The following is a 72,089-nucleotide window of genomic DNA, read 5'->3' as shown; positions in this document are numbered from 1 at the left end:
CTTCTGAGCTGAGACTTACAGTACAGGGCTAGTGCATTGGCTGAGAGTGTCAAGTGATCACTCTCAGCCAATGAGCTCTAGTGGAGGTGGGTTGTGGAGCCTGGAGCACCCTAGGTGAGAACTCAAACCATTCTGCAGCCAATGAGCTCTAGTGGAGGTGGGTTGTGGAGCCTGGAGGACCCTAGGTGAGAACTCAAACCATTCTGCAGCCAATGAGCTCTAGTGGAGGTGGGTTGTGGAGCCTGGAGGACCCTAGGTGAGAACTCAAACCATTCTGCAGCCAATGAGCTCTAGTGGAGGTGGGTTGTGGAGCCTGGAGGACCCTAGGTGAGAACTCAAACCATTCTGAAACATTTGACTCCTTAGAATTACAAAGGAGGGGACATCTAGAGTGTTCCTTTAACGGACTGCGTTCAAACTATTATACTCCAAAGTCGTTGTGCCAGTTGAGTTTCTCTTGGCCTCCATATTCCTTGTTGTCTGTCAACCCACTGTTTAGTGAGTAATAAACTCCTAGACTTTTCAATATAAAGCAAGCAATAACCACCTAACATTATCACGAAGAGGCAGATGCAGCAAAATAAATAATGCAGAAATCCCAATACTCATTCTGTGAAGAGTCGTGCTTCGTTCTGCAAGATGTCTACATCTTGGTAACACGATACCTACCGATGACCTACTTTGCTTCATAGGCTGCTTTAAAACCAGAAACATCACAATTATTTCTTTAATTTGTGGATAGGGAGAGACATTAGATTTTCTTCCTTTGCTGCAGATTTGGGTGTAAAAACTCCACAATTAGAACGTACAATCGATGTTTATTGGCTCAAGAAAAGATACATATATCTGTCCCATTTCAAGTAAAGGAATGTCAGCTACATGGGTTGCATTTAAAAAACATAAAAAAAATAAAATAATGAATGGATTTTTTTTTAGAATTTACGTCGCTTGCCTTTGGCTTAGCCAGAGCATATTATGTCGAGCAAATTATCTCTCTCTTTCTCCCCCTAGCAAAAATAGAGATGAAATAATAATATCTCAGAGCCCCACGCTATAAAAACATCAATACAGATACTAGCAAATACACTAAATCTAAAACAAATGTAGGTTTAAAATAGCAAAGTGACTCGAAAAATAGCCTAATAAAAATGTTAAAGAAATAGTTTATGAACTCTTACTCGAGGCTCTGTATTGATTTTTATTATGCCATTTTATAGTCATTTTGCTATTTCATGCATGCATGCTTTTTGATATTTTGTTTAATTTCCCGCTGAGTATTGATGTTTGTATAGCTCTGAGCTACAAAGTTTCTCTCTCCTCTTTAGTTCCATTTTTTGGGGGCAATTAGAGGATTTGGTTTTACCAACTGTTTAAGTGTAAAATCAATCTACTGGCTGATCCACAATGATTTAGAAATTTAATCAAATAGTCTGACTATTTCTTCACAATTTGTGTTGTTGTTTTTTTACATTTTATTATACAGTGACGGACGTTATGTATACTTGTGTGTGTGTCTGAGCATGGTGACATTCAGAGTCCACAGAGGTAAAGAGAGAACAGACAGAATATTTGCTATTGTTTATCTGCATTGAGTCAGTCACTTTGCTTCAAAGCTGTCCCCTGGGACTGGGCGAGGCCAAAGCAAGATTAACCATGAAGCAAACCGAGGCAGCCACTTAGAGCCCAGGGGTTAGACATGGCCCTGGAACTATGAATTGGCTTGAGCTTGACCCCATTAGCCATCCCTATCCGAAAAATGAAGGGGGGCCCAAACTAGTGACCCTACCTTGGAACCTTTGGGATTTTAATATATTTTTGAGAAAAGCCACTGATTTGAATTAACTTCGAAGTGATGCAGACACCTTCCGGCTACCTTCTGTCTGTTTTAACCCCTTAAGGACCAAACTTCTGGAATAAAAGGGAATCATGACATGTCACACATGTCATGTGTCCTTAAGGGGTTAAACATTATGTATTATTTAGAACAGACGTATTTATTAATATTACCAGCATTTCTTTTAATTTCACAGAAGTGTGTTTATTAAACTGTGAAGGGTTGACAATGGAATTGCAAATTTATGAGTACCTACCTTGACAGCCTTGTGGCTGTGTCCTGCTTTTATTGGATATTATTATTATTATTGCCAATTATATAGCGCCAACAGATTCCATAGCGCTGTACAATATTATGAGACATTAGCACTGAGGAAAAACGTTTGTTTATATTGTGTCCTCTAATAAACTGCAGTAGCACCTGGGTGTGCACTACCTACTTGATGCGCAGAACTCCACTTTTTGTCTACCTGCTTGTTACACTGTTGGAACTACAGTAAGGAGACCCTGCAGCTCGGATTTAACTGTTCATTACTGTGTTCTTTATCTTTGATAATCGGTGGGCATCACTGATGCCTCTGCCTCATCCTATGCATAGTGAACAATATTATGAGAGGGGGGATTTAACTATAAATAGGACAATCACAAGAAAACTTACAGGAACGATAGGTTGTAGAAGACCCAGCTCCAACGAGCTTACAGTCTATAGGAGGTGGGGTATAAAACACATTAGGACAGGAAATAGCAATCAAATAAGGTGGGAGTGAAGCAGAGCTGGAGGAGAGAGTAGAGTGCTGCCCTTTAGGAGCGAGCAAGGGACAGGTGTGTGCGATAGAGGTTACTCTGGGAGGCCATAAGCTTTCCTAAAGAGATGGGTTTTAACCCCTTAAGGACACATGACATGTGTGACATGTCATGATTCCCTTTTATTCCAGAAGTTTGGTCCTTAAGGGGTTAAATGATGTGAAGCAGTGTTCAGTCACAGTGCATACTTCTCCCAATGTTGCCGTAAGATCTGCATATTTTTTTTTAAATATCTGTGATTAAAAAAGCAATATGATCTTTCCAGCAACCAGCTAGATATCCTGAATATTCTGGGCAGTATGAAAGCCGTTGCTTCTTGTGTCTGTGGCCCAAATTGGTCATTCTAAAATTAAACCTAAAGCAAAACTCAGTTCAGAATAAATATCCAATATCCAGCATTCTCACAATACCTCTTTTTCCTGTTGTTTGCATTTTGTGTATTTTTTCATTTTTGTTTTGTTATGGGCTAATTACTTGGCACCGTGGCTTTTGAGCCTCGACAAGAATAAAAGGCAAAAATGAATTTTTACTAAACTAAAAAAGTAAATGAATTCGAATTGGCCAGGCATTTATTCCTGGGTTTAGCCGATGGGAGGTCATGAAAGGGTTAACCAGATATCATCACCTCATTGTTGCCTTGGTGTCTCCTTGGGTTATAAGTAGTACCTTTAATGTGAGTCATTGTTCTGTGCTCGCAAGGGCTTTACTTAATTTTAATGAGAAAATTGGACGGTGCAGCTGTTGGCTGGAGATCTGGTAGAAGGGAGATTAAATGATTCAGTAATTTTCAAGAAAATTAAACAGAGGTACATCCTGTGACTGTTTAATTGGTACTTTCGAAATAAATAAGATGGAACCTAAAAACATAGATATTACATATAGAATGCAATACACCCCATTAGAGGATAACCTTTATTCTGTTAGATCACACAGATCTATTACAGACTTTATTTTATGTCCCACTGTGATTTCAGCATCTCGACTGTACGACTGCTCAGTGCTAAGCTTTCTATAAAAAAAGAAAACAATTCTACAGCATATTGATTAGGTTATATTTTATTATCCAACCTCAAAGTGAGGAAAGTGCATGATTAGAAGTGGTTTTGGTGTCAGGACTGCCTTGTTGCCCCCCCCCCCCTTCCATGTAATTAGTCAAACAGTTTAGTTACATCTGACTTGATGTCGCTGGGTGCCACTCCAGGCCTCCCAACTGTCCTGATTTCAGTGTCACAGTCCCAATTTCCAGGTCCTGTCTCACCATCCAGACTATGTTCCTTGGTGTTTCGCGGTGACAACAAGCATAGAACGTTCGCATCATTAGATATGCTTGTGAAATGGTCATTGCACAAAGACCCTCAGTGGGCTGGTCTTAGATGCCAGGCTGACCCGCCAGTAATTTGGGGCCTGCGCCCTTTCTTGGTGGGTCTACCCCTTTGGGGAGAAGCCACTAGATCTTTACCCCTCCAGCCCCCCTGACCAGCACCAGGATGCCAGGGTTGGGCACTATAACCACACTGTAGTGGTTATGGTGTCCGGCATCTTCCTTTAATTTATATATGCAAATATGGCACATAAGAGACTATCACTTTGCAAAAGATATTTTTTATTGTCAGTTTTTCCTTTCACATATTTTACTGTGGGGCCTATTCACTAAACTGTGAACTGTAGTGAACTGGAAATGGAACTGCAATATTTAGGATATTATAGCTTACCGTAATTGTAAAAACTATGCAGCTGCGCTATTGTCAAACATTGGATATTTTTCTCTATACCCTGTGCATTTCCAATTTGAATTCATTACATTTTGTTGTTTAGTGAACAGCATTCTGTGACTTTGCAAGCACTAAGTTATGGGCTGCAATGTTGCTAATTAGCCTGAAACTGGTGAATAATAATAGCTAGGTAAGAGCTGAGTCCAAAGACAGTTTATTATACTGGATTCTTTATAGACAATGCACAAAACATCACATACAGTGTTAATTACTGTGAGAGTGCCAGGAATTCATAATGAATTCAAATTGACTTTCACATTTATGGCTAAAGTACCTAAACTGTAAAATTCTCAGTCAGCTCTGCTTCCAGTTTGCTAACTTTGACCTTAAAGGTACACTATAGTCACCTAAACAACTTTAGCTCAATAAAGCCAATTTGGTGTACAGATCTTGCCACTGCAGTCTCACTGCCCCCATTCTCTGCCATTTAGGAGTTAAATCACTTTGTTTATACAGCCCTAGTCATACCTTCCTGCATGTGACTTACACAGCCTTCCTAGACACTTCCTGTAAGAGTCATCTAATGTTTATACTTCCGTTATTGCAAATTCTGTTTAATTTAGAATATTCTGCTATATTAATAGCTTGCTAGATCCTGCACAGTAGCCTAATGTGTGTGATCAAAGTCCGATTTACAGAGCAGGAGATAAAAACTTTTAAAGTAAGTTAACATCTAATTGAAAATTAAACCATTTTGTTTTAATGCAGGCTGTGTCAGTCACAGCCAGGGGAGGTGGATCTAGTGCTGCATAAACAGAAACCAAAGTGATTTAACTTCTAAATGGCAGAGAATCTATACACCAAAACTGCTTCATTAATCTAACGTTGTTTTGGTGACTATAGTGTTTGTTTAAATTTAATATTCACTTTGAATTCCCCTTGAATTACTGACATTCCCTGTAACAAGGAGTGAAAATTAAGACCATTTCTATTTAATGCCCTCCATCTCCCTATTTCTCCTAGTATCAAGTTCTTTAAGGAATCGCTAAATGCAATATGCATTGTTTATTTTTTAAAGTGTATTTCCTTACTGAGTAACCCATGGGTACCCTAGCTTACCCTGTCTCAAGTTGTACTAGTTTGGCTTCCAAAGTTTGTTTCACAATGTTTGATGATAGAGCTTTTTATTTAAATAAAAAAATAATAAATAAAAAAAAAAATAAATAAATAAATAAATATATATATATATATATATATATATATATATAATTATTATTATTTTAACTTTTATGGCATAATAAAATTACTGGTTTTGTCTTGCACACAAACTATTAAGGAACTGTGTGAATTGGTTTAATTTATTCCTTTTTTTTTTCTAAAGGAAAAATATTAAAAGTTGTATATCAGGTCCATAATTTGAATATCACTGAGTCAATGAAAACAAGAATTGAGCAGCCATACTACAGAGGGACCAGATGATATTCAGGCAGAATTGGGATTTAAATTTAGAGAAGCAGAGTAAAGGATGCTTGAGCTATAAAGTAGATTATTCTGGTTGCAGAGGGGCAGAAAGAAACAAAAAAAACAGACACCAACTGGGTATAGGAAAAAGCATCAGGGACCTGGGGAGTCTGAAATGTCACAGTTGTGTAAGCAATAATTACACAAATAAAATCGCCTTGGTAAGCGGCAGCAGAGACCAGTAATATAGCAGTCCCTGCGGCTCAGAGGGAATATATCAGAGATGACAAGAAGGCTCCCATTGGACCTATGCAGTAAGACAGGGCCCTGGAACTCTGTAACACTTTAACGGTTTGTGAAGATTCTGTCTGCTGACCTCTACGGCTGTCACAAACAATGGGAGCAGATACCAGAATTTTGAAGAAATAATTTACCAGAATTTAAATGTATTCGTTATCCTACCAGTGATTACAAATATGGAACCTTGCACCAGCTGGGTTATTATTACATCCACTATATTTTCCTGGACACATATTCATATAATTTCTACATGCTGCAGGCCACTTGATGAAACTTTTAGTAAATAACCCTGTACCTGCATCTTTCGCATTTAGCCTGAGGCTGACCTTGCATGGGGCATATACCAATATTTGGTGATAATTGCAGACCTGGAGCCTTAACATTTACCAGGACCTCAGGGATGCAATCTCTGGGTGATCGGTTGTCATGGAAGAATAATTTATCCTTGGTTACTTCCATCCTGCGTCTAGTCCTGGACATTTCATTGGTAATTATGAAAGTATCACTATACCAACTCGTACTATAATTAAACACAAACCAAGAAAGTAATGGTAGGGAAAAAAAGTGATTAAAAACCCCTTGCACCTGAGGTCAGTGGATGGTAAATACATTGTTAAACACAGATCTGCACACACCAGTCAAGTCATAAGACTTGTTTTCCCACCGAAATCTTACATTTGCAGGGCTGTTACTGCCGCAAGGGATTCTGGGTGAGCATATGCAAATGAGTTCAACTCACCACTTTTCTGCCTCATAATTCCACTTTATACATGGATTATTTTGTTTCTCCACCATAACTCTAATGGTTTGTTCTCCGCAAGTACTGCCAAGCTTCAATAGCAAGCTAGTAACCAACCTCATGCTGATTAACAACAAAATGGCTGTCGATGAGGGGTTCACTGGCTTTGCATCTCTTCCTGAGTTGTGTTTCAAAGCTGTTGTATACAGCAGACATATACTCCAAGGAATCCATGTTTAAAGTGGCATAAATTGGGCAAAAAGGTGATTCTTTGTTGGACTCATTTGCATATTCCCACCCAGAATGCCTTGCAGTAGTAGCATCACAGCAAATGTGAGATTTCTGTGGGAAAAACAAGTCCTTATGGCTTGACTGGCGTGCAGCTCGGTGGTTAACAATGTATTTACCATAATTAAACACTAAATCAAATTACAAATGCAGTGAACTAAAACACAGCAATTAAAAAATTAGGTCAATTTAGCCAATTTAATAAAATTCTCCCACTCAGGTGCAAACACTATAGATTGCTCAAGCGTTTATCTTGAAATAACATAACATTTTTAAGGGAATATATACTGATAAACATAAAATATTTTATATATGGGACATTTCACTATCAAACTAAAATTCTGTACTAGCTGCTTGTGTGCCATTCTATTGCAAATAGTTCCTGAATGCTTTGCGAGCAAGACATAACGCAAAGCATGCTGGGTCACATTCACAGGAAACGTCAGTCTGGCTTGCACACTGCATAGATTAAATGGCTTACAAGTCTCATAGTCGCCTCTTCCTGTGAATGGCCACTCCCATATATTCTCCTTCATTATTTTACGGTAGCATGATGGGTGCACTAATATCAAATTTAGGCTAACGTAACCACCAATTTGAAACAGTAACACCTCAAATTGTCTTTATTTTCCCATTCTCTTTTCAATTTGCTACATTTTGGACTTTAGTGAACAAGCCCACATAAATGCAAATTATCCAGAATTTCCAACAAATTTCACTGTGATAAATCCAAATTAGGAAAACTAGGTTATAGCGACTAATTTGAAAAAAAAAACACTGAATTGAAAAAAACATCCACCTCAGCTGCTTTGTCCTCCATTTTGTAATTTGGGGTTTTAGTTCACCACAATTCAATGTTAAGTACATATAAACCGCTGTTTTGTTGTACATAAAACAAAACAATCATCATATGATTTGTGCTAATTCATCAGAAACGCAGAGATTAAATTATCCGTTCTTTGTTCTAAAAAGTCGATTACGTCTCTTCAGTCTTTGCAAAGGTGGAATCCATTCAGAATAAATTACTAAACACAGATCAATACAAGAATAATTAAAAAGCAAACAAACATAGACAAAAGAAGGGATTGGGGGCACAACCGAGACACCACTAAGTAGTGGTGCTGCCGTAGAGACCAAAATTTATACAAAATACTGATTAAGGAACAACGCAAACACAAATTGTACAAGGCTGCTTCAAATCACCTATCTAAGCAAACAAATATGAGCATTCAGTCCCAATATATAGCCGTATCGTGTTAAGCCCACCACTACGCCACGGTATCCCAATATCGCTGGTTCCTACACTAATTTTAACATGGGAGAAAAATTCTATACATTAGTGCTAGTGCAAAATTAACTAAAGTGTATTTAATTAAACTGTTGTAAGAGCATTGTAAATATATATCATGAAAAATAAATGCGATAAAAACTATGTAAAAAAAATACAGTGTAACAACGAAATAATCAAAGTGATTACGATTTCTATTTGATATAGAGCAGATATAGTACATGCATTGTGAGTACTGTATATACATAAAAGCACTATCACTTTGATTATTTCATTATGCCGGATTTTCTTTAAGAGTTTTTTTTTTAAATCACATTAACATTTCAAGATATATATTCACAATGCCCGTACAACAGATTCATTAAATACAGTTTAGTTTAGTTCTAGCATTATTTAATAAAGTTAAGAAAAGAAAAAAGAAAAGATCAGTCGTGTCAAATGCATGACCCGTATCTTGGAAAATACTATTCCACGAGACCAAATCTTTAAAGAGAATTTAGAAGAGTTGTGAATAATGAGTATTGATCGACTGGCCCTTTCAACTTCCATTCACACCAAGACATCGCTCAAGGTTATATAAATCTTCTGTCTCCAAATTGATCTGTAAATATAGGACTGTGTTAAATCCCCTGCTGAATGCTGCGGGGTAAGAGACGGCATTTTCTGTTTTTGGTATAAATTAAGCTCTCACATTTCTCCTGAACAAGAACCTCATTGTTTATTGTTTTTTAGTGGTGGTTTAAGGACAGAATTAAGCTAAATACGTTTGATCTGACCCCGGTACACAGTAAGAAATCTTCTGTTGGCCCCCAATCCCTGGTGTACACTGGGTCTGTTTGCCTAGAAAACAATATAAAGCTACAATTCTTAAAATATATAAATAACTGTTATCCTCCTAGTGGGCACAGCTGAAAACAGGTTTAGAAAGATATAAAGTGACAACATTTGTACTGACACTGCCACCAGGATACTTAAACTCCCATCATTTTCCAATGAAAGGTAAATTTGATTATTACTTACACACCATGTAGACATGATGGAAACTACAGCAGTCTGATCTCTTTCCAGCTATAAACGTGTTCATGCCTAAACACCAGATAATCTAGGCCAGAGATGTCCAAATCTGGGCCTTCAGTTGTCTATTTTGACACTGCTGTTTAAGGTCATGATGAGACATACATCCCAAGTATCTGTATTTAGTAGGGACAGTGTATAACAGAGCTCCGCGGTAATAATACTTCTAGTGATAAGTCTTTAATCTACAATAAATGTGTTTAGAAATCGGTCTGTGTTAATAGGATACATTGTCACAAATTACATGTTAGTTGTATAAAATGTTATTAGTAAGTAACCTAAAATTTCTCAGAACACGCCGCCCCAGGCCACACTACCAGGCACACCTCTACATTCCCTATAAGAATTAATGTAAAATTGATTCATCCATTCCAGAGCCCAAAAATGACAGTATTTTACATTTATATGTATGCATTAAAAATGCAGAGATCACTCTAATAATAAGCACCTTACATTTATTGGAGTGGTTCCTGCCTTTCAACTTGCTTAAAATGTACTGTTGCCCATTATTACAATTATTTATAATAAGTGTCTGACTGAAAATGAGACATGGCTCATTGTTGTATGTTGGGGTTCCCGAAGATCGTTCGCGAACCGAGACATTTTTTCCTCAAACCTTTTGTTCGACTTTCGAATTGTTCCAGAACAAGACTGTTCGAGTTCTGAGGTTCCACTGTATGTTAAAAAAAACTTTGTATTGATATTCCCTCCTCTGACCAAGTGACCGATTCGAGAGACAAATATTACTGATTGAAATTCCGGAGACTGAGCGAGCCGTACTGCTGAATTTAATATTGATCCTTGTTACAATTTGCTGCTGAGCACGTTACACTGCAGTTTTCAGGGTTCCTGCTGAGACTTTAATGAGTCATACAATAACACTGGGCAGAGTGCCCTAGGCCTAGACACAGCCATAACAACACACAAGAACCAATCTAACGGCCACATAAGACAGAGATAAACAATAACTGCAACATCACAAGAAATCCAACCCGACCAATGATATCAAACATGCACCATGGTACATTATTAATGGAGTAAAAAGTATCTTCAAATACAGGAGTTGTGTCAGTTTTGAAGCTGGGAAATAGCACACAGCTTGCCATACTGTTTTGTACTAGAGCTGGTAGAATCTTTTAATAGTGGAATCAATGGTTCTATTTTTCCCACCCAGGTTAAGGATATATGCTTTAGACAGAGTACTTAATTAAAGGAAAAGTTAACCTCTATTGCGCAGCACTATGATACACACTGCATATTACTGCGAGTTTTATCGCTGTGGAGCTCTGTGATATAATCATACACTGAACATTACTGTGAGTTTTATTGCTGTGGAGCTCTGTGATATAATCATACACTGAACACTACTGTGAGTTTTATCGCTGTGGAGCTCTGTGATATAATCATACACTGAACATTACTGTGAGCTTTATTGCTGTGGAGCTCTGTGATATAATCATACACTGAACACTACTGTGAGCTTTATTGCTGTGGAGCTCTGTGATATAATCATACTCACTGAACACTACTGTGAGTTTTATCGCTGTGGAGCTCTGTTATATAATCATACACTGAACATTACTGTGAGCTTTATTGCTGTGGAGCTCTGTGATATAATCATACACTGAACACTACTGTGAGTTTTATCGCTGTGGAGCTCTGTGATATAATCATACACTGAACATTACTGTGAGCTTTATTGCTGTGGAGCTCTGTGATATAATCATACACTGAACACTACTGTGAGCTTTATTGCTGTGGAGCTCTGTGATATAATCATACTCACTGAACACTACTGTGAGTTTTATCGCTGTGGAGCTCTGTTATATAATCATACACTGAACATTACTGTGAGCTTTATTGCTGTGGAGCTCTGTGATATAATCATACACTGAACATTACTGTGAGTTTTATCGCTGTGGAGCTCTGTGATATAATCATAATCACTGAATAATATTGCGAGTTTTATCACTGTGGAGCTCTGTGATATAATCATACACTGAACACTACTGTGAGCTTTATTGCTGTGGAGCTCTGTGATATAATCATACACTGAACATTACTGTGAGTTTTATCGCTGTGGAGCTCTGTGATATAATCATACTCACTGAATAATACTGCGAGTTTTATCGCTGTGGAGCTCTGTGATATAATCATACTCACTGAATAATACTGCGAGTTTTATCACTGTGGAGCTCTGTAATATAATCATACACTGAACATTACTGTGAGTTTTATCGCTGTGGAGCTCTGTGATATAATCATTCTCACTGAATAATACTGCGAGTTTTATCGCTCTGTGATATAATCATACTCACTGAATAATACTGAGGTTTATTGCAGTGGAGCTCTGTGATATAATCATACTCACTGAATAATACTGAGTTTTATTGCTGTGGAGCTCTGTGATATCATCATACACTGAAATTTTCTGTGAGTGTTATTGCTGTGGAGCGCTGTGATATAATAATACACACTGCATGTTATTTCCAGTTTTATTGCTGTGGAGCTCTGTGATATAATCATACTCACTGAATAATACTGTGAGTTTTATCGCTGTGGAGCTCCGTGATATAATCATACTCACTGAATAATACTGAGGTTTATTGCAGTGGAGCTCTGTGATATAATCATACTCACTGAAAATTACTGTGAGTTTTATTGCTGTGGAGCCTTGTGATATAATCATACACTGAACATTTCTGTGAGTTTTATTGCTGTGGAGCTCTGTGATATAATCATACTCACTGAATATTACTGTAAGTTTTATTGCTGTGGAGCTCTGTGATATAATCATACATACTGAATATTACCGTAAGTTTTATTGCTGTGGAGCTCTGTGATATAATCATGCATACTGAATATTACCGTAAGTTTTATTGCTGTGGAGCTCTGTGATATAATCATACATACTGAATATTACTGAGTTTTATTGCTGTGGAGCTCTGTGATATAATAATACACACTGCATGTTATTGCCAGTTTTATTGCTCTGGAGCTCTGTGATATAATAATACACACTGCGTGTTATTGTCAGTTTTATTGCTGTGGAGCTCTGTGATATAATAATACACACTGCATGTTATTGCCAGTTTTATTGCTCTGGAGCTCTGTGATATAATAATACACACTGCATGTTATTGCCAGTTTTATTGCTCTGGAGCTCTGTGATATAATAATACACACTGCGTGTTATTGTCAGTTTTATTGCTCTGGAGCTCTGTGATATAATAATACACACTGCGTGTTATTGCCAGTTTTATTGCTCTGGAGCTCTGTGATATAATAATACACACTGCGTGTTATTGCCAGTTTTATTGCTCTGGAGCTCTGTGATATAATAATACACACTGTGTGTTATTGCCAGTTTTTTTGCTGTGAAGCTCTGTGATATAATAATACACACTGCGTGTTATTGCCAGTTTTATTGCTCTGGAGCTCTGTGATATAATAATACACACTGCGTGTTATTGCCAGTTTTTTTTGCTGTGAAGCTCTGTGATATAATAATACACACTGCGTGTTATTGCCAGTTTTATTGCTGTGAAGCTCTGTGATATAATAATACACACTGCGTGTTATTGCCAGTTTTATTGCTGTGGAGCTCTGTGATATAATAATACACACTGCATGTTATTGCCAGTTTTATTGCTCTGGAGCTCTGTGATATATTAATACACACTGCGTGTTATTGCCAGTTTTTTTGCTGTGAAGCTCTGTGATATAATAATACACACTGCGTGTTATTGCCAGTTTTATTGCTGTGGAGCTCTGTGATATAATAATACACAGTGCGTGTTATTGCCAGTTTTATTGCTGTGGAGCTCTGTGATATAATAATACACACTGCGTGTTATTGCCAGTTTTTTTTGCTGTGAAGCTCTGTGATATAATAATACACACTGCATGTTATTGCCAGTTTTATTGCTGTGAAGCTCTGTGATATAATAATACACACTGCGTGTTATTGCCAGTTTTATTGCTGTGGAGCTCTGTGATATAATAATACACAGTGCGTGTTATTGCCAGTTTTATTGCTCTGGAGCTCTGTGAAATATTAATACACACTGCGTGTTATTGCCAGTTTTTTTGCTGTGAAGCTCTGTGATATAATAATACACACTGCGTGTTATTGCCAGTTTTATTGCTGTGGAGCTCTGTGATATAATAATACACAGTGCGTGTTATTGCCAGTTTTATTGCTGTGGAGCTCTGTGATATAATAATACACACTGCATGTTATTGCCAGTTTTATTGCTCTGGAGCTCTGTGATATAATAATACACACTGCGTGTTATTGCCAGTTTTTTTGCTGTGAAGCTCTGTGATATAATAATACACACTGCATGTTATTGCCAGTTTTATTGCTCTGGAGCTCTGTGATATATTAATACACACTGCGTGTTATTGCCAGTTTTTTTGCTGTGAAGCTCTGTGATATAATAATATGCACTGCGTGTTATTGCCAGTTTTATTGCTGTGAAGCTCTGTGATATAATAATACACACTGCGTGTTATTGTCAGTTTTATTGCTGTGGAGCTCTGTGATATAATAATACACAGTGCGTGTTATTGCCAGTTTTATTGCTGTGGAGCTCTGTGATATAATAATACACAGTGCGTGTTATTGCCAGTTTTATTGCTCTGGAGCTCTGTGATATATTAATACACACTGCATGTTATTGCCAGTTTTTTTGCTGTGAAGCTCTGTGATATAATAATACACACTGCGTGTTATTGCCAGTTTTATTGCTGTGGAGCTCTGTGATATAATAATACACAGTGCGTGTTATTGCCAGTTTTATTGCTGTGGAGCTCTGTGATATAATAATACACACTGCATGTTATTGCCAGTTTTATTGCTCTGGAGCTCTGTGATATAATAATACACACTGCGTGTTATTGCCAGTTTTTTTGCTGTGAAGTTCTGTGATATAATAATACACACTGCGTGTTATTGGCAGTTTTATTGCTGTGGAGCTCTGTGATATAATAATACACGCTGCGTGTTATTGACAGTTTTATTGCTGTGGAGCTCTGTGATATAATAATACACACTGCATGTTATTGCCAGTTTTGTTGCTCTGGAGCTCTGTGATATAATAATACACACTGCATGTTATTGCCAGTTTTTTTGCTCTGGAGCTCTGTGATATAATAATACACAGTGCGTGTTATTGCCAGTTTTATTGCTCTGGAGCTCTGTGATATATTAATACACACTGCATGTTATTGCCAGTTTTTTTGCTGTGAAGCTCTGTGATATAATAATACACACTGCGTGTTATTGCCAGTTTTATTGCTGTGAAGCTCTGTGATATAATAATACACACTGCGTGTTATTGCCAGTTTTATTGCTGTGGAGCTCTGTGATATAATAATACACACTGCATGTTATTGCCAGTTTTATTGCTCTGGAGCTCTGTGATATATTAATACACACTGCGTGTTATTGCCAGTTTTTTTGCTGTGAAGCTCTGTGATATAATAATACACACTGCGTGTTATTGCCAGTTTTATTGCTGTGGAGCTCTGTGATATAATAATACACAGTGCGTGTTATTGCCAGTTTTATTGCTGTGGAGCTCTGTGATATAATAATACACACTGCGTGTTATTGCCAGTTTTTTTTGCTGTGAAGCTCTGTGATATAATAATACACACTGCATGTTATTGCCAGTTTTATTGCTGTGAAGCTCTGTGATATAATAATACACACTGCGTGTTATTGCCAGTTTTATTGCTGTGGAGCTCTGTGATATAATAATACACAGTGCGTGTTATTGCCAGTTTTATTGCTCTGGAGCTCTGTGATATATTAATACACACTGCGTGTTATTGCCAGTTTTTTTGCTGTGAAGCTCTGTGATATAATAATACACACTGCGTGTTATTGCCAGTTTTATTGCTGTGGAGCTCTGTGATATAATAATACACAGTGCGTGTTATTGCCAGTTTTATTGCTGTGGAGCTCTGTGATATAATAATACACACTGCATGTTATTGCCAGTTTTATTGCTCTGGAGCTCTGTGATATAATAATACACACTGCGTGTTATTGCCAGTTTTTTTGCTGTGAAGCTCTGTGATATAATAATACACACTGCATGTTATTGCCAGTTTTATTGCTCTGGAGCTCTGTGATATATTAATACACACTGCGTGTTATTGCCAGTTTTTTTGCTGTGAAGCTCTGTGATATAATAATATGCACTGCGTGTTATTGCCAGTTTTATTGCTGTGAAGCTCTGTGATATAATAATACACACTGCGTGTTATTGTCAGTTTTATTGCTGTGGAGCTCTGTGATATAATAATACACAGTGCGTGTTATTGCCAGTTTTATTGCTGTGGAGCTCTGTGATATAATAATACACAGTGCGTGTTATTGCCAGTTTTATTGCTCTGGAGCTCTGTGATATATTAATACACACTGCATGTTATTGCCAGTTTTTTGCTGTGAAGCTCTGTGATATAATAATACACACTGCGTGTTATTGCCAGTTTTATTGCTGTGGAGCTCTGTGATATAATAATACACAGTGCGTGTTATTGCCAGTTTTATTGCTGTGGAGCTCTGTGATATAATAATACACACTGCATGTTATTGCCAGTTTTATTGCTCTGGAGCTCTGTGATATAATAATACACACTGCGTGTTATTGCCAGTTTTTTTGCTGTGAAGTTCTGTGATATAATAATACACACTGCGTGTTATTGCCAGTTTTATTGCTGTGGAGCTCTGTGATATAATAATACACGCTGCGTGTTATTGCCAGTTTTATTGCTGTGGAGCTCTGTGATATAATAATACACACTGCATGTTATTGCCAGTTTTGTTGCTCTGGAGCTCTGTGATATAATAATACACACTGCATGTTATTGCCAGTTTTTTTGCTGTGAAGCTCTGTGATATAATAATACACACTGCATGTTATTGCCAGTTTTTTTGCTGTGAAGCTCTGTGATATAATAATACACACTGCATGTTATTGCCAGTTTTATTGCTCTGGAGCTCTATGATATAATAATACACACTGCGTGTTATTGCCAGTTTTTTTGCTGTGAAGCTCTGTGATATAATAATACACACTGCATGTTATCGCCAGTTTTTTTGCTGTGAAGCTCTGTGATATAATCAAACACCTTGCATACTACTGTGAGTTTTATTGCTGCGGAGCTCTGTAATATACCCATACACACCATCAGAGTTATTCAGTAAAAAACTGTAAATTTGCCCAATGTGGGCAGAAAAGTAGTGCATCAATCTAAAGAATTGGAAAGTCAGCCTCGCGTGCATGCCATTAAACAGGCCAGCCCACCATAGAACTTAGCTCATCTAAAGATGCACTCATGCTATTCTTTCAAGGTAAAAAAGTCGGGAAGGCAGGATAGCACCCTAAAATAGAGACTGTCTGGCAAAAATCGAGACGGTTGGGAAGTCTGGCTTAGTGAATAACGTTCCATGTTTATTACTGTGAATATGATTGCTGTGGTGCTCAGTAATACACTCAATAAACAACATATACACAACAAACAGTCCACGTCTCAAGAAAAAGAAGACATATTAGTAGGAAAATAGCAGGTGTGGGGAGGGGATTTAACACTAAGCAGAGGAGCTATTTGGGGGTATATTTAATATATTGCTATTTTTATTGTCTATTTGGGGGAAATAATAATATACAGATCCAGCTTAATGTTCCCATTATTGGCAAAAACATGTTATAAGATAGTAAATAAACATGTTTATTGTATTTCAGATCTCGGACCGTGTGATTGCTTCCTCCTTCGCCCACACCAATATTTTTTTTCATACATTTGATTGTCTTTTACAATTCCCTGCTAAGCCTCTTTTTTAATTTTATTACTATAATTTTTTTCAGTTTTTGACAGCAGGAAGATTGAGCAGAATGTTAATAGATAAGTAGAAGGTGTTGTATAAATATAAAACAGATATTGCAATTAAGAGTAAGAATGGGCAGAATATAATGCATGGGGAGCCAGAGGAGTAAAATAGAAAAAAAGAAAGAAAGAAAAATTAACAAAACAAACAAGAAAGACGAAAACAAATAAAAGAGTGGATCAGAGTGACAGTGGAAAAGGAGGACAGACAGATAAGGGCAAAGATGTTCCAAGAACCCTGTGTTGTAAGGGAAATGGCTGTATTAATACACCCTTATAAAACTCAGGCCAAGACTGACAGATTCCTGTCATTTAATTCCTTTGCCCCATCTCCAGTTAGTTTAATGTTTGCTTACGGTTTTTAAAAACAGGAATTGGAAGAAAAAATAACTTCATTCGCAATTAAATGCGCCACGATGACCCGTTGTTTTAATTTTGCACGGCCAATGCACGGCCTAGTATCTGAATGAAACAACGCCAAGCCAATCACCCACACACCCATCTATTCATATTCCTAGCAACCACATCATGATAAGAATTGTAATTTTAAATTGTATTGCATAATGCATTTAACCCCTTAAGGATCAAACTTCTGGAATAAAAGGGAATCATGACATGTCACACATGTCATGTGTCCTTAAGGGGTTAAAGAAATAATTGGTGGCCCAATAGAATTGTTAATGACTTGGTTTACCCCCCATTGCTTGGATTAAGGCTCCTGGGTTCATCTTGCAATTTGCACCTTGGTATGATGGACGGGCTCCCGTAGCGTTTTGTGAAGAATCTGTTACTTTTGTTGCAAGGCAGCAGATATTTAATATGTGAGGTGTGAAGTTTTCACTGAGAAACATAATGGCGAATATGGATTTTGTTTTGTAGTATTTTTTTTTTGGTCAGGATTGAAAATGACCCAGCATGTATATACTGCACTGCCTACATAAGGGTTTCCTGCTATTTCTTGCAATTTACATCTCTGTAACAAGATGTAATTCCAATGGTGTTTTCTGAAAATACTGGGGCGTATCCACTAAATACAGAACTGAAAATGGAACTGACAAATGTTGTCGTAAACAATTAAACTCTGAGTATAGCGGAGATAGAGAACGATTCAAAATCAGATAGTTTGGCAAATCCGATAGTTAATCCATAAATGTGTACAATGTGTGATATAATTCCATTGACACGTGGATAATAAAACCCTACTGAAAGTGTATCAGTTCGAACAGTAAAAGGGAAATAATAGACTGAAGTAAATCCTCACATCAAAGGATGGTGAGAACAGACGACTGTCTAGCAGCATGTCCAAAAACAAATTGAAATTACACCGCTTTTCAGTCTTTCACAGTGAAAATCGGAAACAAGACTTTAATCTACTAATAACCTTGTAGACATCTCAACCCCCCCTCCCAACATTAAAGAGCTACTCCAAGCACCAAAACAACTCTAGCTTAATGAAGCATTAGATACTATGCCCCTGCCATCTCACTTATCAATTCTATGCCATTTAGGAGCTATATCACTTTTGTTTCTGTTTATGCAGATTTAGCCAAACCTCCCCTGACTGAGAATCGCAAATTTAATCAGTAGTGTGTTTACTTTAGAAGTTTTTTAATATTCTGCTCAGTTAATTGAACTTTAATCATACACAAGGCTCCTAAAGGTTCTAGCAGGCTATAAACAGAGCAGGAGATAAGAAATTCCAAATTAAACAGAGTGTACAATAAAAGGAAGCTTAAATATTAGATCTCTCTTTACATTAAAAGTTCAGGAGACTGTGTAGGTCACATGCAGGAAAGGTGTGACCAGGGCTGCATAAACAAAGTGATTTACCGTATTTTTCGCTCCATAAGACGCACTTTTTTTCCCCTCAAAAGTGGGGGGAAATGTCTGTGCGTCTTATGGAGCGAATGTGAAGCTTTACTTACCTGTCTTGTAGCGTGGGCCGGCTTAACAGAGCGCACCGCGGTACATAAACATCAATTTCAGGTTCCGGTTTCCGGCGGGACTGAAAGGAAGTGCGCACTCAGTGTGCACACTTCCTTTCAGTCCCGCCGGAAACTGGATCCTGAAATTGAAGTTCCAGTACCGTGGTGCGTGCTGTTAAGCCGGCCCACGCTACAAGACAGGTAAGTAATTGGGACAAGGGGAGGGGAGAGGGTGTGCACTATGGGACAAGGGGAGGGGAGAGGGGAACACTATGGGAGGAGGGGGGGGAACACTGTGGGAGGAGGGGAGGGTGGAACACTGTGGGAGGGGTGGAGGGGGCAACACTTGGGGAGCAGGGGAGGGGGGAACACGAGGGGAGAACACTGTGGGAGGAGGGGAGGGGGAGAACACTATGGGAGGAGAGGAGGGGGGAACACTATGGGATGAGGGGGGAAAACACTATTGGATGGGAGGGGGGAGAACACTATTGGAGGGGGGGGAACACTATGGAGGGGAGGGGGGGAACACTATGGGAGGAGGGGAGGGGGGAGCACTATGGGATGAGGGGAGGGGGAACACAATGGGATGAGGGGGAGAAAACTATGGGAGGAGGGAGGGGGGGAACACTATGGGATGAGGGGGGAGAACACTATGGGAGGAGGGAAGGGGGGAACACTATGGGATGAGAACACTATTGGACAAGGGGAGGAGGGGGTTAAAGAACACTTGGACAAGGGGATGGGGGTTAAAGAACACTATGGGACGGGGAGGAGGGGTTAAAAATCACTATGGGACAGGGGAGGAGGGGTTAAAAATCACTATGGGATAGGGGAGGGGGGTTGAAGATCATTATGGGACAGGGGAGGGGAGTGGGTGGTAAGGAACACTATTGGACAGGGGAGAAAAAAAAAAATATTCTGAACAAACTTTCCCATAGTAAGAAACACTATGGGATAGTTTGTTCAAAGTAAAAAAAAATTCTGGGTTTCCTCCTCTAAAAACTAGGTGCGTCTTATGGTGTGGTGCGTCTTATGGAGCGAAAAATACGGTAACTCCTAAGTGGCAGAGAATTGAGCAGTAAAACTACAGGGGCATGATCTATACACCAAAACCGAACCACTTCATTAAGATAGAGTTGTTTTGGTGACTATAGTGAACCTTTAATAAACGTTTCCCCCAAATGAAAAAAATTTAATTAAAAACTTTCTGAAGATGATTTAAAAAAAATCAAAAATCAAACAGGAAATGCTTACTGATAAAAAATGTTTATCAACTATTTAAATGGAATTATGACAAACCGAGCATATATTATTTATTATAGTCTAGCGTGCAAAGTTGTAGATTTCATAGTTTTTAGAAAAAGGTTAAAAAAAGAGCCCAAAATATATGGTTGTTATTAAGTATCATTTCTGAAGAACCATTCTGAGTACAGTCAAGCCGATTGACATTCAATAACATTTTACTGGGGTGGGGAAAGTTTTAACATATCAGTGAGGTATACAATGTAACACCCAGCTATCCAAGCCAAATCAACAAATCACAATATTACAATATTACAAGCAACGCAGGGTGCTAAAATATAAACACATCTTGAGGCTGTTTAACCCTTTAAGGACCAAACTTCTGGAATAAAAGGGAATCATGACATGTCACACATGTCATGTGTCCTTAAGGGGTTAACTGCTGTGGGTATAATGAGACTCTGAAAGTTCCGGAAGCACTTTCACTGGCTTGCCAGCATTTTCTGATTAATAATTCAGGCTTATGCGGTACCTCTGAGATCATATGAATCATCAGCACAGCGTGTGTGCACTGTGCATAGACGCGTGCAGTAAATGGAAGAAACCCATAGAATTAACATGGAAAAACATGCTTGATTATATTTGACACAATATTTCAAGACTCATTAATTTCAAAGAAAACAATCTTGCATTGGTGATGACCACGATGAGAGAAATGTATATAATACAGAAGCAGCATGGGTGGCGTAGTCCATAGCTAGAGGGTATTGACTACCTATAATTTACTATATAATGTGCCCATTTTATGTGTAGATAATCAATGGTTTCATGATTGGAATGCCAGCCAAATCCCACACTTCGGTTAAAGGGATACGATAGTGCTAGGAATACAAATCTGTATCTCTAGCACTATACTCCCCTCTGCTAACCCAGTAGTGTAAGGGTTAATAAACCTTTGCTGTACTTAGCCGATTCCAGCGCAGATCTTGGTCTCTGGGACTTCGCTCCGCCTCCTCAACGAGTGCCGCAAGTGCATTAGGCCCTTCCCATAGAAAAGCACTGTGGAGCGTAAGAACGTCCAGCGCCAGTTAGGTGAACAAGTCGCCTTGCGAACAGGAAGTGCCACTAGTGGCTGTCTATTTTGACATAAACTGGAATAATTAGCACTGCAGGGTTAGGGGACATGGAAAGAGCACCCAGCCCACTTCAATGGGCATTGTAATACATGGATCTGTGTCCCTGAGACTCTGGACAACAGTTTAGACTGAGATTAACAGCCAAGAAGGCCAAATGTTTTATACGGAACCCACAGATAACTCATAGATTAAAAACAAACGCACAGCAGTGATAAGCACAAGACGTATGCAAGTTTTTAAGTTATTTCACATATATCTAAAAAGCAAGGCTGAGAGCGGCACTCTCCGTATGCTACTTACCATTCATGGGATGTGGGAAATAAGGCATGAGCAGGTAAATTGCTTCATTATTGAATGCCTGTCAGGGCATACCATGTGTGTTTCCCTCACAGTCTGAGCTGTGTAATTATATAGAGCAATACTTTCATAAACCATGGATTAATGTAAAATCAAGTGATATGGACTACTGTACGAAATAAAACAAAACCTTGTGGCCTTTGACCAAGTGTCGGGTTTTACCTTGACTTATTTCTCCGTAAGCCATTAAAATAGACATTAAAACAGCATTATGAAGCATGCTGTATGTTAACAAGTGTCCAGTATGCCGCAGACCCTGGGCTACTAACATGCATGTGTGATGTAGGCATTTATAGGCAACTTTCACTATCGAGATTTACAGCATCAAGGGATAGGGGAGGGACGTAAGCAGCCTTAACAAAATATGTACCCAATAAAAATATTGGGAGAGGTTTACGTTTTTCGGTTTCCTTTTCAATGATTGCTTGCAAGACATTGTGACAGCATCATTACTGGGTTTAATTGCAAACATCCCATACATCAACATGTCATTATTTTCATCTTGGTAACCTGTGAATAATCGTACAAAGAGACATTAATCTATATAATGCTGCTGTAAATCAAACAGACTGTCAAAGGTCCAGCCTCCCGAGGCCTGCGGTCGATTGTGCATTTCATTACGTAATGTATTGCTATCAATAACCAAGACATCCACTAGAATGGTCCCAGTTGCCTGATCATATCGGTCAACCACAGGGATTTCAGACGCAGTTAGACTATCGACTGGACAAATATCCAAACACATCAACACCTTCTGTGTTTGTGTCATTCAAACGGTCTTCAGCCAAGTTAGAAAATAAGGCTTTGCTCTAATACCGCTTTTCTCTTTTCCTAAGTGGAACCCTAGACTGCGTCCTTCAAACACAAGACTAAAACCCAGACTGCTTTTGAACTCAGTAGTGTATACTGTATATATATTTAGCATCATTATTTATGTGATGTATTATTAATAACTTGGCTAGTGTATTCCCCAACTCTTTGAGTGAATTAATGGCTGTGATGTTAACCATTATTTAGCAGCAATATATATATTTCTTTGAGTTCTGTTTGATGAACAAAATCGCTCACAATGGGAGATTATTATAATGTGGACTAAAAATAACAAAATAGTGATAAAATATAGTTTCCGATCTCCCAAAATAGTAAGATGATATGTCTCCAAAGAGTGAATTTGTTTTATTTTTTGCTAAACTAGATTTTAGAGTATGTGTGTCACAATGTATTACAGAGATTACAGAATCACAGCACTGATGTTTTGAAATGGTTTATTTCACCTAGAAAGAGTATTGTGGTAAATTTATGTACTTAAGACGAAGTCTTAAGGATCTCCCTCCCCAAAAAGCACAATTTGACATAAGCAGAATTGAGAAGGATGATGTCATTATACCCATGATACTTAAAGTAAAAGAAAGTACCAATGTAAAATATAGGAAACGTATCACGTTCTAGGCAAATCGAACACAAAATAGAACTATTCTCACTTGCTTGAAAATATATATTATATACAGACATTATTTAGAAACCTGAATTTGTTTTGTACAGTATAAACATTCGACAAGATGACAAGAGTATAAAGATGCAGAAAAAAACAAGACAACAAAAATATATATATTCATCTATATATTTATATACAAAAACTTTAAAGTATATATTTAGTATCTACAATTTCATTTGTCCTTTGTAAGAAATGTAAAAGTAATTTGTCCTGGGACAAAAAAAAATCAAAAAAAAAAAACCTAAACTTTGAGAATATTAACAATTCACTTATTTTGAACTAAAATGTTGTCCACTTTGAATACTTGGTAATTCACATTTGTGAACAGTCTGTTTGACTTAATTTTTTTAATTTGTTCTTCCTAGGTCACTTCCTAGGTCATTTTGTAAAACAAAGGATAAGTTGATAAAATAAACACAGGTGTGATCTCGTTAATGTTAACAAACACTGTCTGGCAAAAAAACATATCCAACAACTACCATTCGGAACTCTGAAGCCTTCTCATTGGCTGCCTATTTACAAAATCATAACCAATTTCAACCAGTCTCAGAGAGTACAAAGCAGTGGACCACAGAGCTTTTGTTTAATCAGAGCTGTTCATATGCTTGAGTTGTTTCAATGCTTTAAGGCAGAAATATGGTAGTATAAAAAGTCCTGAAATGTCCTTTTCTTGAATGCAGACATCTTCATAATAGTGAAAGCTGAGAAAGTACCAGGCCGAAGTGAAGAACAAGCAGGCCATCCTAAATGGGGGGAAACAGAGAATGTTATTATATGTATCTTATTGTCCCACTAGGTAAGGCCATAAAGAATAATACACATTCACAATTAGAATTTTATTTGTTAACAGTCACCATGGAAACCAGCATAATGCCATGGCTGACAGCACCATTGTTAACATTTTGTTTCCTTGAAAGAGCAATATAAAATATCAGGGTGCTTACTCAAGTATGCATCAAAATGACTAATTATACGTATTTATTTACATTAATGAGAAGATTAGAGAGGTGAATCAGGAAGGAAATTAAAAAAAAAAATAAGCAATGCTACGGTGCATAATAAGGGCACAGGTGGCAAATGGATACAAATGTGAACTTACAGCAGTACACCCTATATCCAGATTTAATGTATTATCAGTCCTGGACCAATCAGGGCGACATCAAGTTCTAAACCTGCCCACGCCAAGGTAACATGGTGTATAATAGGACATGTGTTAGCTAGACAGGGATACATGGAAGCCAAACCAAACCTAAACCTAAAACTATTTCTAATTAGTGGCAAGGTACACGCAGCGATTAACTTAAAGGAACACTATAGTATTTGGAATACGGACTATCTATTTAGGTGACTGGCCCCCCTCAGAATGAAGTTGAAAAGGTATTTTACTTCCCTATTCTCCACCGCCATGCTGGTCTCGCCGTTGCTGGTCCTGCCCACACAGCGGAGATCATCAATTAATAAAAAACAAAAAGCATTGTAAGGCTATTGCGCATGTGTGGCAAAATACCGCTCTGTGCCAATCAGCCGTGCTGTGCCAATAAGCATCTCCTTAGAGACGCAGTGAATCAGTTATGCAGAGCATAGAGGCACTGAACGCACGCACTTCTAGTGGCCGTCTGAGTGACTGCACCTAGGTGTTACTAGGCTGTAATGTAAACACGGTCTTTTTTTCTGGAAAGGCAGCAGGTAAAGGCTATACACACCAGAACCACTACATTAATCTGTAGTGGTTCCAGTGACTATAGTGTCTCTTTAATTTTATGTTTGTTTGTTTTTTACGTATTTGTTTGATACTTGCTTTACAGTTTTAGCCCATACCCTTTGCATGTAAAGCTACAAATAAGATGCGGCTGACTTGTAGGCATCGTGTGATTTACCCCTACATTGAGCACAAGAACATGTGCATGTAGGGAATGGAACAATATGCTCGGGGCATCTAAGATTGTTGTGCAGCCCATATCGGAGATCTAGAAAGCACTAATGTTACAAGAATCACATTTGTAAAGCTAAATGTCAGTGTTACCCCTTTAATATCCTTGTAAAGCAGAATCAAGCAACCAACAGTATGCAGCCATTTAACCGTCCATAGGTCTGAGAATTGGTTAAAAAACAAAACAAAACAAAACAAATGTTCACTGCAAAGCACTTGATCCACTAGCTGCTAATCCTGTCTGCAGGGAAATTAAAACAGAAATCAAATCTAAATCTGGATTGTGCTCTATAAAAGTTATTGCAGACTGTTCAAGTGAAACTCCCTCACATGTATCTATGAAGCAAAGTGTACGTGGGCGAAGCAAAGTTATTTAAAAAACAAAACAAAAAGAAATTAATAAAAGTAATGAATTTTATAGTTACACCTGATTTATGAAAACATCTACATTTAAAGGGACACTAAATGCACCCAGACCATCTCAATGCAGTGGTCTGAGTGCCATGTCCTGCCTGTTTTAACCCTGCAGCTGAAAACTGTCCGTTGTGCATAATGGCCATGTTTCCATTGCAAGGTTTAAATGCCTCCAGAGGCAATCTCTCAGAGAGACCATCTGATTGGCACAGCCCCATGTTTTGCCATGCACTAATTTCCCAATGCTTTTCTAAGCAATGGTTGGCTAATATCATCAGTCTTGACGATCTCAGCCAAGGAGACCGGCACTGTGAGAGAGATAAAGGTATGTAAAATTCCCTTCCTTCACTGCAGGTAGGGCCAAGGACCTAAACGGCAATACAAAGGCACTATAGTGTTAGGAATACACATTTGTATTCCTAATTCTACAATGTTCTTTTAAGAGAGAAATGTTATTTAAATTTGGTATTGTTATTACTATTATGGTCATAATTCTGTTTACTAATCCATAACAGCAATGTAAAAAAACAAAAACGAACAAGCAACTCGCATTATGTTATACATGTTGGTGCCAAACATGAGAGTGGGTTCCAGGACCTCAAAACCCATTACACTATACACAGTGTGAAGAACATTGTTGCTATTAAAAGCGCATCCTTTTGTACTGACCTTGGGTTTAGTCTGCAGAAATACAATTCACCCTATCAAGTTTCTAATAAAAATGTTAATCTAGTGAATGACAGTTCTGTGTCCTTCAAACCAATCCCTCCACCTGTCCACAAATCACAATGCAATAAAGAACTTTTGAGATGAAGTGGAACGGGGAGGGTTGGCTGCATAAATGCATGTCCCAAAAAATCTGCAGAAAATACGGTAATAATGTTAAATCAGCAGGGATCAAATTTCCCCTACCCCAAAAATTCTGTCTGTTCTTGCAGCAAAAAGGGAAACCTACCAGTACAAGATAGGTGTATGTAAAGTGTTCGCATACAGAGTTACTCAAAGTATGATTGACTGGGATTCAGAATAACCATGGAGTATATTTCCCTTTTTAGACAAAAATAGCAGAATCTGAAAAATTCTCCAAGTCAGCTGTGCTGTCAATGCAGCTATTCTGGCCTAATTCGCCTTGAATTCACTTTTTGAATTACGACAATTTACACTTGAATGAGCAACACTATGTGACGTCTATACATAGGCTTGCATAATGTAACTATTAGAATAATTCCAGCCTAAGAACCAGTTTAGGAATTGTACACCCACACTACGTGGTGAAAGCCTAACATGTGACAATCTTATTTATTAAATATTACAATTGTCACAATTTGTTTGTCCATAGGAGTCTGACGGGATAAGATAATTTTACACACATCACGTCAATACCTACACAACCAGCATAAAATGTCATTTCCCCAGCACACTCGACAGATTACATTTACATACTATACCTACCTGAAGGCAAACATGTCGTGCTCATGGGTTTAACGTAGACCTGTATACTTCATGACAAGTGGATTCATGCAGAACTAAAAGGTCACCTTTGTTGCTGGTCGGCCAGGCCTTCTACTGAAGAGAACTGTTAATCACATGTTCCTTCCTCTCTTAGAAAGCACTGGCAGGGGGCGGGGCCTGGCAGCAAACATGGCCGGTCGCACGCTTTAGGAGCTCCAGCTAAGACAGGCACAAGAAAGCCACGATTGAGTGACCCAAAAGTACCAACGGCAAACGGTGACCAGAAACGTACACAGCACGACGAGAGCAACTGAATGGTACCGAACCGGCACCGGTGCGCCGCAGACAAACCCGATCCAGCTATGCGGCCTAAACCTGAGCGAAGTCTGGGACCCGGGGGAGATGGCCGACCTCCTGCCACTGGACGGGCTCCCAGGAATGGGCACACTGCAGCCCTGCTACCCCCCCCCCCTCTGGACCGGCGGGGGTTATCCCGGTCCTCGCAGGGGCCGAATAGCCCCATGAAGCAAACAACCCAAGCGACACAAGCCCTGTCCACGAGGGACCACCAGGGCCAAGCTAAAATGGCGGCGCAGAAGCAGCGCAGAACGAGGCACAAGATGCACAAGCCACCCGAACACATAACAGTGTTCTTTGAAAAGCTTCGCACGTACCTTTGGGAGAAGTGTAGGGCCAAGAGACAGCCCTTTCAACAAGCGGTGAAAGCGGCGGCGAAGTGGATCCGCCCGGCGGTTCGGCGCTGCCTGAGGGGAAACCACACACAAGCGAGCCCTCCATGAAAGCGACGTCTACTAAGGCATCACCAAGCCTTCTTCCCAGCACCCGGCACAGCACGACCTGGATCCCTGCGGACACATCTACAAAGAAAGTATTAGAGCGGCTGCATACACTTCTGAGCGGGAAAAACGGCGGGTCTTTCCCTCCATGGGAGCCGGCCTAAGACATTCTACCATAGTGGAACTGTGGGTCATCTCTTCCTTTGGGCTGGACTGTGCTCTGCCCCTCGAGGGCATCGGATGAACTGAGCCGGCAAGTGGGACTCTCTGAGACTGACAACCAAAGAGTGTTCCTTATGATCGCTTACTATTTTTTCCGTTCACATTATTATTTTCTTTTCCTTACATATGATGCTCCCAGCAGCCCTGATAGCCGATATACCAATATTCGGCCCTCGATTACTAATGCCTTTCATTACCACTCCAAAGGGGCCTCCTAGGGGGTTAATGCTGACAGGCCAACAATAAGTTCGGTGTTTAACTGTTACCCTCATACAATGTTTTAATGCTCCGGCACCGCTGGCCTCCCTGCTAGGCCTTTACTTAAATGTTTAGTTAATACCCATGCCTAGAATGCGTAGGACGGCTATTTTGACTAACAAGCTGGACATAGTAATGTTTTACAGGGCAGGCACCTAGGGAGAATAGCAATGTTTAGGCATGCTATATATTATAGGCAAGTTATAGATTGTATTTATATTTTGACTCTACTGAGAACTTCTGCCAGGCTATGCGCTACCCTGCTTTAGGCTTTTCACGTCATGGCCTACATATGTATACTGTAACCGTACTATGTTACTAGCTATCCCTGTCTAAACCTAAGCCCAGCTAGCAATGTTTTATACACGTATGGCCTGGCATGATATACTCTAAAATCGATGTCAAGCATATCCTAACGCAAACAATAAGTTCTGTTCAGCTTGTTAATATTGACAGTGTTGATGTCAAAATTGTGCATACATCCTTTCTAACATACCTGTTCCTGTACCTCAAGCAATGCACACCCAGCAGGTTAAATTAGCACCATTAACCCACGTTTGTAACTCGCTTTAAATAGTCAAGCTACCTGTATATTTTTCTGCCTCATAGGTGAGACAGCGTACGTCCACATATTTTGTAGGGGCACATATGTCTACCGAAGCAAGCCTGTAACCCTATCATGTCTTACTGCCTTAGACATAATAATTCAGAGTGTTTCACACTTCAAATCGCATGTTTACCACGCTTTGTATATCTATGCAACTGTCTACATCTTGTTATTTTCATGTTCTAAAACATAAAAATTGTGCTGTATAACAAGCCACATGTTGAAATGATGACAAACCGCTTGCAGCAGCTGTTGTGGCGCTGTACGCCTTACTGTTACTCCATGCACGAATAAAAAGAAAGAATTTAAAAAAAAAAAAAAAAAAAAGAAAGCACTGGCAGACTGCAACAATTCTAATGCTAGAATTTGATGGAGTGACACAGGATAAAATGTAAATTTTAACTAGTATACTAAAAGTCTGTGTTTTCTCTTATCTATCATTCATAACCTTGAAGACGGTCCCCTGGCACCCAACCCCCCTCCCCCCCGATTCTTTCCATTGGCCACAGTATAGGGAGGGTTTTGCTGGGTTACCATTGACTTGCTGATAGTATCAGCTCACACACTGACAGTACTTATTATAATTACCACATAATTAATAATGCTACTTCATTGTGATTAATATGTATTTAGTTCCAGGAGGTAAACAACCGGTAATAAATTCCTGCACTTTTGTTGTAGCAGAAATATAATTAATTAAACACTTGACTAGTTTAATAATATTGTAGTCATTTCAAAATGTGCATCTAACACGCAGAATAGACCATTAAAACAGTTGGTAGCCTTTACTTTTTAATACCGTAGTTTAAAATCATTCTGATTCAGTATGAAACGAGCATTATAATGAAACAAATATACACAATTCAAAGCAGATTTAGCATTATAAAGGTTAGAATTGTAAAATATCTGAAAGACTAACGGCACGCACATCCAACCCCCACTCAGACTGTCAGAGGGTGATCTGAGAATAGATGTTATATTTGACCTTGAAGCGAAAGCATTGTAATTATCAGATAAGGAATCTTAGAACCTGCACATTTGTAAATCAAACTGAAATCATTTGCAGTTCTGAACACTGATTGTGTTTGTTAGATACGTTTGCTCCATCAAAAAACAAACAAAAAAAAGAATAAATACATTTCTACAACTTTGCATTTGTTTCTCACATTTTAGTCTGCTTTCCAATTCAGTTGTCTATTAACCTCCATTTAATCACTTGTGTATCAATTAGGAGGTATTGTGACCAAGTCCTCAGAACCCCTGGGATCTCTGTACCGCTCCTTCACCAGACAGGCTGTCAATGAAGCAGATTAATCCATCCTGGATCACACAGCTCTTCTCCCCTGCTCCCTCTCCAGTGATAGGGAATTAATACCACCTGGGACATGCAGGAATATATATTTACATTTTATTTTGTAGTCTGGTGTTCTCTAGTTAGTCAGAGTGCAGTCGCTGGGATTCCCAGCATGCACTCTGACTCACAGAATGCCGGGATCGCGGTTGCAATGGGAAGCTCACATGTCCCAAGTACAAAGGTAAGGCATGAGATCAAAGCTCTCACAAATCACACTGTGGCGTGTATGGCCAACATTATGTTACCAGTACATTAACAGGTATTGCCTTACTGCTCCATGTAGACTGGAAATTCTCTCAATTTACGTTTTTTACTTAAATTACACACACATCACATACAGCCAGCACACAGTTTGCCTCCATTTTCCCATTCAGATTTAAAGACTAAATTCAGAGTGTAGCAGGCACCCCTATCTTGTAAACAAAATCATTTTGTGTCAAGACAAGCAGGTTGTCATTGTTACGAACACCCCTTTGCCTGGACGTTCGCCACAGACTCCTGAAGGAGTGTGGAGGCTAGCCTTCTGCCCACTGACTATGGGCCATAGAAAAGGCTGGTAATAAGACTTGGTTCATGGGATTTATTTGTACTGTTCGGGAACCAAACAAACTCACGATCTGCGGACCACCTCTGGGCTTGTTAACCCCTGATAATCTCTGACACTTCAATTGTCGTGTGTTCTAATTGTGTGGCTGGATGGCAGGCAACAAACATACAAAACGCCCTGGAACTGTTTTGGGCATAGGACAAGGTGTGCGGCAGGTCAGAACTTTACCACGGTGGCGTTTCAGCTGTGTTCGTGGGATCGGAGCGTTTTTCGGATAGGTTTGGCACTCAGTCCCAGGCTATCCGGGATTGATAAAATATGGGGGTTCCTCTATGCGAAGTATGTATTTTTGTGTGTTTTCTATAATTTGTCATTTTATGCTTAGTCATTGTGACATGACATTTTGGAGACATTTTGTGGGTGTGTTTATGGTGTCCCTGTATTGTATAAAAGCAGGCCATTGAGCCTGGATTAAACAGATTTGTTTCACTCTTCGTCAAGTCTAGGTCTGATGTTTGGGGAACTAAGAGCTATAATCACTGCATCACGGATATACTCGGATGGAGTATAGGAGATCCGTTACAGTCATGATGGACAACTAGATTGGGCTACTGCTTTAGTCCCTTGGACCAGTAGAATTCCTAAATAAAATTATACACCACTGTTAGGCTACTCTGCATTATGCATGATAATAATATGACATCATATTGCTTTGTTCACGGTATGACAGAACAAAAAGTAGCATGGTGAAAATGGAAATTCATTCTACTCTGGTACGACGTGTATTTAAAGATAAGTGTATACACACATAACAAGTAACAAAACTGAAAATGATGCGCAATCAGCAAACCAAAATGCATCATTTAAGAAGTTAGAGATTTTTTTTATGCATCTAAACTGCCGCCTTGCAGCAGAGTTCTGTAAAATGACTACAATAAATTAGCTGGAGATCGCAATTAAAAGCCTGTAAAAGCAATCAGCAATAAAACTGCCAATTAGGAATTAAATACAAAAGCCTAGTCAGCAGCAAACGAACAAAATGTAGAATATATAACTAAGGTTTAATATATTGTAATATTTACATTCCAGCCACAGACAGGCTGAAATGTATTAATTGAAGAGAGAACAGAAAGGAGAATTGTATATCTCTGGCCACAAATCTGCAATGCCATTGTTAATTAAGAAGGATACTCTTTTTAAACCCCTCTTGGTGAAACATCTAGCTAAAATGTTAAATAGAAAAATATTTGAATAAAATATATGTAAAAAACTGTTTTCCCATACGCACTCTCTCTCTCTGGGTCCATAGCAGGTTATCAGACTATTGCAGAAAACTTAGAAAATTCACAAATGAGTGCCCCTTGCCACCAAGGCTTTTTTCTTTCTATAAACTGATGAAATAATTGAAGTTTATATCCTAATTCCCTAGTGGAGAAATGGGATGCAACACATGTTCTGCATTTTCTACAACCGTGAAGAAATAATTTTTTTCTTATTAATCAATAAATCTTTTTCTTCATGTTTGTAGGCTGAGCTCGACAGGTTGATTGCATTCTGTTTCACCCTAGAGAACCACAATATAATAAACTGTTCGGGAGTAACTAGGCTAACTGAAAAGATATATATTAGACCTAACAGCAATAGGAATGCCAATAGACAATAGACCCCCAAACAAACCTAAAACTAAAATTATTAGATCAATTATCCATTTGAAATACATGTACAAAATCTGAACACCAGTATAGGTCACGGTAGTGGTTTTAGTGCTATAAACCTACGACTGAGTGCCATGTGCTGATTTTGAAACCAGTTTGGGTTTTCCCAGTGTTTTCAGCCTATTGCTCAACTTTGGACCGATCTGCACAGATAATGCGGAAATGTACTTTTTTACATTATCAGTGCTGCAGTGGTGGGCTATGGGTCCCAGGAACCACTCCAGCGGAAGGAGTCAATCATAGTCATAGTATCACAACCACTACAATGAGCTGTAATGGTTATGGCAGTTAGTGTGGAATTATTAGAAAAGATGCATTACCTGAATTGCACTGTCTCCCAATGCAGCAAGAATCTCTCGCAGTGTCTGATAGTGTTCCAATAAGTGGTCACCGCATATAATATCCACCTACAAATCAATAGCAAAAAAAAAAAAAAAAATCCAATTACTACACTTCAAAGTGCAAAACAAAATAAGGAAACAGATCAACAGAGAGCAAACATGACACATGACAGATACACACACATGTAGGAAAAAAAAAACCAACATATATATTGCAGAAAGAGATATATCATGGATGCGTTAATTATTTAGTTGATTTAAAAAATGCTCTGCTTCGCTATGATGGTGCTGTTTTTGGTGTGGATTAAGGAACCCAATTCAAAAGATGGTGAAAGAAGCTGATAACGCAGCAAATCCAAAAACCGCCAGGGGGGATAATCAGCAATCAGCACATTACAAAAATTATTAAATGAAAGGACTGCTGTGCTCTAGAAATACAGAACAATCAGATGAGTTCTCAGCAAGGAGAAATGTATTACTCCAAAAAATAAAATAAAAATAATAAATATAAAGAACACACACACACACACACAAAAAAAAAAAAAAAAAAAAAAATTACAATGCCTACTATATGTACTCATTGAGTGGATGAATCTCTATACACAAATTTAGACCATTATAAAGAATATATATACACATATACCAATACAATTTGAGAGAGAGAAGGAGCGAGGAGTTTGGATGCCATGTAAAAAGGCCAAGCTCTGTGCTTGCTGAAACGGACTTTCAAAGTATTTTGGGTAAATGTTCCAATGCTTTCAGGGTTCTCTGTAGTGTTAAGCTAGAACCTGATCCACGGACATGAATAGTCACAGATATATTATTAATTTGACGGCATGAAAGAATGGCATACAAAAACGACCTACTTACTGAATAAACCTCTTTAATTGTATTAATACTAAATGCCATACTTGTACCTGCACGTATCAGACAATATTTTTTTATTGGCTGTATTGTATTTGGTTTACAGATGACAGATATGGCATGCACTGGTTAATTGGTACTAATTGCTCAAACCACTAGTAAGGTAGCTGCACCTGATAGCTTCTAGCGTGAACATATATCTAGTGTGAACATATACTTCTGGTACTGTCAGATGCTGGTTCATTAAGAGGGAGGGGGGGAGGGGGTTGGGTGGTGGTGGCAGAGGGCAAGTTAATTAGCCCAATGCCATTTCATTCCAAGCCATACGGGAGATGGAAGAATACTTGATGAAAGTAAATATTTTAATCCATACATTTTCTGTATGGATTACTCTTTTCTGGGTATTTTCTAACTCCATCTAGCACCAGGAACGAGAATTTGTAATCTATGGAGTTTATAAATCATAAGTTTGTGTTACAATGTACACAGCAGTCACTCTAATTGGGGAATTCTGACAAATGACCCAAAACAACCAAAATGAAATTGAATACAGTTTACATAACTTTCCTTTCTGTGTGTTTTTAAGTCTAACTGCTGTGCCAAAGCAGTTCCCACCCAAACCCCAGGGTATACAAGCTCATTAAACTTAATGTTTAAAACATTAGATAATATCAGAAAAACTGAAAATAAAACTAACTGGCAAGCAGCCATTCGGCATCATGTACAAGTGTGTTGGTGGGTGGTTCACGGATCAACTCGTTTTATTTTATAGCATTTATTTTAATTTGTCACTAAGTCGGTTTGTAGAGAAACACACTGAAGGTGTGAAGGTTCTGAGCTAGTAAAAATATATTTATTTTTAAATTCACAGCTTATTGCATAGACTTTTCGAACAGCTGGTTAGCGAATATTCCAGCAATGTTGCGTTCTGTCTCCCTACCTTATAATTATGCAAAACTTTCTGGATCTAAGAAAATCACAGGGAGATTGCCTGATCACTCTACTGTGTCTGTGTTTGTATATGTATAACATATATATTTGCACACATACAATGTTATTTATATCCGAAAACAAAGCAACAACAAAAAACACACAAACTTACACATATAAAATTATAAATTATTATTAATATAAAAATAAGTATTTATCCATTCAAGTCACATTTAGCTTGTCGATAGTTGCCGAGTACAATCTATAACCTAAGACCCAATTACCATAATACCACCCAATGTATTCCTTGTATCGCCCTTATATGGTTAAAAGGCTCAGCTGCCCCTTGCCAGTAACTAAACCTACAACTCTGTTAGATTATTTAAACACTGAGCTCTCTCTCCAACACATACAAATGATTTACCTACTGATTTATGCATACCTATACACATTTAATCTGGAATATTTTTTGTAAATTACTTCTCTAGCTATAAGTTTGGAAACTAAAACCAAAGTTCCATGAATAATTCCTTGTGCCTTGTAAGGCACTTCGTCAATGAGACTTATGTTAAAAATCCTGAAAAGGATTAAACAGGAACTAGCAGTGAAGGAGGCTGGTACATGAAACCTCATTCTCAATCTTTGTATGTTACTAAGCCATCTAGCTATCAAGGGTCAGCATGACATAAATTGATCTTACATCTTCTAAAACACAAAAGCACTGTCAACAAAACGGCAAAGGCTTAATAGCTAGTAAAAGGGACAGGAAGGTAGAGCAAGCGGTAGATTCAAAGGGTGAGGAATCAGAGAAAGGAAATTATGTAAATAAGCCACTTCTCCCGAAGGGATAACGCTTTATGAGAAGAGGAGTTAAGAAAATCCCATTAAAATACAATATGCACAAAATTAGAGAGAAACAACTTGCTGATATAAACAAGAATCCCCTCACAGTCATGTATTGCGTTTTCTGCAAGACTACAAAAGCTTAATAACCGTTATCCATTAAAGTGTAAACTATTGAGAATTCAAAGTGGATCCAGGTATTAGATAGATGTGCTTTATAAACTGATCGCGTACAGGGGTTTTAATGAATTGTGAATTAAATGAAGCAAAGTATTTCAATTTTAGACAAGAATAGCCCAATTGCTTTGTTTATACAGCCCTAGTCACAGCTCCCTGCATGTGATTTGCACAGCCCTCCTAAGCACTTCTTGAAAAATAAGCAAGATATGTAGGTTCCTGTATTACACAGTCTGTTTAATCTAGAATTTCTTAACTCCGAATTATTAATAGCATTCTACACCCCGCAGGAGCCTCCTGTGTGTGATTAAAGTTTAATTTACAGAGCAGGAGATAAAAACGTCAAAAGCAAGTTAATGTCTGGCTGAAAATGAAACCATTTTTTTCATGCAAACTGTGTCAGTTACAGCCAAGGTAGGTGTGGCTATGCATAAACAGGAAGAAAAGAGATTTAAGTACTAAATGGTAGAGAATTGAGCAGTGAAACTGCAGGGGCATAATCTAGGCTCCAAAACGGCATCAAGTTGCTTTGATGTCTCTAGTATCCCATTAAGAGAATACTCCACAGCTCATAAAACACTGGTTCCTGCATCTGCTGTGAGAAAATCACACGATTTCAAAATAACTAAGAAATAATCTATAGGATAGCAAAAAAGCTCTCACTTAGCACACACAAGAAACCAAATCTAATGGGAAAAGGTATGCACATTTAAACACTCCCGTCACATATAATAAGAGACATTAAAGGGAATCTCCAGTGTTTTCCTGGCACTGCAGGTTCCCTCTCCCTCCCACCCCCCAATCCCCGGTTACTGAAGGGGTAAAAACCCCTTCAGTCACTTACCTGAGGCAGCGACGATGTCCCACGTCGCTGCCTCCTCCTCCGCGCCGCTCCTCCTACTGACTCAGTCGGCCGGTGGGTGAGACTGATCCCGCCCACCGGCCGGGGAGACCTAATGCGCATTAGGTCTCCCCATAGGAAAGCATTGAAAAAGATTTTCAATGCTTTCCTATGGGGAAATGAGCGACGTTGGAGGTCCTCACACAGCGTGAGGACGTCCAGCGACGCTCTAGCACAGATAATCTGTGCTATAATCCAGGAAGTTCCCTCTAGTGGCTGTCTAGTAGACAGCCACTAGAGGTGGAGTTAACCCTGCAGGGTAATTATTGCAGTTTATAGAAAACTGCAATAATTACACTTGCAGGGTTAAGGGTAGTGGGAGTTGGCACCCAGACCACTCCAATGGGCAGAAGTGGCCTGGGTGCCTGGAGTGTCCCTTTAATCTGGATTAAAAACAAAAATTAAGCTGTTCTGTGCTTCTCGTAACACTAATCAAATAAACAATTATTGGAGGTTCTAGATTATTAACCCAATTTTCATCAAAATATAATCTCTACATACCCCACATATAGGCACATGCTCTGCTACAGTACAATAGTGGAACAGTGGCTGGGAATCCCTGCACACAACCTATATAAACACCTATATAAACACACCTTTCCTACTTTCAGCACTCTTCATTTGCTACATTCCTAGACATCATGAGCATTGTGAACCTTGGCATTAGATTATTTGAGACTACATTTCCCATGATGCTCAATCAGCTGAGTGCAAGGTATTCAGAATGTATATTCAGGCACAGGTTGTAGCCTAGTTTGACCTTGTATGACACTAGACGAGTGCCAATGGCAACGGGTTCACAGGATCAGAAATATGTTCTTGCTAAATTGGGTTCACTGTACAGTATGCATTTCATGTGCATGTAAAACTATAGCAGCATGACTGCATCCGTGAGCAATGCCATGGTAAATGTTTCTAAAGGAGATCATGGCAGGAGTTTCTTCTGCAACAAACATAAGAAGTATTAAGGGAGCATTAAAGGTTATGCATAAGGAGAAACTCTTGGGAACATATGTCTGGTTACCATGGTGATTGCTCCAATTATGGTGACACCGTGCATTTATTCCCTATAGTCAAAAGTTTAAAGCGGTACTGTCACCCCCCTGAAAAATTATTATTTCACTGTCAAGAGATATACAGAGACAAAGTAGGAAACTGGCTGTGTCTATGGAGGACTCCTCCATAGACTCTTCCATACACACGCATTGACGTCGGCCCCCCAAAAAGGACTCGGCGGATCAAGATGGCATCGCTCGTGAGGCACAGTTTCAGGTAGGTTAAGCTCACCTTTACCTGCTACCCTGGCCACCGGGTCCCCAGTGTTGATTTCACCATAGGGGGACAAATATGCAAATTTCCCAAACAGGACCAGTGCCACTTTAATAACACACACAGATCACATCCATGGCCGCCATCTCGGTTGCAGTGGGAGTTGCACTCCTGAGGAGTAGCAGTCACCATTTTAATGATGGCAGCTGAAATAGTGAATATCCAAGACTGTGTGTCCCAGTGCTACCCTTATAGTAAAGTCATCCCTTTAATCCCTACACAATGCACATTAACTCCTACATTATCTTAAAAAAATACTAAACTTCTCTAAAATACTCTACAATAACCCCCGCATTACATATTTAACCCAACAAAAACACAAACCATTAATCTCTATAGTACTCCAACACGACTGTAAGCGCAACCTTAAAATCTCATTAAATATAAATGACCCGGGAGTGAAGTGTGTGTTGGAGGTGGGGATAATGTCATTCCCCGAAATCAAGTTAAAATAGGAAGACACAAACAGAAAGATGTGTATCTGGAACCTCTTACAGTAGGCGATGCTCACCTGGCAAGCTGTGTTGAGTTCCATTTTTCGTCTTAAGAATTTCTCGACATGTCCGATTGTTGCATCTCCTGAGACACGGACAAATTTCTTCTCCAAAGGCTAAAACATAAAACCATATTTTAGAAGAGGATTTTTTTTTTATAACTCAAAAAGGCTTCTACCACCATGCACATTACTCATTATAGAAATTCGCAAGAATAATGTTGGACTGTATATCTAATAATCTACTAAATAGGGATGCTTAAACCTGGCACTCTAGCGGTTAAATGAATTTTGGAAACCTAGTCTAACAGTTGTTGGAGGCGCAATACTTGTAAATGCAAGTTGCCAGCAGGTAGTCCTACTCCTTTCCAGTCAATGACAATAGGTCTGCCACATTCTGTTTTAGCCTTTTTTCATAAAAGGCAAGCAAGAAAAAAAAAAAAAAAAAAAAAAAGAATGTTCTATCTTTTTTGGGGGGGCTATTGAGAAAATAAAGTATAAAAAAGTGGAGTGCAAAATAGGATACTTAGACTTATTTCTTGGTGCCTCAGTTCCAGGTATCATGTATCATTAGGCATATTGCACAGAGATAGGTATCTCTGTGAAACGCGTAGACATGCGTGGTGACGGCATATGGTGGGCGGATCTATTGAAAGCCGCAAAACAGTTTATGTAGAAAGACACTGGAGATTAAGCCTGATACTATCAGAGACCTTGCCCAGAATTAGACCACCCGGACAGACTTTTTGCTCGGAGGGAGGAGACTGGATTGGCACCTGAACTATAGTTGACTGTCTGAAGGTCCATGCGCTTGTGAGTGGCGGGGTTTGATACTGCATATACTCACCACCAATTTCTAGTAAGGAGTGGAGATACCTATCTCTGTGCAATATTCCTAATTTATATTCTATTTCTTTTAATAAGTGTTAATAAATTGTTTATTCATTTATCTTCCATCTTGGATTAAATATTTACTTATGATGTGTATATATTATTCTTAACAGTATTACACTCTTACATATCTTTGTTTGTTTCACATGATAACTGGAATTGAGGCACCGAGAAATTAGTCTAAGTATCTTATTTTGCCCTCCACCTTTTTTATACTTTATATTTCTCTCGTTGTGTGTTAGGGGTTTATCCCCTTGGGTGCAGACACTAAAGTGTGCAGCAGCAAATTCATATTTTTTATCACTATATAGTATTATTCACACGGATAACGATTGTTTGTTCAGAGGACTTTTTACCCATTTTTTGGGGGTGTTTTGAATGCCTGTTTTTTTAGCGCTTTTATCATTCATTTTTATTATTGAGAAAATAAAGTTCATTGATAGACACAGTCCAAAGCCTGATATGGAAATGAAAGGTATAAATGGGTTTGCTAAAAAAAGGAACAAAAGTATGTGAGAGGCGCTCTCTATGAGTTTGCATATGGAGCATGATGCTAGCGTTCATTTAACTCAAGAGTTTAAAACCCTAGAAAGGCCTTCTGTGCATTTTGACACCTGAACAAGATGCCCAAATTAATTAGTACTGCCACTAACCACATGCAATCAAGCTGCACAGCAGTGCTTCCTCTCCACTGAATTTAAACAGACGGATTTCCTGAGCACCAAGTGTTTAACCGGTGCAGGCACCAGTAAATCATGGTAAAAATTGGATAACAAACTGATGATTAAAAACCACTGTTGCATACATCAGTTGCTGGTAAGGTAATAAGCATAAACCCATCAGCAATAAAATGGTGCCTGGCTGAGTTCTAGAACTAAAATGTTACAATGAAAACCATTCTTATTTATGCACATTTACTTTAAAAATAAATAAAATAAAAGTACGCCCCTTCTCCATGGCCGTAAGGCTGTTACAGATTAGAAGGGAAAATGCCACAGAAAGGTTACTAAATGCAAAGTACAGTGTTTACAAATAAGACCAAAAAAATGCATTAGCCAATTTAAACTTACAAGTAGACTTTGGTTGTATTTACAGGAAGGAGAGTCTCTTTTCAAAGTTTTTCCGAAAGAATTGTTACAAAAAACAAACAAACCGAAAAACGGTCAGCAATTCAATTCAATTAAACCTGGGCAGTCACATTTCTGTATTGTTTATATAAATGCAACTTTGATAGAATTCCTTTTCATTGAGAGGAGTGTGATGGCCACAAGCAGAAAAAAAATGAAAAAAAAAAAAAAAATCACAAGGTCAAACTAAGAACACCAAGTGAACATCAAAAGGAACAAAGCTAAAGGAATGTTATGTTTTGGTTGCATGCTGTTCTATGAGAGTGTGATAGTTACACTGCCCCTTACACATATAAAGATAGAGAAATATAACTTGCTGGTATCCATATATAGTTTTACAAGAGTATGTCGGGGGTCTGATCAATCTGCAGATTGGGTTGGCTGTACAACGCATACACAGACTGTCACATAACTTTATATATGGCTATGTGCATCAAATTCATGTCAGATGGCTCCCTTCCTAAAGGGTATGTGAAATCCCATTTCTATTAAGTTTGAAGAACGCGTGTCAACAAGGGCCAAATTGTAAAAGTTCCCTTTGATGACACCTGTCCGCCCCTGAAAGCGCCTTCAATGGGGACGTGAGCATCAGAACTGGAACATGGAGCAAGGGAAGTAGATAACCTGGTCTGATGAATCATATTTTCGCATCATTTGGCTGGGGAAGAGATGGCAGTAGGATTCACTGTGAGAAGAAGGTAGGCCGGCAGAGGCAGTGGCCTTTGCCAGGAGTATAATGCACCCTGAGTAACATGACAAAGAGTTAAAGTTGTTGCCTTGGCCTCTAAATTCCCCCGATCCCACGATTGAGCATCTCTGGGATGTGCTAGAACAACAAATCTGATCCATGGACGCCCCCCCTCGCAGGAATTACATGATTTGCTGCTACTGTCTTGGTGCCAGATACCACAAGACATGTTCAGAAGTCTTCTGGAGTCCATGCTTTGACTGATCAGAGCTGTTTTGCCAAAATCAAACAAACAAACAATCTCTCTCTCCTTTAGGGACTGAAAGAAACATTGTAACAGTAGAGAGAAGAAGTTGAGGTGGAGCAGAGATGGGAGGGGAAGAGAAGGCTTTGAGACAAGTCAGTAAGTGGCAAAATCTTAGAATGTAGTGTGCAGAGGGTTCTTGCCAAGAAGACAGAGAATGTTGTGAATAAATAAAAAATAGACACACACAGGAAATTGTGACCAATGGACAGGAAATTGGAAACAAATATCCAAATGATGCCCCTTCTTTCCCCCCCAAATAAAACAAACTTTTATTGCCAAGTCAAAGTTAGTTAATACTAGGTTAACTTTTATTACTTTATAAACTTAAGTGATGACCTAGCAAGAAACCTTTATGTTTTATCTTCACGTAAAGTTATGTTTACTATTACTGGATTATGCAGCCGGAAACACTTTTATTTTGTACCTTAGAGTGTACATAGACAAGATTTTATATAATAAATATTATAAAAATAAATATTTTATAGAATACATACATACATACATACACCTCCTCTATAGGTTCAATACTTTGATTTTGTTGGCCATGTATTATTAAAAGCTTTATTTATGAAAGTCATTTGAGTACTGCCAATTATAATATATATATCACATTAAATGCTTCACCTTTCAAGCAAAATAACTAGAATTACAATCTGCTATCTTTAATGCTATTTATCTGGCCTCTCTCAATAACTATTTAAAGAGGATGGTTTTAGCACAGAGTATCTGCTGAATTTAAGGTGCATCAATATGTCCAGCACAATAGACCTTTTGACGTGTACCAGCAGAGGTCAATTACTAACAGGGCACGCATGTGGACATCATGAGACAGCACTTTTTTTTTTTTTTTTACAGTTAACCGATTTAGCCCTTTTGTCAACTGAGATACAAAAACATATTAGGGAGCGTTTCAAAACACTTCTAGTAACTGCATGGAGAATCCCAGAACTGCTGTCAACAGGATTCTAATAAAGGACTCACAGGCTTTCAAATCCTGTGTGCTGGAAAACATAGCATGGGCACACTACCCACATAAACATGTATCCAAAATGCTTAAATGAAATATCACAAATGTTCCAAACACTTGTAGCTGTACAGGTAAAGATTATGCTAGATAATTACAGATACGATTTATTTTAAAATGTGCCTTATGATGTGCAGATGTGGTGCAGCAACATATAGGGAAACAAGCTTATTGTTACAGATCTGAACAGTTCTTTGTTTGACGTTGTCACAGAGACATCCAGCACTGCGCTGAAGAGCCATGTAGGGCAAAACAGTGCCTCCTATAGCCAACCATTTATTAAGATTGTAATCCCCTCCCACTGGCATAAAAATGTGTATTTTAAAAAGGTCCAGGCAAAGGTACTTTACAAAAATGTGGGAACAGATATCTGAATTAGTGCAGTCTCTGTTTATCTGCATATTTTACAGGAAGAGTTGTGGGAACAGCATACAGAATTTTTGTTTTACATTATGATGCAAATGTAAAGCAGTATATTTGACATATACACAAACAATGTTTGCCAAGTACAAAGCCAGGACACAACCTTTCAGCCACACCTCATATTAAACTTGAAGTCTTCACTCTGTATTTACCCACTTTGCGGTCTCTCGAAAGAAAAATTCACGCAGGCTTAATTTTACAGCTGCAAAATATAATCTCAGAGGTTGCGGGTTCATAAAACGATACTGTAGGTTTTGCGATGGTTTAAATTAAATATCTAAAAACAAATCTTCCCAATAGCTTCTAAGTATCACACAAGCTTTGTTCACCCCTTCTCTCAAAGACGCAGCAGCTTTTCCCCCGGAACAATGAGCTTAGAGAATTGATTTTCCAATGTTGCGGTTTTACTAAGACAGTACCCCAGACCATAAGTCACGCTTGACTTGTATGAACATATGGCTTGACACAGCATTCCTCTATGCTTGCTGGTTTAGATAGCTCAACAGAGTCTAGTCCGAAGGATAATTAACTAGCTTCCAAAAATCCCAGTTGGAGATAATCTTTATATAAGAGAGAAATAAATTAAGCAAGGTTTGCTGATGCATGCAAGAGAACAATCAAAGTGGTCATATGTGAGCAGGCAGTCACAATTAGGCTTCCAATAATGGTACGGACACATAATAAAACATACTTTATATTCTAACGGATGGCTCTAGTTTCTTGTACAACATTTAAAGACAAGAAGAGATCTAATTTCCTAAGCAATGGCTGCTAATCAAGGGACGTTCATGCTTTTTAAAATTAATAGTAATGCTCACATATTTATAAACGAATAAAGTAATGTAATAACCAACAATATTTTCAGCACATTAGGGGTTTGTTTGCAGGTAGGAACACACATACAAATATGTGATTTTTTTTCTACAATGGATACTTTTAACGGTGGGAAAGATGTTCGGTATTACAGTCTCAGCATTGATGTGTAGACACCAAAAGCTTCAAAGCAACATTACTCGTACTTTACCCCAAAATTACATACTCTAAATGTCACTCATGTACGCTCCGTCCGTATGCTTCTCTATGAAAAGCAAGGGCTTTCACATGAGGATCTACACTGCACATAAATCCTAGAGTGAGGATTGTACCACTTCAAGCTGTTCTATAGGAGCCAATACAAGAGTCTTCTTAACATGTGAGCGCAATATTTTATACTTTGTTGATTCTAATACCAAGTGTCACATACTACACCAGGGGTAGGCAACCTTTGGCCCTCTAGATGTTGTGAACTACATCTCTCAGAATGCTCTAACAGCCATATTGCTGGCAAAGTATCATTGGAGATGTAGTCAACAACATCTGGAGTGCCGAAGGTTGCCCAGCCCTGTACTACACTATATATTCTCTGTTCTACCCTACACGTCTAACGAATATATCTACTACCATAAGCATTGCATGCTGTAACACTATTACACCATATCCTTAGGCTTATTCTGGGATTAGTCTGCCCAAGTGCTCAAGCAATGATGTTCCCTGATAGCAGTGGCCTTTGTCCAGTGGCGTACATACCAGGGTCGCGGCTGCGACCGGGCCCGGCCCACCAGGGGGCCTGGCCGCCCCTGGGACCCGGTATGTAGCCACTGGGCCAGCCTCTTCTCCTGGGGGGCCCTAGAGCCGGCCACCTCCGGGCCCCCCGAGGCTGGCCCTGCGGGCGCGCGAGGGAGCTCTCTCCCCTAAATGCTTCCTTTTCAGCTCCCTCGCGCACCGCACTGATACCGGAGCCGGAAGATGACGTCATCTTCCGGCGCCGGTATCAGTACGCGGCGCGCGAGGGAGCTGAAGAGGAAGCACTCAGGGGAGAGTGCTCCCTCGCGCGCACGCCAGCCTGACTGCCCGCCGGGTGACCGGCCCCCCCAGGAGCCCAGCAGCACCACTGGACCCCAGGGAATCCCCTCAGCACTCCAAAAGGTAAGGAGGCTGGGGGGATTAAATAAAAAAAAAACGTGTGTGACTGTGTGTTAGTGTTAGTGTCTGCTAGTGAGTGTCAGTGAGTGTCTGTTACTGAGTGTGTTAGTGAGCCTGTTTGATGTCTGTTAGTGAGTGTGTGTTTGTCAGTGAGAGTGTATGTATGTCTGTCTGTCACTGAGTGTGTCTCTGTCAGTAAATGTGTGTGTCTGTTAGCTAGTGTGTATGCGTCTGTTCGTGAGAGTGTGTGTGTGTCTTTAGCACTTACCTTTCTCCAGCGCTGGACTCCCTTGGCGCAGGGGATCCCTCCGCCTCTCAGCTCCGAATGCGCATGCGAGGCAAGAGCCGTGCGCGCATTCAAACTGCCCATAGGAAAGCATTACTCAATGCTTTTCTATGGACGTTCGGTGTCTTAGAATCGCGGAAGCGCCTCTAGCGGCTGTCAGTGAGACAGCCACTAGAGGCTGGATTAACCCTCAGTGAAACATAGCAGTTTCTCTGAAACTGCTATGTTTTCAGCTGCAGGGTTAAAACTAGAGGGACCTGACACCCAGACCCCTTCATTGAGCTGATGTGATCTGGGTGTCTGTAGTGGTCCTTTAAGTGTGTGTGCATCAGCATGCACTGGCGTACATACCGCGGTCGCAGGGTTCGCAGCCCTGCAACCCCTGCGACCAGGTACCCGCCGCAATGTGTTGCGGCCCCGGCTCGCCAGAGTAAGCGCGGGGGGTTAGGGGGGGCCCACGGATCAATTTTCGCACCGGGGCCCCATGGGTCATGCGTACGCCACTGCCTTTGTCAGTAGGATAATGCACCCTGAGTAACATGACTAAGAGTTCAGGTTGTTGCCTTGGCCTCTAAATTGCCCCGATCCCACGATTGAGCATCTGTGGGATGTGCTAGCACAACAAATCTGATCCATGGACCCCCCCCCCCTCGCAGGACTTACAGGATTTGCCGCTAATGTCTTGGTGAAAAGAAAAGTGTAAGTACACATCTTGTTTACTTTACCTCTTCCAAAAATATTAAGATATACTACACTATTAGTTCTTGTCTTTTTTCGTCTGTCTTCTATTGGCATAAAAAAACTGAAGAATTACAAAGGTGCAACGCCAACCCCTCTGCTATATCTGTACTGAAAGCACTGCCTTTTCTCTGAAAAGACAATTTTTACTGCAAAAACCCTGAAGAAAATGATTATACTCACCATAACAAATACAATAAGCTGTAGTTGTTCTGGTGACTATAGTGTCCTTTTAAGAACCACAGATCTAGCCTGTTAACCCCTTTTCTACCACAATTAAGTATAAATGCTTTTGTTTTCACATAGTTTGCAAAGCTGAAAAGCACACTCATGTATATTCTAGGAGGGATTACCAGCCTGTAGAGAAAGACATTTCTCTGCCAGGAGCCACTATTTTAATTCCTGCAAATTTGCAGAAAATGTCAGCTCACACCTGCTTCCAAATAGTAAAGAAACTTTCAATGGATCATATCATTCCTACAGTCAGGGAGAGGGAAGGAATGAATTAACTCTACCAATTCATTGTCAACATTACAATAGCATTCCATAGATTGATGTAGATTGCTATAACAATACATTTAATTTATAACTATATGATTTAACTATTTACTGTATGTGTACATTATATATAAATGCAGACACTCTGTTGCCATTTTCAGTTCACTGTACTGCTATTATTGTCTTCAGAGTCCTTACAAATACCCATAAGCAAGGTATATGACCAATTTTATTTATCCATTTTTGTCTCACTTATGGTATTGGAGAACACTTGCATTATTGCTTATATACCAACATTTCAGACCCTGTGTGAAATATTGCAAGATAAAAGATACTGCATACTGTCTAAAGCTTTTAATTTCTCAGGTTTTTTCTAAAGAACGAATAAGCAAAAAATAAAAATAGTGTAAATTTGCATAACTTACTTTTTACGTTTATAAGCAAGCAACTTATGGGCAAAATAGCTGTGTTATGATTTAAGTTTTATGCTAGCTGTGTATCCCTCGCTTCAAATAACTGTTATGCTAATATTTCTCAATAAAAAAAGGGTTTGGTAGAGAAGGCGTTAAAGGGGCCCAATGACAGATTAGCTCTTGTTGTGTCCAGCAGAAGGTTTCGGTGGCATTTCTTCTATAGATTTTCAGGTCAGCTATCAAATTGCCATCCCCACTTGGCATATGATAACTGTGTACTGAACAAACCCTTAGAACACGTGATAACAAAAGTGCTGGCTGCCTACATTTATTTTCTTTGGCATAACAGCAATGACAAAACCGTAAGCTTCAGGTAACAAATTATTTTCTAATCTCGCCTTTTGTCCTCTCTCCCTCAAACAGGATTTTTTTTTTTTTTTGAAAGACTGAGATAAATCTCCGATGACACAACCTCCCCATTTTCAAACACTGCCTGAATAAGTGTCTGCTAAATCCTTTCTGTTCAAAGATCAAATCTCAAGGGGCCTCAAACGGCAGACTGCTGAATGCTGGCCCCTTGTGTGAAGTTACTGAATCTCCTTACATAAAATTTAGATGTAGCATTAGCCTAGTGACTTCGGTGTCTGGTTATATATTAATTGGCAGCAGTCAAATACAGAGGGCTATTGCCGACCCAAAAGCCAGAAACCCAATAGAAAACAGAGAGTGGACTCATTTGAACAGTTGTAGGTTTAGATATAATTAGGTGCTCGGTATCCCTCCATGGGGTTTAAAGGGGTGCTGTAATTTACAAAGGTGTTTAATATTATGCTTAAATACACTCTATATGTAAGTTTGGTGAGAAATGTACTATTAAATATAAAACTGACACCTCTCTAATCTGATGTAGCGCCTTCCTATCAATCATTGTAAACTCTGTACTTTGCACCTAGCAGTCAGCAAAGAGAAAGCAAACAGAAGAGGAGAAATTAAAGCATGTTTCACTTTACCTTTCTCATTTACAAGGCGAGTTCTGAATGTCCCTGAACTTGACTGTGATGTTATTTGCTCAATAATTAATTTATTTTAAATGAACATCACAGGGAGATTAACACATTATCAGTCATTTTTAGTGACTGTATCTTCTATGAAAACAGGTTGGATGCTCTATGAAGGCTACATTTGCCAAGGGCAAATGAAAAGTTTGAGGATTACAATAGACTATACCGTTAAGTGGCTTCATGACATTTGTAGAAAAATAAATAAATTAAAAAAAAACTATCATCATTTTGTATTATTGTAACTCAAAGACTGCACTGCATGTATTATAGCATCTGTGTATATTATTGGGTATGCAATACATACAAACACTTATTTTCAGTGCGTCTCCCAGTTTATAATTGCTCTGCAGGAGCTAGCCGGGCCAAGTTATCTTTGGTCAAAAGCATAACATACTGTATATGTCAAGACTATGTGCAATTGCACAACGGCTAAAGTCAGCTCAGGGAGCATTTTTGAGATATCTTTCACATGACATCTGGATTGTCACCTGCATGGACCTTGGTTGGACGAGCTATCCAAGCTGACCAAAGAGGATTTAAAGATGGTTGTCCCTGTAGAACAAGTTTGAGTCAGGTGAAATGTGGTATATATTACAAAATGATACACACAGGGGGCTATAAAACATGCAAGATTTTAATTTAAAATAAATTATAGAAAATGTGACAGTTTTCTTTAAAAATTACTTGTTATGTTACAAGCAAAAATGCAAACAATACTCAAGTGTCACATCCAGTTCCAATGAGGGCAACAATGTCCTACCTTAAAGCTCCCTGTGCCTTCTGCAGCTCTGAAAGACAAATTCATTGAGCCATTTAATGAAGGATTCACAGATATACCAGTCAATATGTCCCTAGACACGCGCTATAAATATTTAAAGGTTTTATTGATTGAGGTTTTAAAACCCGTTACATCCTGGAACAGAAGAACAGTTCTTTTTAATTTGAGACTCAAATGTCCTTCGAAACCCATTTTATTTTCATGAATAATGCACTGTTGTGCCGGTCACGTGGTCTGAAACTACTTCATCTCCACGCGGCCTAATGCATTCATGCTTTTAACTAAAACAGGGCAAATATGTCATGCATTATTGAAGGAATAAACGTCACAGTGAATTAAATCTACATTCCAATGATTACAGATCTAGAATGCACTGGGCCTATTTTATGACATTCTCTGCATGCAGTAAGATTACATAAAACTGCTGTTTTCTTCTATTAGAGGAATTCTGAACTAACCGCTTTGTAGATATGACACGCGTATAATTATGAACATATTGATCAAATAGATCATGAACACAAACATATAAGGTGCATAGACAAAATTTTAAAGTAAACAACTCAAAATTTAGGTATGTGCATAAAATACAGGTTTTAAAATGGTGAAGAAAAGCACAGCAGGATTATAATAAAACATGAATGTACTGGGGATGGCATACAAGCACTTAAAAGTACATTGGAAATACTTAATACAAAGCTTGAAACCCACGTTACATAAGGCAGTAACATACAAACACATTACACTGAAAGGACTTAGCACAAAGCTTAAAAGCCATGTTATATAAGGCAGTGTAAATAATTATTTAAAGGGACATTAAGAATCATAGCTACTACACCTATTGTAGTAGTTGTGGTGCAAGTAGTCTTCAGACGCAGTCCTTGGGTTTATGTCAAACGGTTTGATATAAACTGGGTTTCTCCTGATACCCAAAGCCTGGCCCAACTGACACCATCAAGATAAAGTGGAAGTTTCTCTTTAATTAGAATCAATCTGTCCACGTTGCATGACAGGTATTTGCAGTGGACACTTGCATAAGCTGCCATCAGAAGGTTACTGACATCTAAATTTGTCTGGCTTTGTACATATAATAGTGAAGCCAATCTTCTGTGCTTAGCATGTTCCTTTAGAATAACAGCACCGCACTGTGCTAAAGATACAGACCAGGTCTCACACTTAAGGGACATTAATTCAATTCAAATATCACAGACTAAACAGAGGATTCCTGGAGATTACCTTAGCTGGGTATGAGTAACCTTTAACACTAGAAATAGGGGATGATCTGCCTTTTGTCCTTCTTTTGCTTTAGAGCCTTCACATGGATACCTAGCATAGTAATAGTGGTGGAATTCACATACCAAGGAATGACAGCTGAAAGCAGGGGTCCGATGGAAACATATTGTGCAAAATCAGCTCCAATGTGGGACCACAACTATCTCCACTGCTGACTAATACAAAGCGTTATGAATGCAGGAGACACTGAGACATTTATATTCTGAGCTTTTTTTGGCCAATTCTGGCATTTTACATATGTTCTATCTGTACATTACATTTAAATAGGAGACTAGAGTGACAGTCACAACATAAATATTACTTAGTCACTATGTCTCCAGATAGAAAGGATTAAGAAATGATTACCATATTTCATCTGCATTGTGGGGGTCAGAGATCTCATGGAGGGTACATGTTCCCCTCAAAAGATTTACTGCTCTGGATACAATTTACTTCAATCAGATGATTTTGAGTTCTATGTAGAATGAGCTCTCTCCATCTCTGCTTTTTTTAAATGCCTGTATACCTCCCCAACCTCCCTATTTTTTTTTTTCTTTCCTTTTTTAGGAAGTGGTTACACTCATCTTTCCCCTTTGTGTTACTTTGTCACTATCCACTGATTACTGTCCCCTATTGCCTAAAATCGGCACTTTTTTTTTTAGTATAGTAACATTAGCATAATATCAATATTCGATGAGACAGCACATTTTTTTATGGTTAAGGGCATACTAGCCGCATGTAATTGCTTCCACATGTTCAAAGTTAGGCATTTAAACAAGAAGATACAGCTATCCCTATCGGTAGTAAAGCTTAGGTTTTGTGTAATTAGCATGGATCCCTCATTGACTTGCACAAGGTATACTGTAGGCATGTTCAGAACCAAACATAATAGTAGCATTAAAGGTAGGATTAAATTGTGCATGCAAATGGAACATTATAAAGACAATCAGGCTTGGATCATATGTCTAGAGTGAGTAGGTTCAACTAAATGAAAATGGCAATGTTGCAAGATTTTCTAGACATAAGGGTTGGTAGCATAAAAATATTGATTCAAACAGGTTAAGCAAAGCACATCTAAGCATACAACATTTTATACTTTCTCATGTTAATTGAGTGCAAGAAATGCCATAATGATAGACTTGGAGGAGGAGGAGGGGGGGGGGAGGGGGGAGGAGGAGGAGGGGGGGGGGAGGGGGGAGGAGGAGGAGGGGGGGGGGGGAGGAGGAGGAGGGGGGGGGGAGGAGGAGGAGGAGGGGGGGGGAGGAGGAGGAGGGGGGGGGAGGAGGAGGAGGGGGGGGGAGGAGGGGGGAGGAGGAGGAGGGGGGGGGGAGGAGGGGGGGGGGGAGGAGGAGGAGGAGGGGGGGGGGAGGAGGAGGAGGGGGGGGGGGGGGAGGAGGAGGAGGGGGGGGGGGTAGTGAGGGGGATAGGAGCCCGGCAGATCCGTTCCATTGCTCATGGAACGAGGAGAGCGGCTGCCTCTCCCCGGCTCCCATGCCCTTAGGCCGCATGTTGTGGTGCCGGCTCCCCACCTCCAGTAGCGTCGAGTGAGGTATCCCCAGAGTCGTCGGTATACACCCCCGCTGCATGTTGGGGTGATTTCAGGCTCTGATCTATCTTTTTAATCAGTGAATGCATTTCCCTTTTTAACATTGTATTTTGCAATTTAACTGTGTATTTGGAATAAAAGAACTAATGTGGCAAGGATTTTTTAATCTCCTGTGATGGATTAAGATCCAGGGTGTGGCAACGTAGGCAGACCCAAGTCATCAAGGGCAGAAAAGACAGTCTGTCAAACGTATCACCAATGCATCATAGATGATGGTTTATAATTAATATATACTATACATCTTAAGTCACAGTTTTTTAAAGGGGTGCCATATGTTTACGGTGTACTATTTCAGTATACCTGTCTTGAAGTAATTATTATTATTATCGCCATTTATATTGCGCCAACAGATTCCATAGAACTTTACAATATTATGAGGGGGGGGTTTAACTATAAATAGGACAATTACAAGAAATTTTACAGGAACGATAGGTTGAAGAGTACCCTGCTCAAACAAGCTTACATTCTACAGGAGGTGGGGTATAAAACACAATAGGACAGGAAATAGCAATCAAATAAGGGGGGAGTGAAGCAGAGGTGGAGGAGAGAGTAAAGTGCTGCCCTTTCTGCTGGTCTGCTTCCTTTATAGCGGGTTACAAAAAATAGATGAAAAACATTTATTACAGATGGTTAAATGAACAGAGGATCCACCCAAAAATCAAACTGCAAAGTGTACTCACTCTGCCCTCTTGTGGCCAATGTCTGTCTGATGCCAAAAATACCATTTAAAGTGGAAGGATGTTTGGAAATATAACCACATACATCCTGTGGGTTGATGTGTACTAAGTCACGAATATATATTAGAAAAAGAAAATATTCCAATTCATTATTTTTAAGATGTAATATACAAATTGTATCTAGTCCCCTAACCCCTTAAATGCTGCTCAGATTTTGCTTTGTGGAGCGTAGACTCCTGCCATGATTGTGAAGACATGACTATTGCTGGAAGCTTCAAGAATGAAGCGACCAAGCAATATATAATAGAGGCGGCCAGGCATCTAATCGCTATATGATCCACTGTGACAGGCTATGGGGCAGCACAAGGGCCCCCTGAGATAAAAGGTGACAGGACAGTTCTTACATTACCACAATATCCCAGTGGATTTTAGAGGAAATGAGCGTTTAAGGTTAGCAATGAAATCTTAGGGTTAGAAAGAGGGCTAAAATTAGCTTTAAGATTATAATAAGGGATACAACATTACATGCTCCATTCCCTTTGACATTAGTCTGCCTTGCCGTGCTACCATTAGCCATCACCACCTAAGCTGTTGGAATACATGAACAGCCATGTAAAAGACTAGCCAACTAAATGGTGTTAAATCATGGGAGAGAATGCACATTACCCAAGTGATCACCATGGAACCCAATGGCTTCAATTGCATATTTTTTTATATATTACATAAAATGTAAAGGAAAATATTTTCAGCGAGGAGCTATTGGCAGGAACATTCTATCATGTTCCATGGTGATCACTTTACCCCAGTAACATGCTTATTAATAACCCCTTTTCAAATAAATGTCTCTAGAATGTATGTAATGAAGATATTGGAGTAGGAGTAAAATGATATCAATATTTTTCCACAAAACAAGTTAATGAAAAATCACAAGTTTTAAAGAGGGAAACAAAGCGTATAAGATATGTTTTTTTTTTTCTCCAACTAACCCCATAAACTCGAGGAGTAGAGACACATCCAGCTCAGGTGGAATCCGGAACACAGGACCCAATAACTTCCTTGATCTTCCACGACCAGTGCAGATAGGTTGCGGAGCAGCTGTAAGAGTTTATTCATTACATGGCCATCAATTTAATTTTTTTAAGCAATGAAAGAAACCTATGTTATAAGACAGCAACAGCAAATAAATCAAATAAATGTTTTAGGAAAACGCCAGGCAGGAAGTGAACCGTTGCTTTAAGCATTATATAGATTAATAGATAAATACATTTATACAGCAAACAATCCACAAGTTGCGAAAAAATGTTTTTACGGATAGTCATGCCAACTATCAAAACCCAGTACAGCTATAAAATCCAGATGTAGTAAGTGTATGTTGCCCAGCAACTTGACCATATTTGGCAACAGACAATTAATACACATGGTCTTAATAAAGAGGTTGTTGGAAGTGTTTTAATCATATGCAAGGCACCTGAGGAAGACCCTTGGTTCGGTTGTACCGCATTGTGCTTTTTATATTTGTTTTTATTCACTTATTTGTGGTAATAAAAGTTTTTTTAATAATTCAACTAGTTCCTGTGGTCAGTGTGGTTTAATATAAGAACAGTGACTGAGTCACACCACACAAAAACAAAAGTTTTAGACTTTAGAAAAACAGACATTTCTAAAATTAGAATATGTGTAAAGGAGTCATTATCAGACTGGAGCAATTTAAATGGAGTCCAAAAGAAATGGGATTATTTAAAAGTTGCACTACTGAAGGCAACAGAAAATTGCATTAGGCTTGTCAGTAAAAGCAAAAAAATTCAAGAAACCACTGTGGTACTAAAAAACAAAAAGTTAGCATTTAGTAATTATAAAAAAACCCAGAGTGAGGAAGACAGAATGACCTATAAGATTAGGCAGAAAGAGGCTAAGCAAGTTATAAGAGCTTCCAAATCACACACAGAAGAGAAAATAGCACAGTCAGTACAAAAGGGGGACAAAACTTTTTTTAGATACATAAATGAGAAAAGAAAAGTAAAACAAGGATTAGTTAGATTAAAAACAAAAGAAGGAAGGTATGTAGATGAGGATAAAGGTCTAGCTGACTGCCTCAATGAATATTTTTGTTCGGTATTTACAGATGAAAATGAAGGAAAGGGACCTCAGTTAAAGGACCACTCTAGGCACCCAGACCACTTCAGCTTAATGAAGTGGTATGGGTGCCAGGTCCAGCTAGGGTTAACTAATTTTTTTATAAACATAGCAGTTTCAGAGAAACTGCTATGTTTATCAATTAGTTAAGCCTTCCCCCTATGTCCTCTAGTGGCTGTCTCATTGACAGCCGCTAGAGGCGCTTGCGTGATTCTCACTGTGATTTTCACAGTGAGAGCACGCCAGCGTCCATAGGAAAGCATTATGAATGCTTTCCTATGTGACCGGCTGAATGCGCGCGCAGCTCTTGCCGCGCGTGCGCATTCAGCCGACGGGGAGGAGAAGAGGAGGAGAGCAGGAGGAGAGCTCTCCGCCCAGCGCTGGAAAAAGGTAAGATTTAACCCCTTTCCCCTTTCCAGAGCCGGGCGGGAGGGGGTCCCTGAGGGTGGGGGCACCCTCAGGGCACTCTAGTGCCAGGAAAACGAGTATGCTTTCCTGGCACTAGAGTGGTCCTTTAAGAAAAAGGATAAATTAGTCATTTATTACACGTGAGTTTACAGAGGAAGAGGTTCTATTTCAACTGTCAAAAGTAAAGACAAATAAGTCAATGGGACCTGATGGAATACACCCAAAGCTATTAAAAGAGCTTAGTGGTGTACTAGCAAAACCATTAACAGATTTATTTAACCAATCATTGATAACAGGAGTAGTCCCAGAAGATTGGAAGTTAGCGAATGTTGTGCCCATTCACAAGAAAGGTAATAGGGAGGAGTCGGGCAACTATAGGCCAGTAAGCCTTACTTCAATAGTGGGGAAAGTGATGGAAACCATGTTAAAGGATAGGATTGTTGAACATCTAAAAACACATGGATTTCAAGATCAGAGACAACATGGGTTTACTTCAGGGAGATCATGCCAAACTAATCTTATTGATTTTTTTGATTGGGTAACTAAAATTATAGATCAGGGTGGTGCAGTAGACATTGCTTACCTAGATTTCAGTAAGGCTTTTGACACTGTTGCACATAGAAGGCTTATCAATAAACTACAATCTTTGAGTTTGGATTCCAATATTGTTGAATGGGTAAGGCAGTGGCTGAGTGACAGGCAACAGAGGGTTGTAGTCAATGGAGTATATTCGAAGCTTGGGCTTGTCACCAGTGGGGTACCTCAGGGATCTGTACTTGGACCCATTCTCTTTAATATTTTTATTAGTGATATTGCAGAAGGTCTTGATGGGAAGGTGTGTCTTTTTTGCGGATGATACTAAGATATGTAACAGGGTTGATGTTCCAGGAGGGATAAGCCAAATGGAAAATGATTTAGGTAAACTAGAAAAATGGTCAGAGTTGTGGCAACTGACATTTAATGTGGATAAGTGCAAGATAATGCATCTTCAGAAGGATATTGATACCTTAGAGAGAGTTCAAAGAAGGGCTACTAAACTGGTTCATGGATTGCAGGATAAAACTTACCAGGAACGGTTAAAGGATCTTAACATGTATAGCTTGGAGGAAAGACGAGACAGGGGGGAAATGATAGAAACATTTAAATACATAAAGGGAATCAACACAGTAAAGGAGGAGACTATATTTAAAAGAAGAAAAACTACCACAACAAGAGGACAGTCTTAAATTAGAGGGACAAAGGTTTAAAAATAATATCAGGAAGTATTACTTTACTGAGAGGGTAGTGGATGCATGGAATATAGCCTTCCAGCTGAAGTGGTAGAGGTTAACACAGTAAAGGAGTTTAAGCATGCGTGGGATAGGCATAAGGCTATCCTAACTATAAGATAAGGCCAGGGACTAATGAAAGTATTTAGAAAACTGGGCAGACTAGATGGGCCGAATGGTTCTTTTCTGCCGTCACATTCTATGTTTCTGATTATTTTCAGAAGATTACCGTTACTCTCTGGGGGACCTGATGCCTGAAGGTTCAGCATCTTTACTGATATGAAATTACAGTGTAAAGCCTACTTATAATTGGCTCTTAAACTTGGGAGTGTTCCAATTTATCACTCTATGACATATTTTTGTTACATTTTGCACTATGATGGTTTTTATACTTATTTTGCATTAGGTTCCATCTACTACTTCTCTTTGTTAGATAAAATTCACTCAAGTGTGCGCAATAACCTTGATTTTCTTTTGATTAATGCACAAGTAGCAAAGATTCCAGTTTAGACCAGGGACAATCTCCATCAGGAGTCTCTCATTCTGATCTACGTGGTTTGATTTTATCCTATTTCCTATAAAACAATGCACCCCCAGCAACTATCCAATTCAGCAGATTTAATAAGAGGTACTGCTAACCATACTTCAGCTACTATTAGATTGTTTACAGACACCTCTCAGTATTCTAAAAAAAGAGACACTGCACAGTGTTGTGCAAATATTTCTAATGGGTCAAGAAGGAAGATTATCTTTTTACACTTCCTTCTGAAAGAAAAGGCTTATAGCTGTAACAAACTTGCTGCAGTTATGTATTCAGGGAGACAGGGAAATGGTACATCTGTGCACAATAAATAATTAAATGAATAGAATAGGGCGAAGTTTAGGGGTGGAATAGCACAGACGCCATTTCTTGAGCTGCTAGCTGTTTGCATTTCAATCTGCTTTTTTACGGGGAAATATTCTCCATCCACTCCTGCCTTAGTTAGAATCTGTTGGAAGGCAAATGTGGGTGACTTTCTTTTTTCAACCAGGAACCAAAATCATATGCTGACCTTCAAAGGCCAACTACACGAGCAGTCTGCAAGGAGCGGTGCATTAACCAAAAGTTTGGAAGGGCCTAAGCCCATACTTACCTAATCACATACCAATATATCAACAGCTGACATGGGTTGGAAGTCCTAGAAGCCATATTCATCTACAGCAAGTAAGCACCCTGAATATCGGGATTCTGCTTTGTCAGCCTGCTCTATGGAATAGGGTGGCGTACCTGGCTGAATCAGAGGCCAACTCCCAGTGGGAGGACGGTACTGGTACCAATTAACACATCCACAATTTGTGGACATTCAAAAGCTGCTTGCAGCTAACTAGCAATGGGGGCGACGGAGAAGAAGACTATCACTACTTGTGTCATATTGGATCTCAAGCAAAGTCTGAATTCTATAGGAGAAAGGGTTCAACTGCAGGCCCATAATACTTCTCTTAATGTGCAGGTTGATAACCTGGATGAAAAAGGTCTTAAATCCAGACACACCCTTCATCTTTCCAGCCTTGTGTTTAAGAGCTTTTCTGGGTAGCTCCCACCCTACCTAAGCAGAATACTCTCCCCGGCTGTTCCCACCTCCTATAATCTCCTATCGAGTACCACCATTTTATTTAGTCTACCTCAATACAAAAAACCCCCCAAAAAACAGCCCGATCCTCCTCTTCCCACAGAGCACTGCAATTATCGAATGACCTTCTGTCCTGCACACTTTCAAATCTTCTCTAAGCCTAAAGTCCTTTAAGAGATCTCTCTCTACATACATCAAAACAGAATGCACGTGTTATGGTTGATTATATATTTCCTACTTGTTCGATGTTAAATTCTGTATATATTGTGTATTAATATTGTTTTTGTATTTTATCCTATTGTAACAATGCAATGTTTTGTGGACCTAGGACATACTTAAAAACTAGAGAAATCTCAATGTATCCTTCCTGGTAAAATATTTTATAAATAAAATAATACACCTACAACTAGGATGTGGCTAAAGTGACCCCCTTCCCCCCTAGAAGGGGACAGGACTCAGTAACGTAATAGTATATACCTTGGTTCTTCACTCAGCTTTTATGATGTTTAAATTTACTGCCATTTACAACTATTACCTCCTAGGTATCTAAACTTATGCTTCAGGAGGCATGTTTGCCTATATTACTATTACACTTAGTACTTTTTCATATAGCTACCCCTTTGGTTAGGGGTCATAATATACCTTGAAGACAACTCATATACTTGGGGGCATTTATTCTACATTTGTTAGTAGCCTGTAGTTCTTTTAGCCCATGATGTACATGATAAATCGTTATCCCTATCAGCTGAGGCTCTTTATATACTCGTTTAAGCTCTAGCCCTTCATTTACAACAGAGAATGGGTGCAAATACTGTAAGTACTGTTGTGACTCATGAAAGAGGCATTTAAGACCTTTTACCTATAACGATGTATTGTATCCCCTGCAAAAATAAATTAAAATTAAATGAACATAATATGTTATGATGCTTGGCGTGCCCTTTAAACTGTGCACAGGTAAGTAAATTGGCCAACACAAGTTGTAGATTTAAGGTACTGCAAGAGTCCTGCAAATGTAAAGTTTAGCAAGGTACTTACCAGGCTTTGGTACTTCTAGACCTCTTTGTCTATAAAAGTCGCACATTTTCTTTTTTTCTTCTAAAAATAAATACATATTAAGTGGGTGATTACAGGGGGGAAACAATTAAATATTTAAAATTACAATTTAATAAAACTGTGCAATGTTTAAAAAAAAAAAAAAAATGTAAAGTATGAAGTTATCTTATCTCTATGGCATCAAACCAACACTGCTCATATACTTACCTTCTTCTAAATTCTCTACCAGCTTGTATACAATGTCTTGTAACTGTCTGTCCAGCCTAGAAATAAATTGAAAATGTAATTGTTTTTTTAAAATCTAATATGTATCCAAGTCATATTTGTAAGGGTTAAGATGCATCTGTGGTCAGTTTGATAGTTATCTTAAGAGCAAAAGTGTAAGAATCCTGCTCTAACAGGCATTTTCAATAAAATTTCAAATAGAAGGAGTTGTATTCCACAGAGATACAGATGTGATTACTCACCTGATATTGTAAAGTGGCTGTGTTTGATGCACTACAATATTACACTTTGGGCATCGATTAGTGTAGTAAAAATGTCTCACGATGCAACTTTTACAAACTGAAACGCAGAAAAAAAAAGACAGATTGCAATGTAATTATTATAATGCACAGCTCAGATTGAACAACAGAACAACAACCAGAACTAGAACGTACACTATCACAATACATGTGTAGTGTAGAGCACTGTAGTGGTTATGAGGTTTTAGGAACTCCAGCTCTTTGAACTATTTTCCAAACGGTACAGCAGTCATCTGGGCAACAAAGAAAAATACGTTTTCAACAGCTGGACTACCAAATGTAAAGTAACAGCTGGAGGTTAAAGCAGCACTGTCACTTCTAAACTTGCATTGGATTTTCATTGAGCTTACAGTGCAATCAAAATATATACTTGATATAGGATTATGCTCACCTTCGGTTCCACAAACAGCTCCCTCTTCTGGTTCACAGGCCAAACTACAGCCACTTAAAATACATTTTAACCCTTTAAGGACCAAACGTCTGGAATAAAAGGGAATCATGACATGTCACACATGTCATGTGTCCTTAAGGGGTTAAAGGGACTGCATCATCAAGGTGACCCCATGCTGCTTTGACCCCATGATGACCTTGGCTGTTCCAGACTGTCTTCATCTGCATTATTGTTAAAGGACCACTATAGGCACCCAGACCACTTCAGCTCAATTAAGTGGTCTGGGTGCCAGGTCCCCCTAGTTTTAACCCCTGCAGCTGTAAACATAGCAGTTTCAGAGAAACTGCTATGTTTACATTGCAGGGTTAATCCAGCCTCTAGTGGCTGTCTCTCTGCTTTCCTATGGGCGGTTTGAATGCGGGCGCAGAGCATTAAGAGCTGACGTTGGCAGGGGAAGGAGAGGTCACCAGCGCTGGATAAGTTAAGTGGCTAAAGGGGTTTTAACCCCTTCAGCCCAGCAGGATGGGGGCCGCGAGGGAGGTGGGGACCTAATGACCATAAAGTGCCAGGAAAGCACTATAATGGTCCTTTAAGTCCGGCAACTCTAAGGCCCAGTTATACGTCTATCTAGTACCCCTGTTTGTTGGATTCGCCATTCCTGTTAGGTGGGTTATGACCCCCTGACACAGCCTTTATAGGCAAACATTTCACCATGATTTAATGAAGAGCTCTCTTCTCTTCTTGAGGCTTTTAGATCCTGCCTTACATACCCTTTGCATTTCAGATTGGGTTAATTTATTTTTTTTAATACAGGAAAACTCACATGTATGAAGACATTCTGTGATGGTTGTAGCATCAATGAAGTAACCTTTGCAGATTGAGCACAGGATGTAAGGATTCAGGTCGGACAAGTTAATCATGCGCTGTAAATAAAATATGGCTCGTTAGTTAACATCACAACTAGGACAATGCACGAATCTTCATCTACCAGACTTAATTGGTGAATATTTTAATAAATATGGGGAGAATGTATACAGTATCTCTATTTGAACAATGCATAGATTGGAAATACAAAGCTAATTAATATTATTGATGGGCAGAGAATAAATATCTAGTCCCCCAAACGTCTATGATGCTTTGGCAAATACACTCCATGCACCATATCCGGTTATGCATGGTTATGGTCTACCAGCACACATTTGCATTTACCTGCAGCAAACTGTCTCAATGACAGGCATTTCAGGAGCAAACTATACTGCTTCCTTTGCTCAAACTACAACCTTGATTTAATAAGCATTCCAAATGATTCAATAATATTAGAAAAACCTTCCAAATTATTTATTTATTAAAGTCGCCATTTAAGTCTAGGGGAACTTTTGAATAATCGAATAATCCTGTTGGGCTCCTGTGTAGGCCTGAAGCTGAAGCAGACCCTCCTCGATCTGATCTCTGTGCACTCCCTTACTTCACAGAGGGAATATTATGGTCTCTACCAATATCAGGTACAGACCACTTTAGGGGTGCAGTCAGAGTCCCTCAGTGCTTTTAGATCACTTGAGTGCTGGAACTACAAGGATCGCCTAAAGTGGTTTATACTTAAAATTGGTGGAAATCATAAAGCTCCCCTACTAGACATTCAGGGATCCAACTCACATTCCACTGGCCCACCAGGGAAGGTAAGCAAGAGGGGATGAATATACACACACAGTGCCCTAGGCAACCTTAATCAGGCTCTGCCTCTGAGCATGATAACCACTTCATCTTACGGACGTAATTATGATATCTGGGACTCCATGACACCATAGCTATTACAATGAGAGGTTATAGCGTCTGAGGGCACAACATGTGCTGTAAAGCCTGGAGGTTCAAGAGGTATTTTACAGGAACTTCAAGAGATATTTTGTTTCTTTCATTTAAACATGCAGGTCACCTTCTGCTTGCACTATTATCCCTTTCAATTTGGCAAAAAAATAAATAAATCAATAGAGTGATCACGCATCCACTGGAATTGCAATTTATCATTTTTAACCAGACATTTTGTCATCTATATATTGCAGAAAATGTATACACCATGCATAGACTAATGTTTACTCCTACCGAAGTTGGATGAAAGGCTGACATTCACAAACATTTCTGCCAGCACAACACATATACGCAATTGAAAGCTTTCACTAAAGTGCAAGTACACCATTCTTTACATGATATGTACACTCTGATATCCTGCACTAGGAATGGTCCCAATGTAGAACCCCCAGGTGAGGAATTTCAATCCCATAAACTTAAAAAAACAAAACAAAAAACGACAAAGTCAAGGTTCTACAAAACAATGTAAAGCTCTCTATAAAGTGTCAGCATGTAACAGTTTACATGCTGACACTTTATAGAGAGCTTTACATTGTACAGAGGTTAGAATGTGGATACTTAGCTGTGATAAACTACAATTTCCACAATGCTCCCTAGGCTGACATGCTCCCCATTGTCCACTACGAGCCATACAGCCAGTCTATATATCTATATATATTTGTGTTAGGGGCAAAAAGGCATATATAGAGTAAGCAATAAAGATAGGAGTAGTTAAAGGGACACTATAGTCACCTGAACAACTTCAGCTTAATGAGGTTGTTCATGTGAGTGCTACAGCTACCCGGAGCCTTTTTCCTGTAAGCACTGTATTTTCTGAGAAAATGCAGTGTTTACATTGGAAGCTTGGAACACCTCTTGTTGCAGTCAATCAGGCGGCCACCAGAGGGACTTCCGAGTTCAGAGGTCCTAAAAAGGCCTCTCGTCCGATGCATTCTGGGTGAATGCATCAGACGGGCTATCAGCACACAAAGCACTGTGAACGCGCTTTGTGTGCTGATAGCCTGTCAGCACTGCTGTGGGCGTGGCTTCAGCTGACAGCTTCAGCTGACAGCTGAAGCCCGAACCTACTGTCCCCCCCCCCGGCCCCCACCCCTGTGCGGCGGGTGGGGGCCCTAAAATTATCAATAAGGGGGGGGGACCTACTGTCCCCCCCGGCCCCCACCCCTGTGCGGCGGGTGGGGGCCCTAAAATTATCAATGAGGGGGGGACCTACTGTCCCCCCCCCCCAAAAAAAAAATTCCAAAGAATTTTCCCACGCTTGTAAAATGACAAAGAGCACTGTGATTGGATGGCTTGAAATCCATCCAATCACAGTGCTCTGTGTCATTTTACAAGCGTGGGAAAATTCCAAAGAACTTTCCCACGCTTGTAAAATGACAAAGAGCACTGTGATTGGATGGCTTGAAATCCATCCAATCACAGTGCTCTGTGTCATTTTACAAGCGTGGGAAAATTCCAAAGAACTTTCCCACGCTTGTAAAATGACAAAGAGCACTGTGATTGGATGGCTTGAAATCCATCCAATCACAGTGCTCTGTGTCATTTTACAAGCGTGGGAAAATTCCAAAGAACTTTCCCACGCTTGTAAAATGACACAGAGCACTGTGATTGGATGGCTTGAAATCCATCCAATCACAGTGCTCTGTGTCATTTTACAAGCGTGGGAAAATTCCAAAGAACTTTCCCACGCTTGTAAAATGACAAAGAGCACTCTGATTGGCTTAAACCCACCAATCAGAGTGTTCTTAGCCTAATTGCAGGGCGGGGCAAGGCTTTATAAGCCTTCCCCCGCCCTGCGGAGCTCAGTCTGCGCGGAGTCCTCCATGGGTGAAGATGGATTATTTTTTTTGCGCTCGTTTTTTTTTTGTTTTTTGTTTTTAATTGCGTCGGTTATTATGGATTTTTATTTGGCCTTTTTTGGGGCTGAAGAAAGAAGATTTTAGAAGAAAGAAAACATCGAATGGTAAGTTGATTTTATCTTATTTTTTCTTTTTTTTTTTACAGGTTTTTAGTTAATGGTCCCCCCTCATTATTTTTAGGGTGAGGGGGGTAGGTAGGGAGATATTTTTTTTTTTGGGGGGGGGGGGAAGGGTTAACTAGGGTCCCCCCCCTTTGTATTTAGGGCCCCCACCCACCGCTCAGGGGTGGGGGCCGGGGGGGACAATAGGTCCCCCCCCCTTATTGATAATTTTAGGGCCCCCACCCGCCGCACAGGGGTGGGGGCCGGGGGGGGACAGTAGGTCCCCCCCCTTATTGATAATTTTAGGGCCCCCACCCGCCGCTCAGGGGTGGGGGCCAGGGGGGGGGACAGTAGGTCCCCCCCCATTGATAATTTTAGGGCCACCACCCGCCGCACAGGGGTGGGGGCCGGGGGGGGACAGTAGGTCCCCCCTCATTGATAATTTTAGGGCCCCCACAGGGGTGGGGGCCGGGGGGGGACAGTAGGTCCCCCCCCTTATTGATAATTTTAGGGCCCCCACCCGCCGCACAGGGGTGGGGGCCGGGGGAGGAGGACAGTAGGTCCCCCCTCATTGATAATTTTAGGGCCCCCACCCGCCGCTCAGGGGTGGGGGCCGGGGGGGGGCAGTAGGTCCCCCCCTCATTGAGAATTTTAGGGCCCCCACCCGCCGCACAGGGGTGGGGGACAGTAGGTCGTCCCCCCCTCATTGATAATTTTAGGGCCCCCACCCGCCGCACAGGGGTGGGGGCCGGGGGGGGACAGTAGGTCCCCCCCCTTATTGATAATTTTAGGGCCCCCACCCGCCGCACAGGGGTGGGGGCCGGGGGGGGGGGACAGTAGGTCCCCCCTCATTGATAATTTTAGGGCCCCCACCCGCCGCTCAGGGGTGGGGGCCGGGGGGGGGCAGTAGGTCCCCCCCTCATTGAGAATTTTAGGGCCCCCACCCGCCGCACAGGGGTGGGGGCCGGGGGGGGGGACAGTAGGTCCCCCCCCTCATTGATAATTTTAGGGCCCCCACCCGCCGCACAGGGGTGGGGGCCGGGGGGGGACAGCAGGTCCCCCCCCCTTATTGATAATTTTAGAAAGCGAGCTGAGCTGTCAGTCAGACAGCTCAGCTCGCGAACGCGCATTCCGCGGTAAAGCGCTCAGGTTCTTCATAGGGCGGCATACAATGCCGCTCTATGAAGAACGCGATTGGTGCAGCGCGAAGCCGTCCCATTGGGCCCCGCGATTTCGTCATTTTGACGAAAAAGGGGGCGCGGCCTAGCGGGGAGCTCGGCGCTGGAACGGAGGTAAGTTTTTAATATAAAAACACCTCGAAATTTTTTTTTAATGAATGAAAGTACATATAAAAGCAAGAAGGACGGCTGGGGGACCTGTCTTTCTTGCTTTTATATGGTGACTATAGAGTCCCTTTAAGAGTAAGAGAGCAAGTCGGTTGTGGTGTGCCAGAACTGACGATGCGGTAGGTAGGGCCTGTAAATAAAAAGAGGGCCAAACCCAAGGGTAAAGGGAGGAAAAAGGAGGTTATGATTAAGTAGTGGGAGTGACATGCAAATCGCTAGACCACGAACGATGTGGAGTAAGGTAAGGAATTCCTTTAAGTAGGGAAATCATGCCCCTCTCACAATTCCAGGCAAAAGTCTTAATACTTGTGCTTGGGCAAAAAGGCATATATAGAGTAAGCAATAAAGATAGGAGTAGTTTAGAGTAAGAGAGTAAGTCGGTTGACGTGTGACAGAACCGACGATGCGGTAGGGCATGTAAATAAAGAGTGCAAAAATATTCATGCAATTTAACCCCTTAAGGACACATGACATGTGTGACACGTCATGATCCCCTTTTATTCCAGAAGTTTGGTCCTTAAGGGGTTAATACAGTCAACAATATACATTTATCTTATACAGACATTTCTTCAAATGCATTGCGTATTTCTTGAACTGGTTTCGGAATGTACCAAGAATATACGGAGGATTTCCAACGCCCTAGGGTTTTCATAATGTGTACTGGTATATTTACGCTCGAGTCCGTGGAAGCTGCCCCTATTCTGAAGGAGTGACCTGAATAGTTGGAAGGGTTGAGTGCTAGTCACATGATTAAGGAATTGATATAAAGGCATTAATTTCAGAGTTGTAAGGACAGATCCGTGTAGTGAAAACAGAGGTCGCGAGGAAATATGGCAGGGGGTATGAAGATATGAGTCTAATATCGCTACAGGGCACCATTTGTTGTTCCCAGGGTGTACGGAATATCTACTGGTAGGTTATGTTGACTTGTTTTAGTATGGGGTAAGGAAAGTATATAATGGTCAGCTTATTTATGTATATGGGATCTTCTAAGGCACTGTGGTGGTAGTGGTAAATTCGTGTGGCTTAAGGAAACCATAAAAAGCTAGGTACATAGCAGTCTTAATTACCTCATTAGTAAGGGGTTTGAAAGGGCCAGAATCCAAAAGGTCAGATAGAGATTGGAATAGGTTATCTCTTCTGTGTACGTGGGTGAACTGATTTCTGTATGCCTTTAAGTATAGTTTTAATCTGATATGAAGACATGAAACTATGATTGTTTGGCCAAAGGGTTAACATATGATGTTGTATACCTGTAAGGTAGAACTTAATAGTGCTGTGAGATAATTGAAGTTTGACTTAGCAAAAGGAAGCAAAACCTAATAATAATGTCACATCGAAAGGATGAGTACTGTTATGTTCCAGGATGAATCTTTTGATAAAACATAAGCTCTATCATAGGTTCTTCGTGTGTTGACCGAGAGAGACAGTTTAGAAAACATCTGGCTGTGTTGTAATAGGATATCTAATCCATGATCAGGTTCAGAAACGAGGGGCCGTGGCTACTTGTGCGGCCCTGGGCAGGGCTTGGTGAAATGGCTGGAATTGAAAACAAGACAATCTGTCAGCAGCAATATTATTGACCCCTGGTACATGAATGCATGACAAGCTGCCAACCAAGTTAATCTCCTAAGGAATTTTATGATGGTTAAAGATGATGAGCGGCCTTTATGAATAATGTAGCATGTGGCTTGGTCATCTGAATAACAACGTACCAAATTATTTGACCACAGATGACCCCAAGCCACTGCAGCATCTAAGATAGGGTAAATCTCGAATAGTCCTGAGGTAGTGGAAAAACCTTACATATTCTGGACTTCTGCAGGCCAGCTGCCCCAAAGCCATACATTACCATATATGGCTGCAAAGCCTGTGGTAGCTGCCGCATCTGACCATATGGTTGGTGAATTTTCAGAAATTTCTGGAAGAAACATGTTCCTTACGTTCCATGTAATTAAGAACCTATGCCACATCAGCAGTTCTGCTGTAGCTTGGGTACTTAGTGTAAGTCGGCTGTCGTCATTAATAAAGGAGGGAAAAAGACATAGCAATCTAGATATGAATGAATCTTTCTTAAGGTGAGCTGGGATGATATGGGCTGGATTTATGTCTTGTAAGTTTGAAGTGGACATTAAATTATCCGGTTGAACCCCAGTAGATTATGGTTAAACTGAAGTGGAATGATCGGATGCTGTCAAAGCTAGAGTGACTGATTCTAATTTCTCAAAACGGTCATTGATTTTTCCCAGGGAGGCCATAAGTGATGACAACATGGAGTGAATATTTTCCGAATTAGAACCACACGGGCCTTCCCCTGCATCAGCATTATCTGTAGATGTGCGTAGTAGTTTAAAAAGTTACGCTTTCCTAGCAGTAGCTCGGTATGGAATCTGTTGTTTCCTTAGTTCGGCTGTAATGCGGGGGGTGGGGGGTGGGGAAGGCCAGGATCTGATAGATGACGGGCTAGCCATGTCCCCTCTACATGAAGGTGTACCGGAACTAGCCAGAGAGCTGGGCAGAGATAGATCTTCGCCACCTTCTTGTATGTGAGACATGCTAAATGACATAAGGTTTACCATTAGTACATGTATACCTTAGAGATGTACTGGCTTGCTAACTAATGCCCTACTAGATGCCAAATGGATTTCGTGGCCACCGAACATTGTGGCGGGGTGGCGGCCTCTCTGTGACTTTTAAAGCATATGATAGAAAGGGAGTGACAGGTGAGGTGGCTAACTATGATTTGGGCAGATGGGCGTATTACCTCCGAGAATGAGTGTTGGCCTCGCGGGACCACTTGCCTAAGGCTTGGAGGCCTGAAGAAGTAAATTACCTATTGGACTCCTAGGACCCTATCAGCCAGCATATTCTTTAACTGGACAGCGAGGGGGAGGACTTGGTGATCTATGTAACGAGCAGGTGGACGTACCTTAGTGAACTGTGTTGTAATACTGATTAAGCCAGAGAGAATTGTAGGAATTCCAACCTATATGGGATGAATAGAATTGTAGATGTGTAATGCTTGGTACTTCTAATAATATGTGGAAAACCTACCGTAGATTGACAGCACGGGGAGCACAAAATTAGCTGGTTGTGAAGAATTAAGTTGTACCTGCAATCTAAAAATGAAAAAACTGCGTGTTGGAACACAGGAAACATAATTTGTGGGGCCCCTGTAGATCCTATTGCCTAATATATCTATGTACAAGTGTAAGAGCAAAACTGCCACGCAAACCAAGCACCCTGTAACGTACTATCTATCCCCTGAAGATGGTGTCTAAACCAGAATTACCCTGATAGATATAGATTAAGCAACCCGTAGCCTATTAATAGTAACCGTGCTAGTTGTAGAGAGTAAGGATATGCTCGAAGATTGTGGAATATAGATTATAGGTGAATTTATTTTAACAGAGATTTAATACTGGAATAGGTATACACCAACGAGTGAGTTAGAGGCGCACTTTGAAAAGTTGATTTATGCAGAATTAACCATATCTATTCACATTTAAACATAGGGTGATCAGCAATCATATTAACATAGTATCTATAACAGAAAAACAAAGTGAAGCAGCGATTTATAAAAGGTAATGACAATGATTTATCTTAATTTAGCATTTTAACCTAATATTAGAAGGACCGCTAGAGGTCAGTATTTCAGATGCCTAACCATAATGCATGGTTCAGACCAATATGGATGGAATTTGAGAACCGCGCAGTTAACATAATACGACTCTTAGCACGAAATGCACTATACTGCAGACAATACGAAAGGGATTAGTTCGGTTGAAGTTTTCCCCGTTCCTCACACTTTTGACTTTGTGCAAGACAGTCATTCGTATGAATGGCTGTAACCAAACAATGAAATAACAGTGTACGAACATTTTGAAAACAACCGTTTGGGAGTTTGAAACCCAAACTGCCAGAACAGAAAATAGTAACTTTGCGAATATCCGGAAAAACTAAATCGTTCGGGAGTTAATTACAAAAGGACAAATCATGAAAAATACACAAAATGAAATATACGAACTGTATAAGCACTGGAATAGACCTAAACCGTGATGACGCCGTGGGACTGCGACCGTGATGTGACTGTTGGGTCAGTATCTTACAGTTATGGGGCGTTCCTGGATCCGTACTTGGAGCTGCCAGCCTGGAGGGCTGAAAAGTGGATGTTTGTAAGCAGAGTGCCGCGGCTAGTGGAAGAACAGCAGGAACAGGTTAACCACATGGAACAGGTAAGTTGTAAGAGGGCGGAAGAAGTCACATGTAAATAGCTAGACCACGAACGGTGTGGAGAAAGGTAAGGAATCCCTTTAAGTAGGGAAATCATGCCCCTCCCACAATTCCAGGCAAAAGTCTTAATACATATTATATATATATATATATATATATATATATATATATATATATATACTTATACTACAGGGCCGTTGCATGCTTCAATCTGATTGGTTGACGAACGTTCTAAGGTGTGCATTATTTTCAGGGAGACGCACGGCTAAAGTAGTTCCAGAAAGTTCTTGACTGCCTCTCAGTTGTGTAAAAAATTAGTCCTACATACAAGAGCGTTTTAATGAGAAAAACTTGACAAACGTCTTGAAATACATCATCTGAACAATGTCTCGAGGTGTGGTAACTGTAGAATAATTGATGACAGGCCGTTGAAATATTAGAAAAATAATGCACACCCGAGGTGTAATGGCCACTCCGCTTTGCGTCGTGACCGCATTACCACCTCCGGTGTGCATTATTTTTCTAATAATTCAACGGCAAGTCATCAATTTTTCCTTACATACATATATAGCGCCAAAAGAGGCTCCTCCTCTCCCCCAGCCTGCGCCTCTCTCCTCCTCTCCCCCAGCCTGCGCCTCTCTCCTCCTCTCCCCCAGCCTGCGCCTCTCCTCCTCCTCTCCCCCAGCCTGCGCCTCTCCTCCTCCTCTCCCCCAGCCTGCGCCTCTCCTCCTCCTCTCCCCCAGCCTGCGCCTCTCTCCTCCTCTCCCCCAGCCTGCGCCTCTCTCCTCCTCCCCAGCCTGCGCCTCTCCTCCTCCTCTCCCCCAGCCTGCGCCTCTCCTCCTCCTCTCCCCCAGCCTGCGCCTCTCTCCTCCTCTCCCCCAACCTGCGCCCATCTCCTCCTCTCTCCCAGCCTGCGCCTCTCTCCTCCTCTCCCCCAGCCTGCGCCTCTCTCCTCCTCTCCCCCAGCCTGCGCCTCTCTCCTCCTCTCCCAAAGCCTGCGCCTCTCTCCTCCTCTCCCCCAGCCTGCGCCTCTCTCCTCCTCTCCCCCAGCCTGCGCCTCTCCTCCTCCTCTCCCCCAGCCTGCGCCTCTCCTCCTCCTCTCCCCCAGCCTGCGCCTCTCCTCCTCCTCTCCCCCAGCCTGCGCCTCTCCTCCTCCTCTCCCCCAACCTGCGCCTCTCCTCCTCCTCTCCCCCAGCCTGCGCCCCTCTCCTCCTCTCCCCCAGCCTGCGCCTCTCTCCTCCTCTCCCAAAGCCTGCGCCTCTCTCCTCCTCTCCCAAAGCCTGCGCCTCTCTCCTCCTCTCCCAAAGCCTGCGCCCCTCTCCTCCTCTCCCAAAGCCTGCGCCCATCTCCTCCTCTCCCCCAGCCTGCGCCCATCTCCTCCTCTCCCCCAGCCTGCGCCCATCTCCTCCTCTCCCCCAGCCTGCGCCCATCTCCTCCTCTCCCCCAGCCTGCGCCCATCTCCTCCTCTCCCCCAGCCTGCGCCCATCTCCTCCTCTCCCCCAGCCTGCGCCTCTCTCCGCCTCTCCCCCAGCCTGCGCCTCTCTCCTCCTCTCCCCCAGCCTGCGCCCTCTCTCCTCCTCTCCCCCAGCCTGCGCCTCTCTCCTCCTCTCCCCCAGCCTGCGCCTCTCTCCTCCTCTCCCCCAGCCTGCACCTCTCTCCTCCTCTCCCCCAGCCTGCGCCTCTCTCCTCCTCTCCCCCAGCCTGCGCCTCTCTCCTCCTCTCCCCCAGCCTGCACCTATTTCCTCCTCTCCCCCAGCCTGCGCCTATCCCCTCCTCTCCCCCAGTATGCACCTCGTCTTCCTCTCCTCCATCGATGCCGCTGGACTCCTCATAGTCTCCGATGGAGGACGAGCGGGTAAGCTGCAGGGCCGGGGAGCTCCGGTGCGATGTCTCCGGGGCCGTGCAGTTCAGCAGGGCCGTCTCCGGGGCCGGGGAGCTCACGGAGTCACAGAGCTCCTCATTCATCCTGCAGGCCGCCAGGAGGACACTGTCCGGTGTGCTGTCAGATCTCCCTGCCCCGTCAGTATTCCCTACCACCGCCACTTCCGGTGATGCGCCCTCACCGGAAGTGACGAAAATCATGCAAACTCCAATTTCAGAAAGGTTCTAGAGGGGCTCAGAGATGGGAGCTCTGACACTGCTTCTGGTACAACATTCACATTCACATGTACTCACAATTTATTTCATCTCAGTTTAAAACGGATCTCACTGTCATTTTTTAAATATAACTTTTAAAGTCGTTCAATCTTCATATTAAGTTGGAATAATTAAAATGTATGTGTTTTGTGGAAAGAGTAATAAATAAATAAATATACAGAAGACCCGGGCTATGCCGATTGACTTGGATCAGGAAACACTTGTTAGGTTAACCAATAAATACTCCTTCTGGTGGACAAAAGAAAATACCTGAGATATCTAGGCATATATACACCCCAAAATTTGGGGCAGATACTTAAACTAAATTATACTCCCCTAATTAGGGATCTACAAAGGCAGACCAGCTAATGGAAAGCTCTTAATTTGTCATTGTTGGGCAAAATGAACCTGGTTAGAGCCTATATATTACCAAGTTGGCTTTACTGTCTTAGAATCATACCTATTCCATTGCCCACGGCTTGTTGTAAACAATTTCAAGGGATTTAAGGTATATTTATCTAGAATAACAAAAACCTCCAATAGAGATAGAGTCATTACATAGACACAAAGACCGAGCGGGTGCGGGCTATGCACAGGCCAGCATGCTTACTCATGCTTACAAAATCCAATGCCCTTCCTCCAAATTGGAGGACTGGTATTGGACTCGCCAAGTTGCTTACGCTAAA

General features: G+C 40.4%; 1 protein-coding gene across 1 annotated transcript; it reads right to left on the bottom strand.

Annotated features, from left to right (window-relative positions):
* Positions 1 to 23,931: 23,931 nt before the first annotated feature.
* On the bottom strand, positions 23,932 to 71,292 carry PCGF6 (polycomb group ring finger 6). The gene is made up of 10 exons (XM_063435168.1): positions 71,059 to 71,292; positions 60,689 to 60,788; positions 59,418 to 59,514; positions 59,158 to 59,213; positions 58,933 to 58,992; positions 53,465 to 53,573; positions 48,909 to 48,936; positions 38,749 to 38,847; positions 33,173 to 33,259; positions 23,932 to 24,299 (listed from the first exon to the last, which is right to left on the bottom strand). The coding sequence occupies exons 1-10, from the start codon at positions 71,230 to 71,232 to the stop codon at positions 24,243 to 24,245; spliced, it is 867 nt and encodes a 288-aa protein (XP_063291238.1). The 5' UTR covers positions 71,233 to 71,292; the 3' UTR covers positions 23,932 to 24,242.
* Positions 71,293 to 72,089: the final 797 nt, after the last annotated feature.

The sequence above is a fragment of the Pelobates fuscus genome, chromosome 10, assembly GCF_036172605.1.
Source record: "Pelobates fuscus isolate aPelFus1 chromosome 10, aPelFus1.pri, whole genome shotgun sequence".
NCBI lineage: Eukaryota > Metazoa > Chordata > Amphibia > Anura > Pelobatidae > Pelobates > Pelobates fuscus.
Note: the sequence above shows the minus strand (reverse complement) of the source record. Positions and strands in the feature narration are given on the sequence as shown.

Coding starts and splice junctions, on each gene's coding strand:
- PCGF6 (XM_063435168.1), bottom strand. CDS start 71,232: ATGAATGAGGAGCTCTGTGACTCCGTGAGCTCCCCGGCCCCGGAGACG. Junction 60,789..71,058: donor ATGGAGGAGAGGAAGACGAG/GTGCATACTGGG, acceptor TTTTATTTACAG/CGCATGATTAACTTGTCCGA. Junction 38,848..48,908: donor AAGGCACAGGGAGCTTTAAG/GTAGGACATTGT, acceptor TTTATGTTTTAG/CCTTTGGAGAAGAAATTTGT.